The sequence below is a fragment of the Artibeus jamaicensis genome, unplaced genomic scaffold, assembly GCF_021234435.1.
Source record: "Artibeus jamaicensis isolate MK-2021 breed Jamaican fruit bat unplaced genomic scaffold, CSHL_Jam_final contig_467, whole genome shotgun sequence".
Lineage (NCBI taxonomy): Eukaryota > Metazoa > Chordata > Mammalia > Chiroptera > Phyllostomidae > Artibeus > Artibeus jamaicensis.
The window spans coordinates 476830-548918 of NW_026521845.1; the positions used below are offsets into that span (position 1 = coordinate 476830).

Genomic DNA, 72089 nt, shown 5'->3' on the forward strand with positions numbered 1-72089 from the left:
CCCTTTCCCTCTGTCTTGCCTTTGATTCAAACTGGCCTCATCCAGCACACTGACTCACGCACTTCCTTCTGCCCTGCCCATCCACTCTATTAATCATTAAGCCCCCAGGACAATGAGGTTCTCATCAGCATCAAAAGATCTTAGGAATGAAGTCTCAGGGCTGTGGAGCACAGAAGCAGCTTCAGTGAAACTAGAGATGACATCTACCTAGGACTCAGTTGGGTTTCAGCTCCAGACCCAGAAAGTCAGAATGACCCCACCGATCACAGTCTTGTGAACCCAGACAGAAGGACGTCGTGGCTGACGTCAGGACCAGATGCACTGACCACCTGTCCCCTACTCTTGGGCTGACCAATCATGAGAGACCACGACCATAACTCCTTTCATCCCCTGCATAACCCACCCCCCAGAGACCCCCAGAGAGCCAGGCGTCAGCACACAGGCCCACCTGTGCCTCTCGGTTCAGCGCCATTCCTTTAAATTAACCTTTACGTTCTTGGCTGCATACTCCTGTTCGCGTCTCACTGGGAGTTGGTGAATGAGGGCAAAGGAACCCCTTTAGTCCGGTAACAGATATAACTCCTTTCCAGATCGTGGGCCTTTGCAACTCAGGGTTAACTCAAAATTAATTTCCTTTACATTGCTTAAGGTTACTTTTCAACTACTATTCTGAGTGTGAAAATCAGGCAAAGGGCTAATATATATTGAATGTCTACAGTACGCTAGACCACTGTTTCTCAAATGTTGGTATGTAACAGAATCCCGCGGATTCTTGGTAAAAACACAATTCCTTTTCTGCTTCATTGCCTAGGCTTCTGGATTCTTCATTAATTTCTAGGTGAGTAGGATACATATCAAAATTTGCAAACCACCGTGCTAGGTATTTACATACATTATTTTATGAAATCCTCTATCGCCCTAAAGCACATAGTGTTATGTTTACTTCACAGGTAAACACAGCTGAGGCTTAGAGTGACTAAGGAGGCAGCCCCAAGTCACAAAGCAAATGGGTGGCAGACCCATTATTAAAACCCAAGCCTGTGCATCTCTCAACATACGTACTCTTCCAGCTCTGCCCCACAAAGGTCCAAGCCTGTCACTGACCACTTCTTAGAGAAGCTTCTTAAAGAACAACCTGCTCTCCCTGAGCCTGGAAAGCAAACCGACGTTGTTTCCCAAGACTTAAGACGATTCTTTTGTTTTGCCTTTAAAAAATACAAACAGAGTGGATTGTGAGGGTCTTCCTTCCTAGGGGGTCCTTGCATTGAAACCCACTGGACTGCCATGCACGCATCTGCAAGCAAGCTGAAGAATTTCCAGAAACACATAATTAAGACCCAGAGGGGAAGCCAAGATTGAAAAAGAGCTTCCAAGGGACACGGGACAGAGTGACTGCCAGGGAGCCTTCACAAGGGAATTCCTGAGACCGATGAGGCGTGAACATAGGTGGTTTTCTTAAAAAACTACCAGGAAGGAAGATGGATAAAGGGTCCCTATGGGTATAAACAACGTCAATTAAGAACAAGAAAGGACAAGACGATCCCTACCAGAAGGATAAAGGAAGTAAATGCCCTTTTATTGTACTGTCAGGAGAAAAATGAGCACCGAGGAAGATCGTTCTAAACCCATTAAGAAATAAAGGGAGAATTACGTCAACAAGCCCATTAGGAAGCAAAGCAAAACGTGTGCCGGTGGGAGAGCAACAGAAAACTGGAACAATTTATAAACGTCTTTATCCAAGCGAGCTGGGCCAAACGGAGTTGCAGAGATGGCAAGACGAGATTGTCGTGGAGAGCACAGTCTAGAATATGACAGGCTCGGTGTGACTGATGTTTAGCCCTCCGAGGCAGTTCGACCCTGTCCTACATTAGAAGGCTCCCCATACCTCGGCTGCCAAAAATGAAAGTGAGTTTTTCTTTTGAGATTTTCTGTTGTTTGCAGACATTATTCGCAGTTACCAACACAATCCCTCGGGCTTTAGCCGGTTCCCACACCTAGTGTCCCTCGTACATTTCCTGAAACATGGAGAGTTCTGTGTTTGGAAGGAGCTGTGGGTACCGGAAAGGCCCTGGCAGGTTTGAGCGGACAGTTTTCGGTTTCCCTGAGGTCACGGGCCTGTCGTCCACGGGCTGACGGCGGCTCCGTGTCCTGAGCAGAGGAGCTGCCCTTCGCCAGGTCTCCTGCTCACTGTGTCTCGCTGGCCCACGGTGTTTACTCCTCTCCAGATCAGGTTGTGGCCCGTCAGCATTACACAGGCATGCCATCCATTCACTGTGTCCCAGCCGCTTCGGATCTGTCAACAATGGGATCTAAAAAGCAAAATAAACAAGCACAAAGAACAGAAACAGAATCACAGACACAGAGAACGTTCTGATGGTTCCCAGATGGGAGGGGCGCGGGGGGAGGGTGGAAAAGGTGAAGGGAGTGAGAAGTACAGGTGGGCAGTCACAGAACAGTCCTGGGGGTGCGAAGGACAGCACAGGGGAGAGAGCAGCCACAGGACATACAGGCAGGACCCATGGTCACGGACGACGGAGTGGGGGTTGCCTGGGGGAGGGGGGCAAAGGGGGTACAATCGGGACAACTGTAATAGCATAAAAAATAACATAATTTAAAAAATGAAACAATATACAAAATGATTGGACACTACATCATACATGATATTATTTTGTATCTTGTTTTGTGACAGATGCAGATGTATATGACTGTGTATAATGAGTCAAAACATAACCTATATCTTTAAAATTTTTTAAATTTTGATTTGAGAGAGAGAGGGATTTGTTGTTCCAGTTGTTTATGCATTCACTGGTGATTCTTGTATGTGCCGTGACTGGGGATCGAACCCGAAACCTTGGCATATCGGAGGATGATCTACCCACCTGAGCTGCCCAGCCATGGCCAGCACACATTCTTACTGGCACCAAATGTTTCAAAGCCACCATGCTATGTCATGCTCTAAGAGGCTTCTCGATGGTTGCAAGCTTCTCTGTCCTCTAAGAAGAGGTCCCGCACCCTGCTGCAAAACCAATCTTCTTTACACCTGGACTTTGATGATGTAACTAACTCTTAGCTATGCACTCTTTCCTTCCTTCAGCAAATCCTCAGACAGTAGTCCTCCTCTGCCAGATACTGTGCTTACGGAAACAAGTAATAGCTCTCCCCAGTCCCCACCCACCCACCCGTTCCTCCCACAAGGAGAGAGACTTGTGACGAGTGCCTTCCATGACGCAGGGCTCATTCCCAGTTCCGAGGTGTGTGCTGGCTTTGCTATAACCCGATCGATCATTATATCAAGATCGAACCCTTCCGATCGGTCCCTCAGGCTCCTCTTTGATGGAGACCGGCTGTCTCCACCCGCACTTCTTTTCCATTGCCAGAGTTGGGCTCCAGGGGGCCTGCTGTGCAAACCGAGCACCAGCTGCCTGTGCTCCGCCCGCCCTGACACTGTCTTTGCATCTCTCCCAGGGCACTGCAGCCCGCTGCCCTCCCTTCGGAGTGCGCGGCCTGGTGTGGCGGCATCTGGTCCCCGTCCAGTTTCCCGCCCCCTTCCCCTTCCCGCCCCAGCTCTCAGTGCTCCGGTCCTCTCTGCAAAGGACTTTGTAGCCAATTGTCCTTTACTTAGAATGTCCCCAGGGACTGTGTTTCTATCACTTTACTTGAGAGCCTATTTCACAGTCTAGTCGTTCTCACTGTCTAGAGAATTTTTCTTATCTTCCTCTACAAATGTTCTTTTCTTAATTTTAATCTATTATTCCTAGTCATAACAATGATACCACTGTTAATAACACTTCAACTTTTGGCAAATATATCTATATATATATATATATATATATATATATATATATATATATATATCTTTTCCTCATTTAACTTAAGACTATGTATTTAAATTAACCTTCAGTCATCACTTAATCTCACTGTGCTTTATTGAATTATAGCAGTTAATCATTATACATATTACTGAAAACAGGGAAATTCGAACGAAGAGCAGCAGCAGACTTGCATGAGAACTGGGGCTTTCTCCTGTGGGGGTGACCCAGGAATGAAAATGGACTGTCCAATCTGATGGCCTGACCTCATTTGATTTCCTTCTGGCTTCATCATAGGAGGAAATAAAAAACATTTAAGTAAAACATCAAAAAAAAATTGTTATGACATATTTTCTTGGCATGTCATCATCTGCCTGCTTCGTTTGTTCAGCGGACTTTTACTGAGTTTCCATCTGGTCCCAGTCCCCTTATTAAGTGCTGGGGATCGAAGGTGACTAAGGCCACTCATACTGCTCACTGTCTTGGTGGCGAAACAGATTTGTCCCGCCAGTGGGTCACCACAGCCCAGCATCGCAGGATTTCAGACCGGACCGGAAGAGAGGCGGCTATGATGGGAAAAATCATCTCTGGCTGTAGGAGTCAGGAGAACGTGCTGGGAAAAGCTGACACCCACAGTGGACCATGAAGGAAGGCTGCATGAACAGGTCTCCTGTGGAAAGAGGCGGGGACATATTCCAGGCAAAGGAGTACAGCGTCCGTGAACGTGCAGACCTGAGAGAAGCTCCAGACCCTGGGGACGGCGAAAACGACAGCGAGGCTGGAACTGAGATACTGGGCAATGACCTTGAATGTCAGTGAAGGAGTTCACCTGAGGGTGGCAGACATGGAGACAGGCCGACCAGGGGTGACCACGCGTGGACACGGAGAAGTCCTGTGAGCCTTAGGTGACAGGGTGGGCTGGAGGGACAGCGTGGGATCTGGAAGAGCCCCAAATGCAGAAACAAGTCACTCAGTCGAGCGTCACCCCGCTCTACTCAAAATTATACCAAAAACATAGCAGGGGAGTGTGGAAAACAGTACGGCATTCCTCAGCAAATTAAACATAGAATTACCATAGAATCCAGCAATTCCGCTTTTGGACATATACTCAAAAGAACTGAAAGCGGAGTATTAAAGGCATATTTGGACACTCCTGTTCATCGCAGCGTTATTCACAACAGTTACAACGGAGAAGGAGTCAAACTACCCACCAGTAAATGAAGGGGGAACTAGAAGGTGGCGTGTATAAACAATGGGGTGTTATCAGCTTAAAAATGAAGAAAACTGCTCTGGCTGGTGTAGCTCTGTGGATTGAGTACGGGCCTGCGAACCACAGGATTTCGGTTTAATTCCCAGTCAGGGCGCACACCTGGGTTGCGGACCGGTTCCCAGGACGGGATGCACGAGAGGCAATGATACATTGCATTTCTCTCCCTCTCTCCTTCCCTTCCCCTCCAAAGATAAATAAATAAAATCTTTAAAAAAATGAAGAAAACTGTGACACACCACAACAGTACAGATCTTTAGGACATTATGCTAAACGACATCAGCCCGTCACGAAGGGGCAAATAAACCATGATTTCACTTACACTTGGTAGTTAGAATGGCCAAAATTACAGACGCAAAGTAGGATGGTTCCCAGGGGCCGGGGGCAGAGGAATGAGAGGTAGTGTTTGATGCCTACAGGGCTCAGTTTTGCAGGATGAAAGAGTTTTGCAGTTGTTACACAGCCACTGAATTGTACACTTGAAAATGATCGAGATAGTAAATTCCATGTTGCGTGTATTGTACCACAATTTAAAAATTTGAAACTATCATTAATAAAGAAAAAACAGAGCTTGGGTGTTTATGCATAAAGCTATGGTAATTAACCTAAATATATGCAAAAATAGCTTAGCGATCACACCAGCAAACAGAAGGGTCAGGAATCTGATAATTAAGACACTGCATTTTTCTCCTTTTCTTCTATAAAATTAAAAATGCAAATTTGTTATGTCTGTAACTCTTGAAGGGGAATATCTAAATATGGAAAACTCAGCTTTTGTTATTATTTGGGCTTATGTCAAGATTTAGCAGAAACCTAGACGTATAAAAATAAACCCATTGTTGACTGGTTACAAAGCTAAAAAATAATTCTAAATTCTTTTTTTCCCAAACTGAGATGAGCTTTACTAAATTTGTACGCAGAGTGGTAGGACCTCCTACTAGAATGAATTTTGTTGATTCTACTAGTCCTTAAATTAAAAAATGAACATTTAAGCAGAAATCCCCTTTGTACACCAAGAGTTTTTTGATCATATTCGAGGGCGACGTGCCGGCTGCCTCGGGCGGCGTGCTGAGACCGTGGCCTCCCTGTGCTTCCGGGGGCGGGGCTCTAGCACCCAGCCCTGCTCTAAGAGCGTTTACCTTCTTGCCTGACTGAATGAACACAGCTTTCTCCATCTGTCCTAAGAGCCGCAACTCTCAACTCTGAGTACCTGATCAGTGTAATGTTATAAAATCACGCAGCACATCAGCTGACTGTTACTCTTTTGCTGCTATCTAACTCATCTATAGAGGATCCTCAGATACTAAGAGAGACGCCAGTTGGTAAAGAGAATACAAAAATGGCTAATAAACATGTGATCAAATGTTCAACATCACTAGTATTCAAGAAAATGCAAAGAAAAAATTAGATTTTTTCACCCACATCGAAGATCTTATTTAAGAGTGTAACTATTAGTCCTGGCTGGTGTGGCTCAATGGATTGAGTGCTGGCCTGCAAACCAATGAGTCACAATTTCAATTCCCAGTCAGGGCACATGCCCAGGTTGTGGGCCTGGTCCCCAGCAGGGAGCATGCGTGAGGCAACCGCACGCTGATGTTTCTCTCCCCCTCTTTCTCCCTCCCTTCCCCTCTCTTTCCCTTCTCTCTAAAAATAAATAAAATCTTTTAAACAAAATGTACCCTAGCCATTTTGCTGTATGTCTCTGCAAGTGCCCTTCAGTAAGAAGAATGTCATATTTAAAATAAAATATTCAGATTATCCGCATCTAGACTGTGTTTTTATGCTGAATTTTTCCTAAGCATGGCCTAACTTCCCGAAAAAGAAGTACACTAAACTGCCAGACCTCAGCACTAGAAAAGGTTCAGGGAAAAATTTAAAAGACAATTTTCTATACATAGTGTCAGGGAAAATTCAATTATAGGAGAAACATTTTTTCACTGAGTAGTATATTGCTATCGGAGCCTGGAAAATGATAAGCAAAGTGTATTTGAATGGAAGTTATTACTCCTTTCAGTAATTCTCTCAAAATGTGTACAGGTAGAGATTCAAAGCTAATGGATGGATTTCAGCGAGCCTAAGCAAAAACTGATACGGAAAACCTACACTTCGATTAACGTGAAATGGAAACTGGCGTGGCAGAAAACAGATACAGCTAACAGAGGACATTAAATTGATGCTTTTGTTAACCCACAGCGATAAATCTGTGGTGCTCCTCTGCCGTTCACATTGAGAGAAACTCTGAATACTTTCCAAAACATAAATTCATTTTAAGAGAGCTAAATGGAAGTTTTGGTCTCCTCGTTATCTATTGATCTGAAGAAAGCATGTACAGTAGATTGCCTAAAATAAAAATACAAAAATAGAAAATAGAACTCCAATTACTGTCTCCCCTGTGCCCATGTCCCTTTGCAGCGAGTTTGTTGCTCCTTGCATAAGTGGCAAAGTCTCTTCTCCCACTCCTTGAATCCCGCCAGACCTTCTGACCTGCCTGGACCAACAGCAAGGTGTAGGTGCAAGGCAGAGCCAGTCCCCAGTCTGGCGTGGAGAGGCTTGGTGTGATTCCGGTCTTCCTCCGGAACTTTCCTCTGTGGTGTGCATCGGCTCAGGCTTTCTTGCTGTAAGTTGGGAGGTCATGTGAAAGAACCCAGATACCCAACTGACTGCCAGTCACACCCAGAAGAAGAGCTGTCCCCTGCCTGCAGCAAACTGAGCCACCAGGGCCACACCAGAGCCACCCACATTCTGCCCTGATGGCAGAAGTTGGGGGCAACAGTGTATGGCTGGGGCAATTTTAAACAATAAAAAACAGATAGCTCACCCAGTTCAAAAATGTCTACCCCATGAGTTATCAAGGAAATTCAACTAAACCAGCAAAGTATGGCCCCCGATCACCTCTGAAAAGGGTAAAAATAAAGAAGAGTGGCTTGTGCTGCATTTGTGCTCCTGTAGAAAGCTGAATCGCACACCTGTTGGGGGAAGCAATTCGTCAGTGTAGATCAGATTTTGAAATGTGCCAGCTATTACACTTCTTGGATTTTATTCTGCATGGATGATCTAAACAGGTGATATTTATCAACCTCATTTTTCATACTAAAGCTAGGGGATCAGCTGGAATTTTCACTAATGAGAGAAGGGGTTTAAAAACATCCTATGGAGCGTCCATACAGTGAATACTACGCCATCATACAGAATGGTGCTTATCCATGTTGATGAGGAAGGACTATCCTATTATTATTATTATTATTATTATTATTATTATTATTATTATTAAACATACAGAGAGTATAAAAAGGATAATTCCATTTTTCATTTAACAAAAATTCTCTACAAATAGAAATTTTCTAGAAAAATGGGACAAAGTAGCCGTGACTACCTGGGGATGGGATTACCAGAGGGGTTTGTTTTCCATTTACACGACTAAATCATTTAATGTTCGACAAAAGTATTTGTCACATTTAAATTCTAAAAACCATTATCTAGTTTCTAAACAGTTTTAGAGTCTTCTTTAAAAAATATTTTATTTATTTATTTTTGGAGAGAGGGGAAGGGAAGGAGAAAGAGAGGGAGAGAAACATCAATGTGTGGTTGCCTCTCATGTGTCCCCCACTGGGAACTGGCCTGCAACCCAGGCATGTGCCCTGACTGGGAATCGAACTGGTGACCCTTTGGTTCACAGGCCCATGCTCAATCCACTGAGCTACGCCAGCCAGGGCTGGTTTTAGACTCTTTTATAAAGTAACATATCAGGTTAACTTGGCTTGTTTGCAAACCTAAGTGTTAACAAAAACAAAGGAATGAATCTCTAATTTCCTGAAGAAGAGGCATCTGTAGATTAAAGAAATACATTCTAACTTTAAATGGGTATAAAATTCAGAGATTTACTTATTTTTTTCAGAAATACCAGAGGGAAAGTTTTCCAGACATCAGGACTGGCCCGGAAATAGTAATATATTAATAAATCATGTTCAGTATTTCAAACAGAGAGGATTGATCTAGAAGAACTAAGGGACATGTATCACAGCAAAATTTGCTTTTTTATTTTAATCAAATCAGGAGAACCTTTTCAGGTCTTTGTAAGAGACCTGGAAAAGAACAGGGAATGAGTAAAATCTTAATGATAAGCAATAACAGGGTGCCTGCCACATACAAGAATTCTTGTGGTTGAAATGGGTAGACCTCTCTTTTTTTTAAAAATTTCATTTAGTTATTTTTCAAGTACAGTTTTTTGTCTATTTCTCCCATCCCAGCCTCCCCCGCCCTTGCTCCCCACCTCCCTCCCATTTCCACCCCCCTTAGTTCTCGTCCCTGTGTCCTTCCTATTTGTTCCAAATGGGTAGGCCTCTCAATGCAAAACTGTAGTTAATGTTTTCCAAGTGAATCTACTTGGCTCGTGTGGCGTCAGAGTCCAAGAATTGACTCTGCTCAGATGCATGACCCAGAAGTCACCCGTGACCAGGCCCCGTTCCATTTCAGTGTCAGTGTTTTCTCCGTCTCCAGAAGGCTCTCTGGCTGCTGGTGGCTTCCAACATCTGACCTCATTCAGACCCGGTGGGAAAAAGAATGTTCTTCCCAGAACAGTGTTAATACATCTCCTCATATGCCCATCTAATTATGTCACCTAGGAGAGGAAATATGCTTGTTGCTTTAGACCGGCTGTTTGGGGTGGGGTGGGGGTTAAACTCATCAAAGCACGTGGCTCAAATGCAGGGTCCCAGGCCCTCCCCAGAGGAAGATGATGGTAAACATTTTACCCAAAGAAAATGAATGGATTCTGAGTAGCAAGATTAATAGGTGTTTACCACAGCCTCTAGAAGATTATTAGGCAATAAAAAAAGTTTGAAACATATCCCTAGCCACAGAATTTATCACGTAGCAGTGAGGAATAAGCCACAGATACATGAAAAAATAATGAAATTAAAGGCTAAGAATACTAAGTGGTTAGTTGTCCAAAGAGCAATAAATGCATCTCAGAGGAAAAAACACTGCGTGTGTTTAGCCAAACACCTTCCCTTTGTTTCATAGTTCTGGTGACAGCATGATGGCTTAAAATATTCCTGCCCGATCTAAGTTTTTGGGGAATGAATTCTTGAGTTTTTAACCACATTATTACATGTTTAGTCTTAGGCCTTAGACCAAAGATCTGAGGCTCTGAAATAATTTCCTGTGACTACAATAAAGGTAATAATTTGATTACCACTTGAAATGCTTTTCCATTGGGATTTCATGTCTTTCTTTTGTTTTCCTCGAGCATATATAATGGAAAACATTTTTGTAATTATCCCCAAGTGCTGAAACTTTAATCATCACCGTGTAATTGAAATTTCCTCTGCAGCTAAGTGGTTTTCCTGGATCCTCAACAGGTTAAGAACATCTAAATGCTGACGATTCCCTAGGGGAGAACTATATATGGAGCCTCTCTCTTTCTCTGTTTCTCTCTGCTAAGGAATCATGTCTCTGGTTTCCATTGCCACTTATTGCGAGCCTCTCAAGGAAACACTACTTGCTTTTTTCCCCACTTGAATATCTAAGTGCCTATGTGTTGAGCAAATATTTATCAAGTACAACTCTGTGCCAGAAAACGAGAAGCTGTATTAAAAGCTGGGTATTTTAAGGGTGAACAAAACACTTGTCACTCTCTGCCATCAATAAGGTTACAGCCTAACAAAAAACACTGAAATAAATAGGTGAAGAAGAAAAACAAATACACAGGAGCCCATGAACACACACACTTGTATCTTGTATAAACTCTAAAGGAATCGACAGGTTGCAGTGATAAAAAAAATAAGGTGAGGGAGGGAGACCTAACGTGATAAGATGGTCATAGGCCTCTGTGAGGAAGGGATGTGAAACGCAGAGTGGGCGGTGTCCTGTGCAGGGGACCAAGGGTTCCCAGTAATGGGAGGAGCCTGAGTAAAGGTCCTGAGGCGTGAATGAACTCCCCATGTTTGAGGAGCAGAAGGGAGGAGGGTGTGCCTGGAGCAGAGGGCTCAGCGGATGAGGCATGACATGAACTTGGAGAAGAGCTGGGTCGAGGCCCCACCTTCCAAGGCCTTGAAGGCCTACGACAAGGAATTTGGATTTGACTCACCATCTGAGGATGACAGGAATGAGTTTCCAGTGGTGAAAATCAATGATCTAACACGTGTATTCTGACACGCCTCCTGGCATGGATAAGTGTGAACAGATCAAAAGGGGCAGGAGTGGAAACAGGACGTCCAGGGCAGAGGCCACGACTCAGTTTCCGAGCGCGGCGGCTGACATCACGATGTAGGTGGGAAGTAGCGTCGGCAGGATGGGCTAGTGCGTTGGGTGTGCAGGGAGCAGAAGGGAAGATGTCGCTCATTTTCTGGCCTGAGCCACCAGAGAGCTGGTGGTGGTGACTTACTGAGGCCCAGAAGTCACATGTTGGCTGCAAAGAGATGGTACATTCAAACAGGGCAATGAGAAAAGTTTACTGAAGGGATTACTTAGGCACATGTGGCAGAGTTAAGACCAACGGTGGGAGACAATGCAAGGAGCCATTACTGTCCGGAGGCCGGAAAGGCGAAGGACTGCTGGGTTCCTGGAGCACAGAAAGAGTGTAGTTGTAGCCGCAGCTGCAGAAGAATGCCCCTTGGAAACTGCGACCTTCTACCTAAATGGCAACACAGCCTCCGCCAGGCCTAGCAGAGGCTGGTAAGAGTGGAGTCAGGGAACCAATACCCGAGTTCCCTCTCCTTCCATCCTCCAATCTCTGGCCAGTGCCGCCCACTGACAAACCTAAACGAGAAGCCAGAACTCAGGTCTGTGCACTGATGCACCCCCTCAAGGTGGGGAGTCAGGTGGAGAAAGGTAAAGAAAAAGGTACAACACAGAAAACTGGTATAGGAAGTATTTTGGCGGGTACGAATGAAAAATCTCAATCTGTTGCTGTCGAATTCCAGACGCTCTTCTCGGACTAGAACTCGGAAGAGGGATTTGTGCTGGGGATTAAAATCAGGATGTTACCATTTAGGTGGGTATAAAAACCACTGGAGAAATGAGACAACCTGGAGGGGAAAGTTCAGGAGGGATAAAAACGTGGGCAGGAGGGAGAACTGCGGAATCCGGGGCTCAGATGCACAGTAACAGGAAAGGAGCCTGAAAGGAGACTGGTTCTCAGAGTCCAGAAAGGGAGGAGGTGAGGTGCAGGAATGCAAGAGAGGAGAACAGGCAGGAAAGGCAGGCGGGCAGGTTGGGAGGCCAGTGGGAGGACCAGAGAAACGCATCCGCTGGGTCAGCGGGGCTGACGTCCAACCCTCAATTCACCTTTCGAAATTGTATACGGAGCTTGGATCAAGTAGTTTTTGGCACTTGGTGGCAGCATAAAAAGTACACTGAAATTGTAACACTTCCGGAAAGAACAATCCATTTGGCATTTTTAATCACATGAAATCAAGTCCCCCAGACAATCCGAACAACACATTCCACCCCGAAGAAACGACCGGCTCAGGGAGTTTTGCAGGCGGCTTTTACCGTCGGTAAATATCGGATCCCTCCTGCCTCCTCCAGACCAGTCAGAGAGCAGAAAAAGGGAGTTTCATGGTGTATTTGTCAGGGCTTATATAATCTTGGTATGAAAAACAGATGAAGACAGTAGGAGAAAGGACAATTTATAAATAAAATATTAGCAAATATAAAACAAAATGCATCAGGACGAAGAAAGGAACGGAAAGGTGATTCAAGGATGGAAAATCTTCTACTTTAATTCGCCACATTATCAGGTTAGAGGAGACAAAGCGTAAGATTAGCTCCACAGATACGGAAAAGTGATCAAATTCAAGGTATATTCACGATATGATCTCATTTATATGTGGGATCTAATTAACAAGGTAAACTGACAAACAACATAGAAACGGAGGTGTGGAGACGAGGAAGGCTGAGAGCTGTGAGGGGACGGGGTTGGCTACGGAACCCGTATACAGGACCCACAGAGAGAGACCACAGCGAGTTGATGGCCAGGGGGAAAGGGGAGTGGGGGTGAGGCGGAGGCAGCAACGTGGGGGTGGGGGGATGAGGACATCTGTGATAGTGTCAATAAAGAAAAGAAACACATAGAATTCAATAATGACAATCAAGTATTGAAGGGCACTTGCTTCTCAAATGCCTCTCGCAAGCACCTAAAGTGAATACCGTGTATATCGGTGAACTATTTGCCTCCTTCCTTCTAAAATCAGGAATAAGAAAAGGATGCTCATAATCACTGTTTCATTGGACGTTGAGGAGTCCAGCTCTAGGTCAAAATCCCACCTGCGATCTTTCAGGCTCCACCTTTGGCAATGACCATGGGGTTATGTGGCGGGACTCATGGGCGAGGGCTGCCCTCCCACCTGAGACTGGTGCCCAGTCAGCAAGCAGGAAGTTGCCGCCAAGGGCCCAGCCCCGCCTTCTGCCCGCCCCCAGGACCTTTCTGCTCACCTGCATTCCTCCCCTAAATGCCTCCATTCAGAGCCCCCCTTACTGGAGGGCCCTCTATCAAGGCCTCTGCCAAGACCACATTTGGTGGAGAAGGGGGTCCCACCCTCAGTATTCACTGCTGTCCTGCCCCCTCCCCACCTCCCTTCTCCTGGCCATCTGGGTCCATAAATAGCAGGAACCTTTTCTGGGGGGAGAGGCTCCCACTGCATTGGAATGACCCTCCATCTACGTGGTCAACACATCTGACCCTCACCGGGCACCATTCTGTGGGGAGAAATGAAACCCTGGCCCCTCTCTGTTTAAAGCCAGCCCCCTTTTCTGTTTGGATTTTTGCTTAAACTATGGCAGCATGTCCTGTTACTTTCATTTTGTCCTGTTTTCAGGGACCATCTTGACACCTGGCAGAACAACTTGAAGAGCTCCACTCTCAACGAACATCGCACAGGAAGAAGTCCTTGCCAACACAACACACGCCTTACCCTCCCCCAACGCCCCCACAAGAGGTGAGAGCTTCAAAACTGCTGTCATTCCTACACAACGGGGTTGTCTACACAGAGAAGCCACGAAAATCTACGGCAGACCACAAGGAGAAAGAGGAGCTGAGGAAGGTTGCTGGAATCAACATCTATGTACAAAAAAAAACATGATTTCAATTATATACAAGCAGCCAGCCAATCTGAAAAGATATATTTGAAAGTGTCCATTCTCAGTAACAGCAAAGCACATGCAGTGCCTAGTGCAAACAGAAACACCGTGTATAAATACAAGACGTAGGAAAGTAACGGTAGAGCAACTGGAGGACGCCCGAAAGGACTTAAAACTTCAGGATGATGGGTCGTGTTGATGGAAACCCAATGTCGCAGCTACGTCAGTCCTAGCAAATTAACCTATACATCCCGAGCAGTGCCAGTATAACTTTCTGTCTATTGTATGGAGCTCGATTAACTGATCCTAAAACCCATACGGAAGAACCAAGGATGGCCAAGAAAAGCATTTTCAAAGTGAGATCCAGGGGTGCCTAGGGGTCCCCGAGAATCTCTCAGCTGTTGGGGGTGGTCCGTGGAGGTCAAACCCATCTCCATAGTAATGCTGAAAGACTGTCTGCCTTTTGCAGTCCATTCTCTCGGGAGGGCATCGTGGAGGTCCCCAGGGTCTCCATGACAGGCAGCGTCACAACCGGCTGAATGCGGAAGCAGACATGGGAATCCAGCTGTCTTCCATTAAGCCAAGCGTTAAAGAGAGTGCAGAAGTATAAAAGAATGTCATTCTTGTAATCTTTTTGTGTAGCAGTTGTTTTTCATTCAAAAAGGTTATTCCTGTTCCCCTATCAAAAGTTTACTAATGTCCCTTTTAACTAAATCCATAACTAAATATTTTAAAACCTCTCGTTTTCAATTTCTAGTAAATATTGACAGAAATAAAATACAGATAGGGAGCTCTTTAAAAGTACTCAACACTTTCTAAGCCTGTAAAGGGTTCCTGGGACTCAAAAGTTTGAGAACTGCTGGCTTGGGCAACATAAAAGAGGACGGAGAGTGTAGGCTTGCCATTCTAGATACCAATACTTGGTGAAGCCAGAGTGCTCAAATATAGCAGCAGAAGTTAAAGTGTCCAGTGTTCACCAGGTCTGTGGTGGGAGATGAGGAAGCAGACTATGCTGCTGGCTGCACGATAAGTTGGCTCAGCCCCTCCGGGGAGAGACGCGGCAGGGTAAGTGGAGGCAGTCTGACTTCCTCGCCCAGGTGTCTGGGGAACTAAGATAAGTAGTGTTCCCACAGCCTCGAGACTGGGTCTGATAAACTAACTATTCGCATTACATGAAGTGAGCTCGCATGGGCAGAATTATGTTGTGTTATGTAAGTTCTGGCGTCTGGCTGGCTTCATTTCCCTCTAGCACTTAAACAGGTAGGGACTCCCTGCTGGGGGCAATGATGATGAGACACATGCACGGGGACAGGGGCCACGATGGGTGCCATGCTGGGGAGCAGGGGCCAGGACATGAGACATGCAGGTACACATGTGGTTTGCAGCGTACGTGGCTCGCCCACCATGAATGAAGGCGTGCCTGACATCCCAACGGCTCTGTGGATATTTTCCATCTGCATGAACACCGCACACCTGCCCGGCCTTGGAGGGTTGCAACACATGTGCACAAAGGGAAAATAACTGCGGCATTGTGGGTAAAAAGAAAAACCTGGAAACCACCTACATGTACCCCAGTGGTATAGGAAGGGAACTCAATAACCCCAGAATGCTGGTTATACCGCGGAAGGGATTGCTCTTGTATTTGCACGTTTTGTTTACAGGAGAGGAAGCAAGAGAGGGAATGGATGAGGGGGGGAGTGGGGGGTGTCAGAGAAGTGAGAAAGGGAACTGGAGGGAAGGGAGGGAGAGAGAGGAGAGACAGACAGACAGACACAAAGATACAGAAAGCCCAGCACAGTGCCAGCACTGGGTCAAATCTAGTAATGTACACATAGGCCTTTGTCGTATCAGTTTTCCTTCTGAATGTTTAAAACATTACATAACCAAGACAATGAATGGGTCCACAGATCTGAAATCCAACACAGTCATTCACATGTTATTTTTTTTTTAGAATGTACACAGTGACACTGGTTGCCCATAAAAGAGTGTTAACGTTTTAATTCAGGTACTAAGTGGTCTGAATACACACCACCGTCTAGCTAGCTCTTCCTAACACTCCGAGGGTGTTAGAGGAAGTTTTATTTGTTGTGAGTTTCATAACCAAGCTATTTCCGGAAATGCAGCTGAAGCCCAGAGATGAGAATATTACAGTGTTCTGTGCATCTCAGGAGGTGCCATGTGTTGGAACAGTGATCAGCCAGGAAAACCCCCCTAAGAAAGTGTGCCCAGGCGGCCGGGGGTGCTGCTGGGGAGTCCACTGCCTGGCTGACCTCGAGAGTGAGGTCAGAGACCGGGGCTGACCTCAGGATCAGGCACGGGCACCTCCTTGTTCTGTGGTCACCTCCATGCTCAACCCAGGTGGACCTAAAGGTTATCAGCCAAACGAAGCGGCTGGAGGAGTCACCAGGTTTGGTCTTTCTTTGCTCCTGATGCAGGGGACCTGGCATGTCAGTTGCAGGCACCGGCCCCCAAATTCCTGGATGGCAGGGTGGCTCCCAGCTCAATGGCGAGGCAGACTACGTATAGAAACCACGACAGGTGCTGTCCTTAATGACTGTTTCGATTTGCTTCCTCTGACATCCATTGAGCTTTATTCTGTGAAAGCGCCTTGCTGGGGATGAGGGAGGAAGACAACCCTGACTCGGACATTCTCAGCAGGGACAAGTGTCGAAGGTTCCCAGCTGTAGGGTAAATGGAAGCACTCGGGCTTCCTCGCCCAAGTGTCTGGGTAACTAAGAGGAGCAGGTTCCCACAGCCTTGGAGGGGCCTCATAACTAGTGTTCTCACAGCCTTGAGACTGGGTCTAATAAACTGTTCCCGTAACATGAAGCGGGCTTCCATGTGCAGAATTATGTTATGTTATGTTATGTAATGTTCTGGCATCTGGCTGGCTTCGTTCCCCTCTAGCACTTGAACAGGTAGGGACTCCCTGCTGGGGGCGATGATGATGGGACACACGCAAGGGGACAGGGGCCACAATGGGCGCCACACTGGGGAGCAGGGGCCAGGACAAGACACATGCAGGTAGACATAGCTTGTCTACCTGTGCGTGGCTTGCCCACCCGTGAATAAAGGCGTGCCTGACATCCTGACAGCTCTGTGAACATCTTTTCATCTGCATGAACACCACGAACCTGCCTGACCTCAAAGGGTGGCAACACACCAGCACAGCAAACTTTGCCTTATTTTGTTGATTTGAGCCAGCGATTCCGACTGCTTTTCCATGATAGGAGACAGAAAATGCTAGAAAGGTTCCTGGACTCTCTCCTGCCTTTGCAGAGGCCTGTCTTAGGTATGGAATTCTAAGTCCAATACACACCCATTGGCCGCAGCAATCAGAACCTTTCCGTGGTTTGAGGAAAACACAGAGAAGGGAAGTAAATATGCGTGATGCTAAGTAGACTTTGGAGAATGGACCAAGCTCGGACTCCTTCCTTTTAGATGTGCTAAACGATCAGGAACCCTGATCTTCTGGGACGGGCGTCCATCAAGTTCTTTGGCAGGAACAGACCCTGGGGACTCACCAAGAAAACGAGAGAGGTCAGAACCCGGCCTAGTGACACTCGCTCTGCACAGAGTGCCCAGGTCAGCAGCGGGCAAGGCAACTCCAAGTGCAGCCACCCAGTCAGCATGAGATTGGGAGGAGAGCCCTCAGTGACTTGTACCCTCTCGAACCCTGCTGGAAGCCAAGGCCAACTGCTGGAGTGAGCAGGAGAAGCCACTTAAATAAGACCGAGTAACCTCTTCAGGACCTCGAGAATCAGGGAGGGCAGAGTCCGTAAAAGTCTGATGCTGAATTTAACATGAATGGGAGGAGCTGGCGTGACCTACCAGAATGTACGAGGGGGTCACTGCATTGGCACCTCACAGGAGGGCAGTGGGCCACCTGGGGGTACACCTGCATATCCCTGGAACCTCTGCCAGACAAACCAAGAACACGCTTGCACGTGGGAACTATAAAACAGTAGATGTGATGAACCTCAGCCACGTGCCGCAATGCGGGCAGACGTCACAAAGACAAGGTGGAGCGAAAGCAGCAGAGAGGGACGCAGGGCCCCGGGGAAGCAGCTGGGTTTGAGGGGAGCATTCTCCTTCCTGGGGGCTGGGTGGGGAGTCGGCAGCTGGAAGGGAGGGTCCAAGGGGCTGCCAGGCTTTAGTTCTTGACCTGCAGGCTGTTACACAAAAGGGTTACTTTGGGAAACTCATAGAGCTGCACACTGGTCTTCTGTGCCCTTTTATGTGTGAATGTTGCACTTCAGTGAAAACTTGCATAAAATGCACACAAAATGTAGAGTGAGAGAGGAAGAGGAGTTGGGGGAAGGGAGGAAGAGCGAGAAAGGATGAACTGCCACGTCTCTAACCGAGTGAATTTTTTGGTTAGTCTTTTCAGTATAAATGTTATGGAATGTCTACAGACGTGACGTGGGTGAGCTGTGTTTGCAATGTGACACCAAGTGGCATTTTCTAAGGAAAAGAATCTTGTACTGAGAACAAGCGACCAGCAAACCCATTTTTCTGGGCCATGTTCCTTGTTTATAAAATGAACAGGAGCTATAAAAAAAAGTCAGCTAAATGATATCCAAATTATCTTCTAGCTCCAAATGCCTATGAATTCATGCTTTCTTCTCTTGCAAGAACTGTCTAACAATTTCAGCCGCTTTTTCATCCCACCTCTGGATTCTGTGATAGTATGCTCATATTTTCAGCACAAAGACGATACTTCCTTTTGGATGCGGGAAAGCATCCTACATCCGGTTTAGTAAAATAGTTGGGTTAGCAGATGAAAATAAAAGACAGAAAAACAATAGGGAGGGCTAAAACACAGCAGTTTTATGATGTTTAAAATGAGAACTTTAGCTGTTTATACACTATTGCCAGCTGACTCTGGTAATTATGAGTGTTGAAGGAACATCAACCTCCTGAGATTTATACCAAGAACCTTTTGGCTTTTCTATGAAAGGGAGAAAGGCAACGAATACGGGAGCAGCCTCAGCTTCCCCATCTGCATCAACACCGGACCCAGGGCTCAGTATTGGAGTGAGGACCGCGGAGAGAGAGAGCCGCCCCTTGGGAACTGAGCGCTGGTTCCCATCAGGAGGCGGTAGCACGAAATTACTGCCAACAGTGGAGACCACAACCAGACACACTTTTCTTTTTTAGCAACCCTATTTTCCAACGGAACGCAAGGCCATCATTTTAGTAAGATTCTCTCTCATGCTGTTTTTTGAGGCTGAAGGTTTGAGGTCAGGCTGTGACCGGTGAAGCAGAAAGGCAGCACTGAGAAATCACACCTTCCAGGAAAGCCGCTGAGAATGGAAGCAGCATCCGAAAACGGAAGCTCTGGCCGCTCAGCGCCTGCCCCCCAGCTATTACGGAGAGTATCGGAGCTGCGGTGGACCAGCTAACAGGAAGCCAACGTTCATACTCCAGACTTTTCCAGAAGATTAGAAAGATCTTTGCCCTCAGGTTAATAAAGGCTGCCCCAAAGTACTCGGAAATATCCTTAAGATTTGCAAGGAGTTAACTGTCACTCCAGTCATCTGACAACAGGTTCCGCCACATCGGAAGCGATCCATTATTTCTATGCCATTCTGAATCCACCAGAACCCGGTTCCAATCTTCTGCACAGGGTCACCACCGAAACCAAAAGTTCCGAGTACTGCAGGCAGCTGTGACATATGAGACTCTGTAACTGAACAGCTGCTGTTAAGGAAATGAAAAGCAAAACCTTCCCGGATTTTTAGGAGAGAATAGACAAAGCAGAAATCCCTGGGTGGGGGGGGCTGTCTAAGGCCCCCTGTATCCTGCTTCCCTCTCTGTCAATATGCAGAGCGGGGCGGGGGGAGGGGGGCTGCACCCCTCCTTTAGGATTTCAGTCAGTAACGAGCCACCACCAAAGCCATCTCATATGCTCTTACAGCTCAACTAAGAGATCCTTCAAAAAAAAAAAAAAAACCCTGTTATAACCAAGAAGAAAACAGAAAATAAGCAAATAAAGCACACAATATTCCCAATAGGCCAGCTTACAAGAACAGGTTTCTTCTGATCCTGCAATAAGTAACTCATTCACAGACTCTGCCCACTCCTTCCCCGCAGATTTCAGCTGTTGCTATCCCCTGGAGCTGGTCTATCAGGGCCTGTCCAGGACAAGCCCACACACTCTCCATTCAAACACCAGCCTCTTCCTCGGCTCCTGCTGCCAGGGTTCTGTCCAGCTACAGTATCGCTCTGAAAGCTGAGCTTCATCTCTCTCAACGGATTCCACATAGAACTTGTGGCTCTTTAATGGTGATGCATCGCCGACAGCTGCTTCCCTGCTTACCTGGTCCCCAACTCCATGGCACTTAAAGGAAGCAGACATTTTCGTGCACCTACTATGGAAAGACGTGCACGTGGCTTTCTAACGTGGAAGAGGTTTTCTCGAGGGGGGGGAAGAGCACCCCCCTCAAGGCAGGACCACCGGGTCTGCGGGGAAGCACCGTCACCCCTGCAGCACCGTCACCCCTGCACGGCTTTCTCTCTGAGGAAAAGCGAGTCTTTGTGAGCCCTGGCCAGAGCTCCCTCTCTTTACGGATGGGAAACAAGTTGTGTGCCCCGCACCCCTGTTCTGGCATTCTGCACAAAGCCAGATGCCCCACTTTGCTTACCATTCTGAGAAGGGCTCCTCCTGGGGCTTAGTTTGTGGCTCTGCTCTCTGAACTAAACAGTCTCTCCCTGCCCCCACCCCCACCCCTACCCTCCTACCTTCCAGAGGTCTTCATGCTGCTTCTTGTGTGTGAGTCCCCTGCTCCTTGCTGCACCATGGGAGGTTTAGGGTTAAACCGCTGGGAAGGGAAAGCTAATTTCCTGACTGAGGCTTTAACTGAACACACACCTCCCTAGGGCAGGAACACAGATACCCTGGTACACTCTCTGCAACGGTGAGTACACACCCAACACTCACATGCACACTTGCTGTCATTCATTCACTTTGATTCAATCCTCACATCAGTGAACAAATGACCTACAAAAATAACAGAACACAATCAGGGATGCAGATACAGTGCACCCGTCTCCAAAGACTGGGGTTATAGCGCCTCAATTTCCTGCTAAGGTCAGTGGTCTCCCCAGTAAAACTGAGACACCGGAATACGTTTTGGTGTCAGAAGCAAAAATACTAGTTTTTTTTCTTCAGCCTCTACACCTTTTCTGGTAGATGCCCGTTAGCCCAGCGCTGCCATCTCCCTCATACTCAGGGTTCTGTTTGTAACCCCCCCACCCCCACCAGAATCAGCTCCTATTCCCAAGACCTGCTGCCTGAGCACGCAGTTTACCTGGGGCTCTGAATCTCTAATCCATTTTCATCAACCTAACCCCGTCTTCAAAGTGTCCATCCACCACCAGCATTTCCCTTGTTCTCCAGGGCTACTGTGGGCTCATTCTTATTTCTGCACCTCTCCTGCCATTCAGTGGGATTTGGGAGGGAGGGGCCATCACCCCTCCTTAACAAATTCGAAGCATTAACTCACCTACATTTTCTATTTTTTTCTAGACTAAATATCATCTGTATAACCGATGTAAGAAGTGTTTGGAAAATAGGTAGATACTGGCACTACGATACTACATCCCAACCAATGATCAGATGATGCTCAGCCTGAAGTCTGTTGCTTCCCAGCAGGACAGTGAGGTCTCCGGAGACAAACAGGAAAATGCCTTGGTCCCTGACCAGGCAAGTTTTCCTTGTACTGTTTTAAATTAAAAATGAGACGGATCCAGCAGGTCTTGGCTCAGTTTCTGTCATCCTGTACAACACTCTAGATTCTCTAATCCAAGCTAAAAAGTAACAGTCTGAATGATGGCTACATCTTTAGGCCCAATAGCAGTTTAAGACTGGACAAATGTAAATACTGTTCATCTTATTTGTATGTTGCTTCCTTTGTTATGAAATTTCTTTGCCTTATCAACAACACAGGCTGGTAATTAAAAAGTTGTTTTTTTTAACTTTATGGGGTTGACCTATATATTTGCAACAAATAAAAATTTGGTTCCTAAATTTAATTCCATAATAAATGTGTTGCTTGTACAAGCAGAAAATATATAAATTAATTGAAAATGTATAAATATAAATTAATCGGAGTGGCTCTCAACAGAAGCCATAAAAAGTGCATGACCGAAGTTCAATATCATGACTCTCTGTATCTGAAAGATCCAAGAGCCTGCACATGAATGGAGGAAAAAACACTGTATACATCCACTCACAGTAACAGCTCAAAACACTCCTCACTGCTGAGAGCTGCCCCCTACGCTGCAGGTATTGCTACTACACAGAGGTAGGTCCTAGCACCATTTCCAGGACCCACTTTGCTCGCTGCACCCTCTCCCATTTGGTTCTGCCCGCAGCATTTGCACACCTATGCTAGTCACAAAAGCCAGATTACAAAAAGCCTAGTATTAAAAGCAATTAAATGATAGGTCTCCCTTATTCATGACCCTGAAATACTATTTCATGTTTCAGTGATTTTATGCAACTGAGGAGATAAATAAAGCTTCAGTAGTACCTATTATGATATTCTTTAAAAACAAAGTTTATAGGTTGTACAATTAAATCATAAAGTAGAATTTTGAGGGAGGATGCAGATAGGAAGTACTAGATAGGAACATGGAAATAGGTATTTTCGCTAGACTTAGGCTAGAAAAACTAACACAATTCCAGAAATAAGTGTTCATGAAATAACTCAAAGAGAAGCTTAACTTGGGCCTAAAAGAAGATACGCGTTAGTCACGTAATTACTCACGTGGGGGCTAAAAGAAACACACAAGCAGATTCTGAGGTAGAGCACTATGACAGCAGGGAAAAGCGCTGCACCTGTGGGGGGTGGGGTCTCCATAGAAGACGTCCCTAAAGAATTCGCGTTCATTTAAAACAGCAGCGTGACTGCAGAGGCTATGTCTTCAGCATTTTTGTACCTTTGTGCATCTCACACAGCATGTTTTCCCTATTTGTTAAATGGCTTGTTCCCATTAAAATCGGAGGCAATTCTCAATGAACTGGCCTTCTCTTTGAAGTCAGTGGTGTGTGTGAAGTCAGCTGTAGGATGATCAAGACATTAGAACAGGTACTTTAGGAGAGTTTAGGAAGACAGACAGTTTTATTTTTACACAATTAAACAACTTAGATCTTACCTAAGTGAAGGTAATTTCATGATCAATACTGACCGATTTCATGTAAAAACACTAAAAATCAAAACCACCATTCCCATTATTTATAGAATAAAAATAATGTAAAAAGTGATTAAAAACTATTTCACTAACTGTGCACAAGGGTTATAAAAATTAAACATTTTTAAGTTTTACACTGTATATCCTGGAAGTTTATTTATTACTAATTCACAAATATCTTTGCATTGCTTGGAAATACTTAGTGAACCAATCTCATCACTGTCTTCCTCACAGTGATCCGATTTACTGTGTTCTGACAGATTGGATGGCAGGTAAGAACTCACTTGAGATGTCCGAGCTGACTGGCTTTTTTCTAAAGACTTGCAATCAGTTGGTGTTTTAAGTTTACTAGAGAGGTCTTGACCCCTCTTTCTAACTTTAGAATTATGCATACCAGTTTGGTCTACCTGGTTTTCTTTTTCTTCACTCCAGTGTGAAGATAAATCACTGGTAGAGACAGTAGATGCTTCTTCCAAGCTTTTATCTTGAGTCTTTAAAATATGAGCTCTTTTAGATGAGTATACTGGTGATCCAGCTGAAAAAGGCGGGCTAAGAACAAAACTCTTTTCACTGCTGCTTTTCCTTATGTACACTCTTGCTTCACTAGACTTACTTGTATATTGACTATGTGTTGGATATTCTTTCTGTGAACTTCCATCGTAAGCCTGCAAAATCCCACTGGTGTCCTCAGTAGTATAAAAATCTTCAGAATAGCAAGGGCTGGTGAAGTCATCTGAATATTGTAGTTCTGAGATGCTTTCAGAGCAACTGTTTTTCCTTGGTTTACTTTCACTCACACCTGCAGTAAGAATGTCATTACCAATAGTTTTGACCTGCTTGTCACCTATTTCTTTATCTATTACAATTTTGTCAACAACTGCAACCTGTTGGAAAACAAATGGACTTTGGACTTTGATTTCCACTTTTCCTTCCGAAAGATTTGTATGAGCAAATCTTTCTTGAATAACAGAATTTGCAGGACTCACAATTTCTTTCAATGAACCATTGTTGGTTCTATTTTCTCCATAGCTAACTGTCTTTTCAGTTGCACATTTCAGTTCAGTTTCTTTAGTTGTGCTGGGGTCATCAAAAACGCCACTAATTGGCTTTGAGGAATCACTATTTTTAGCAAAAGATGTATCTGAATCTAAATACTTTTCTTTAGGCAGTTGATGTGGCTTCTTCTGGTGTTCTGCAAAGCTCGATACTTTAACTTTGGAGAATGGAATTCTGAGTTTTGCATCTAACATTTGTGTTTGCATCTTTCTATACTGTTCTCTCTTTTCATGTACTACCAACATACCAGGATTTGTCTGCTTTAAACGGAGTTTAAGTGTATTTGTTAAGCCATAGAGTAGTTTCCCCCTTGGAACTTTTTTTTCAGGGGCATCATTGTTCTTTTCAAAATATTTACCTTTCCTAAGATTTTCAACCTGGTTCTTTTTATACTGTAGACTCAACGATTTTTCATTTTTCCCCATAGAAAGCTTATCTTTCTTTGATTCGGATTTGCCTGTGGATTTGGCAGAAGACTCTGGTGACTTCTTATCCTCGGGTCTGTATAACCAGGCCAAGTGAGGGTGTATATGAGTAGGACTTGCCACAGGTTGGTTGTGTAACAAGGACAACTCAACCAACAAAGCATTTAACAAGGGCAACTGCCTTATTGTATTAATTGTACCTGGTTCTATTTGGGGGTGACATGTATTTGGATTACTTGCTGCTACATCATGAACATGTGGAGGACTAAGCACTGCAGGACTCTCATGTTCTGCTGCAGAATTTGTATGTTTTAGATTAGTAGGTGTTGTGGGATTTATGAGTTTTTCTTCCAGAAAAGTACCATCCAGCTGCTCAGGTACATGCATTTGAGGCTTAATGGTGATTTTACCCTGTAAAGGAGGCCTCTTTTCTTGGGTTATGTGAGTGTAATACAGAGGAGGAGGGCAAAATGTGTTCGTTTCAAGGTCCAACTCTGAGACTTCCTGATCTGGGGAGCTCACACTCCCCACACCACTCTCATTTGAACAGACAGGGCTGGTGTTGCCACTCTCCGCAGGACCCGTGTTATCAGAGTTGGCCTTACTGCGGAAAACTGTTTCCTTCAAATCCTTCTGGGCCTTTGGGGGTTTTAAACTCCGCAGAGTCCTATCAGTCTTTCTTGGGCTTGGGTGTGAGTCTAGCTGCTGCAGCTGCTTTTCCTGCTGGGCTTGGGACCGGATCTCCACTGCCTCCCATGCCTCTGCACCCTCCTCTCCACCTTCTGTGGAAGTGATGGGCCTCCGCAGATGACCCAGCAAGCTGCTCCCCAGGTCAGTCAGGCGGTACGCCAGCGAAATGTCCCCAAGGTGCTCCCCCACATGGTTATGCAGAGGGTATATTCCTCGATGGCCGTGGGAACAGCCAGAGGCGAGCGGCCCCAGGACCTCGCAGGATGCAGCGGCCAGCGAGATGCTGCAGGTGCCCAGGAGCTGCGGGGCAGGAGTGGGCTGTCCGGGGGGCAGCTGCAGCAGCAAGGAGTAAAGCGGGGTCTCCAGGAGCCTGCGGCGCAGGGTGGTGGGGGGCAGGCGGAAGAGGCAGGACTTGCCGCGACCGAAGCGGAGAAGGCCGGGCCGGGGCTCCGGGGCGGGAGTGGCGGGGCCCCCACGAGGGTAAACCAGCAGCGTGGGGAAGTCCAGCAGGCGGAAGGCCACGGCGGGGCACAGGGAGCGTGATGGGGGCGGTGGCGATGCCCCCTCCTCCTGTTCCAGCTCCTCCTCCACCTCGAGTACGGTCGTCGGCAGCAATCCGGCCTCCAGACGCACCCAGTCTACAAGCAGCTCCAGAGAGAAGAGCCGCTCGGACCTGGGGGCCGCCATTGCTGTTGCCCGGGAGACGCAGCCTCAGTCTCGGCTCACGGGGAGGGGTAGTTCTCTGTTCTCGCGAGAGACAGAGGAAAGCCCGCGCCTGCGCTTGCTCTCGCGTGAGACTCGGGGGGGCCGCCCGCGCTGGGCTGTGCAGTGGGTGCGCTAGGAATTTTCGCTGCTGAATTAATTTTGCCTTTCGGATTTCTTTTAACACAGATTTGCCTGTGTTAATACCAAGGCTATGAGTAACAAAATTTTAAAAAGTATATGTGTATTTTTTTAAATTTTGGTCATGTTTTTAGTACTGCAGATCCCTAAAACTTGGGAGTCCGGTCAAACCTATCTGAATAATATTAAGAGTAACTCAGGAATCTCTTTCCAGACCCCAGGCTACAGAAAGCCAGTTAACTGGCCGCAGTCAGCCTTTTTCTGGCAGCTCGTCTACCCAAAAGATGATGCCACAGCTCTGAAGTCGCCTGGGAGCCTCTGTCGGGGTAATCATGGTAGCCACAGGGACACAGTGAGTGTGGCCACATTTCCAGCAAAGAAGTCGCCATGTGTGAGAGTCATGTTGCTGGTTCCACTCAACAAAACAAATATATATACATAAACCCAGGGGTTAGGGCAGATCTTAACAGCACTGTTCCCGATTTTCAAGGAGGCAGGCTTCTGACCTCAGTGAGCTAGTCAACTAGGTTGAAACCAAGGCTGATGCCCGGAGAGCCTTGAATGCCATGGTAAAAATTTTGGGCTTTATGCTGTGCAAGTTGTTTTGAGTGAATAAGGGCAATCATATTGATGTTTGGAAATGTATCAGTACAAATGCACAGGAAGGATTCTAGTAAGAAAACGAATTCAGAGTCATCTACTGGGAGGCTATTGCAGTGGTTTGAGGCATCTTTGTGGCCCGAGGTGGTGGAGTCAGTGGACATGAAAAAGAAAGGAGAGAAGAGGCATTTGTGGTAGGAGAACCTGGAATCTGGTGACTGGGAAAAGTTTTGGGTGAAAACTTTGCTACTGAAAAAGAGCAATCTATTTGTGGAGCAATCTATTTTATTTTTAAAAGTCAGTCAAGAGAATGAAAAGACAAGCCACATACTTGGAGAAAACACTTTCAAAAGATGTATCTAATAAAAAACTGTTATTCAAGTTATACAAAGAACTTTCAAAATGCAACAATAAATCCACATAGTAACAACACCCAGGGTGAACCCTAATGTGAACTATGGGCTTTGGGTGAGGAGAACGTGGGAAATTTCTATACCTTTCACTCAGTTTTGCTGTGAAGCTAAAACTGATCTAAAAAATAAACCCTATTTTTAAAAAAGTATGACAAGAAGATGGAAGACTTAATTAGAAATAAAGAGCAGAAACAAGATAAGAAGGCAAATGGGAAAAATACAGGAAATACCATCTGCAATGTTAAAAAACAGAGATGTAAGAAGGCCAAGTCGGAGCCCTTTCCTCTTTACTGTGGCTACAGACCCCTCGCAAACACTTGTCTGGTGTGGCAAGTCCAGGATCTTACCTTAGAGACAGACTGGCCCTTAGCTTCTCCCCCATTGTCTTCCGAAGCCTTGTATTTCAGGATCCTAGACACATACTGCATTCCTGAAGCAAGAAGATTTCAGTTAGGAGAAGCGGGTTCTCATAATCATTCTTCAGAACCTGAAAGCCTAGACAGAAAGATGCCCTGCTCTAGGGCCTAATTAGAGGCTTCTGAAATCCAAGTCAAGTAGCTCCCTTTCTTCTAACTGGGTTACAAATGGACTTCACACAATTTAAACACTGGAAACAACCAGAACTTTAATAATACTCACCTTGGCCTCTGCTATTATTGGTAAAGGTGACATGACTTGACCCCTCAGAATGCGTGCAGTGTTTCAATGTGGATCTCATTTTCTTTGCTTTTCATCTTTCATCTCATGTTTTGAAATTGCTGGATAGAGGAATCCGAGCTTTTGCATGATGCTGCTGTTGCATGAGGGACAGAATTACAATCAGAACCATGATTACCACCTCCCATATCAGAGCTATGAAATAGCTCCCATAAATAAGTGCAAATAACCTAAAGAAATTCATAAATTGGTACCAAGACTCTGCATTTCATTTTCATGTTGTAATTTAAATTTGCCAGGACTTAATATTGGAAATTATTTCACTTAAGAAGAAGAACAAGGAGAAAGACTGGAGGGTGAGAGAGAATGGAGAAGTGGGGGTTTGGGGGTGAGCAAAAGAACTACTGGTTAGTAAAGGGAAAGAGCGATCCATATCCTTCTCTGATGAGTCTCTCTTCCAGAAAGGAATGGAAAAGGAGAACCACACAGCATCTTAAGGCCTTGGAAACACAGGTTTATTAATAAGCGAAATGGTCCAAAAGAGTGGTAGGAGTGATTTAGTGAGAGTTATGTGGCCATCACTGGCAATTACAAATGTGAATTACAGTATCAGCTTCTCCATTTCATAACCATGCAACTCTGGGCCAAGTTCACCACTGGGAAGTTTCCTTCCAGAGTATCCCATAGATTCTCAGACTTCAGTGTGCATGTTAAAATGCAGATTCTTCAGTTCTACTTCCTGAGATTTTGATTCCCTGGGTCAGAAGCAGAGCTCAGAGATGCACATTTTAACTAGCATCCCAGATGGTTTTGATTCAGGGAATCCCTTAACTTTGAGAACCATCCCCCAAGGTTCTGGCGCATTGCAGACAGCTGTTGGGTTTGTGAAGTTCCGAACACGTAGAATGTTATTACCATAAAGCCCATGGAATAGCAGAATGACATGCATTTGTGTGATCATCATTCCCTCTTTCACTTTCCATGGAAATGGAGGAAATGAAATGGTGCCCGTTAGCAATGAAACGTTACTGTCAACTTGTTCCCAGGCCAAGAGATGTCGGTGCAGCAGTGTCACCAGCTTGAGTTCTCAGAAAACTTTTCGGAAAGCCCCTGGGAATAGATTGATGTGAAACCCCGTGAGCAGGCTGAACATGGCCTGCCGAGACCCCAGTGCCCTTGCTCTGGTCCAAGGAAGACAGACTACCAGTTTCAAGGACGGGCATCCACCTGCCTTCAGTGATGGGGGTGGGCTGGAAGGTGTATTAGTTTAACTCATGAATCCTTCTTCCCCGTGCACATAAAACCATCAGGAGTTTTGGCCTAGACCGTTTTGTCTGGACTAATGAAATTAGTGGGTGCTAATAATGAAACTAATTTGGAGAAGTTAAATAATGTATACAAATAAGAATTTACACAAGTTAAGTGGTCAACTAGCACTAAAATTCAGTTCTGCAATCTTAAAAAAAAAAATCCTTGTGTATATCCTGATAAATTCCCTTAGCTTATTCATCCATGCCCAGAACGAGAATATATAGAAACCGACGCTATTCAGTTCGAAAATGTATTTTGAGGTAGAGTTAAATAATACCATAAGGAAGCTAAGAGACAAAGGCAGACCATGGTGTATTCTGTGAGAACACTGACCCAGTTTACAAAAGTCTGGGGCAGGGGGGAAAGGAGGGAGGGTGGGGCACTGCTTCAAATTAAGAGTCTTAAGAGACATAACCACCAAATGTCCAATGGGGGACTTCTTTAGATTGTTACTCAAACAAGCTGTCTAAAAAACCGGCATGTCTGAGACAGTAGGGGCAATTTGAGTATAAACCGAAGTAGAGGATACAGAAGAATATGTGTTAACCCCATTAAGATTATTGAAGAAAATGATTGCATGTATAAGAGATGCCAACCGAAGCAGTAGGAGTAAGATCACAATGTGCGGAATGCTTTATAATGTCTCAGGATTTCCAAAAATCAAATAGGTAAAAGCAAATGTGGCAAAATCTTGACAGCTATCAAATCTAGGTGACAGGTCTGTGTTTCATTCATGATGCTTTTTTCTCTGCTTCCTCTTTTCTCTACTTTCGTGTATGAACCTATGAGTCCTGGACACCAGTGCTATGGAAACCAACCACCAGACGTGATCAGGGTCACCTGCCAGAGCCGTGAGCTTCCGGACTGCCCAGGAGTCAGTTCTGATGGCTGTCCCAGGTAGCCACTTAAAGAGGGGGAATTTGGAAGTAGGTTACATATAAATAGCACGCCTCCTATTTATAGATCTTAAAGGCCAAGCATATTTGGAATTCCTTCTGATCCTGCCTCATTTTTCAATGCCAGCCACTTAAAAGGATAGCGGTGGTTCTGTGTAGTCTTGGCAAAGACTCCTTCCCCCCTCTCCTTTTGTATGTGTATATTATCTTTTAATTTACTTCTCTAACTTTCCACTAGTTATTTTAGGGCACAGTTTACATCTGCGGGTTTTTTTTTCTTTCCATAAAATGTGCACGCGTTTGTCATGTCTGGGCCTGGAACTTGGGAAGGAAAATAGTCTCCGGTAACTTTGTCACCTGGTAACACCGTGATATACATACAGACACATTTCCAAATGTTTAAATGTGAATACAGGAACCACTCAGACCAGATCCCAAGGTACCTTCGCATCCTGATTTCCAGCATCTAAATCGAGCCATGGTCTTCTTCCTCCTTCATACACAGAGTTCCCTGCTCTCAGTGCTGGATTTGTGGTCTGCTTTTCCTCTGCCTAGAATACTCTTCCTCCACAGATCTCAGAATCGATGTCTCTCTTTCAGATTTAACTCCAAAATCTTCTTGAAGTTCTTTCCTAGTTGTCCTGACCGGAAGTGATCTTTCTTTTCCCAAATAGCTGAATCTCTTCTGCAGCCTTTTTTTTTTCTGTTTTGTAGCGTTGTTGTTCTCAGTCACATGAGTTATTGCCCCTGGTTCTCTCTAGGCTCCCTGATAATGTTCTTTAGTACAGTTAACACAGTGCCTTGCTTCTGTGCATGGGATTTGTATATGCTTGATGTATTTGTAAACAATTGAATTCCTCCTGTGCCTTGCTTGCGTTTGGGAAATAGCCTGAGCCAAACACTAAAAAGTGGGTACTTAAGCAACAGCCCTGATTCCTCCCAATTTGCACTGTTCTTTGTGTGGAATGGTGCTTTATAAAGCCAAGGACAATGTCGGGGCCTCTTCAAAGAGACCCTACTGTGCTCTATTTGACTTAGGCTTTGAAGTCATGGTTGACTAAATCCAAGGCCTTAGGTTGTCAGATTAGAGTAAACAGGATTAAGTGCTCTGCTCCCCAGGACAATTTTGTGATATGTGGACTCTGCGGGTTCCCTTTTGCTCAAGGCAGTGGATGCGAACATTCACTGCAACTGCTCAGACCCCCTCCAACAGCAGGGGGAGGGCCCTGCGGTTATTGAAATTGAATGCCCCCTCCGAAGTAATCCAGCCCCGCTAAAAATAGATTCATGTTCCCTTAGCTTAGACTTTCAGGAGTCATTCCTTCCTCTCTTTGCGATGTCAGTCTTACCGTTCATTTCTCCACATCCCACCTGCAGGGCCTGACAAACAACTGGGCGGTACCACTTGCCCTGAATAGAGACAATCGGGGTGGCCACTCAACTCACATTGCCCAGGCCCCACACCTCACAACGTTAGGATGGCTACTGTCCCAGAAGGAAAACGACCGGTGTTGGCCAGGCTGGGGAGACGGTGGAACCTTGTGCACTGGGGGCAGGATTTTAAAAGGTGCAATCTCTAAGGGGGAGAGTGTGTTGGTGGTTCAATTCCCAGTCAGGGCCCAGGCCTGGGCTTCAGACCAGGTCCCCAGTAGGGGGCGTGCTCCAGAGGTGACCACACATTGATGTTTCTCTCCCTCTCTTTCTTCCCCTTCCCCTCTGTCTAGAAATAAATAAATAAAATCTTTAAAAAAATTAAAATTAGAGATAAGTATTTTACCATAGAAACCTACAATAGATAATTCTCCAGAGATGGAAAACTGTTCGTCCGAGTCCAGGGTTGTAAGTTCTACTGGGGGTCCCTCACAGCGTTTCGTGGGGCTGTCCTGACTCCCTAGTTCTTAGCTTCTGGGGTGCACGCCGGACACCGTAACACACACAACCATCTCACTGTGAAGTGAATAGATGATGTGAAACCCAGAGACCTAAAGTTTGGGAAGGATTTCAGTTCCCTGAGAAAATGAGTATGATAACAACACTGGTGAGTGTTATAACAATTACGATTTATAATTCTGCTAAAGCAATGCCACAGCTTTCTGCGTACTTACTAAATATTAATTGAATGGATTAATGGACAAATAAAAGATTCACAGTTAAAAAGAGTCTAATAAATCACCTTACTGTTTTCAAGATCCAAAAGTATCACATTTTTATTGTTTTTTAAATAAATGTGCTTGCACACAACCTAATGAAGCCAAATTTCTAAAATACTACATTTGAGATTATGCTGTGCATTTTGGGGCCTTATCATGAGGTGAGGTAATAATGGGTCCTGTTTTTTTTTTTTTAAAGTCTCATTTATGGTACCTAAGTAATAAGCATCAGGTATATGTAATATGCTTCAGGTATAAGTAATATGCTTGCTTCAGGTATATTAGCTTGTGCCAACCAACTATAGGTTCAGCTCAACACCCGGGGAAAGCCACGCCCTGTTTTGTGCTGAAGTGCTGAAGTGCTGAAGACAGTGCCCGCCATGCAGTAAACATTCAATAAATGAAAGGTATTACTACTTTTTCAGGATAAAAGCAATGCTGGAAGCCTACCGGTTTGAAATGCTTGTTGCCACCTCTGTATCCCAGGGATCAATCAGCACGTGGGAATCCTCAAGCAGAGTGCAACGACAGGGCACATCTCATAAACGGAGCAGCAGGGCTGTCCAGAGAACTGGGCGGGATGAGCACCCAGTGGGGCAGCCAGTAAAGCATAGTCGGTCTGGGAGTTAAGTCAGTGTCACGGCCGGCACTCAAAGGCGGAGTGAGGGGTATAACATGTTTATTAGAGATCAAACCTGTGAGAGGAAGTGGGTGTGCCATAGCCCATTCCAGTAGCTATAACAGAACACCATAGACCGGGTAGCTGATAAGGAAGAGACACTTACTTCTTACAGTTCTGGTGCCAGCAGGTGTCTGGTGAGAGTCATTTCCTGGTTCCCAGCTGGTTGTCCTCTCACTGTGTCCTCGCATGGTGGGAGAGATGAGGGGCTCTCTGAGGTTCTCTTCTACAAGGGAGCCGATCCCATCCATGAGGGCTAAAGAGAACTTTTGGCTGACTTGGCAGGGAGCTCTGAAGCAAAGACTGCCCATCAGAGTGTCCCTGGCTGGCCAGAATGGTCACTAGTGCAGGCCACTCCAGCAAGGTCAGGGCCCTAGGTCAGGGAGACCCCACAGAAGCTGGCAGCTGGCAGCTGGTAGGAGTCCTTCCTGGAAGGAAGATCTGGGCAGCTGACACCCTGTCGACCATAATCAGAATCAGGGATTCGAAGTCAAAGGGAAGACAAAGTGAGAACCAATAGCAATTAATTGAGTTATGGGTTCAACAGAAGTACTTCTTTCCCATTTTAGCAAGTAGAGCAGACACAGACCATCACATTTACTCTGAGTGCTGCACTTACTGGGATTTCTGCCCTCTCTTCCATCCCAGTACTCTTGAGGCACATCAGACATTCCGTTGTTAAAGTGGATTCCCTGGACATTGCTTCTGAGAAATGGAGAATTCCCCCTCACACAGGAGCGTTTCCTCACGTTAGGGACACCTGAGGTGGTGCTGACAGACCTCTGGACTAGGCTGCTCTATTGGGGAACCCCTACTGTAAGGGAACCGAAAAATGCCTCATTTGAAACAAGATAGAAGGAATTCCAAAGCTCAGCCTGAAAAAGGGAAGAGAGGGGATCTCAGATGAAATCGATATGATAGCAAGTCTTCTCGCATCCAAGTCATGTGTGGATCTCACAAAGGAAGAATATGAAAGCCTCATGTGCTTGAAGGTATTTGTGCTCTTATGTTAAGAAAATACATAAAGCGTAAATCAGGTGACTAATGACCAAACAAAAATACAACAAAATATTTACTGATTAAATATAAAAAGAGCCCATAGAGAAGAGCTAATGGTACACTAATAGTTTAATAGCATTAATGTGCCATTAGCCATATAAACGTGGTAGCAATGCTGTAAAGCCATTGTTTCTAAAGTTGGCATGTCACCCTGTGCCAGGAGTTCACCTAATTTTTCCTGCCACTTCTTTCTCTTCAAACCACCAGGAAGCCTTTCATCGCATACCAGGCTGCAATACCGTCTGGCATTCATTCAGTTCAAATGCGTCACTTGTGAACTGTCTGCTCTGTTCTCTTCGTCTTTGCCTGCGTACGGAGCATCAGCTGATTCTTTCCTTCCCACCGTCCCTTCTTTAGAGATAACCATCCTTCCCCACCTGCACGGTGCTGGCAGCAGAGCACGGCCACTCACCCTCCGGAGCGCCCACCTAGTCTAGACCTGGCCACACACGGTACTCGTTCCCTCCAGCCATTTGGATGGACAAGTGACCCAAGCCGGCTCAGTTAGAGCTGTACCCTGGTATTGTATACACGGCCGCTGAAAGAGCAAAGTTCTTCCTTTCTTCTTCCATGGCTGTGACGAGCCCTGGGCCTGCCTCCACCTCTGCTGGAGAGAACTGGTTCCCAGGCATGGTCCACACACAACACGCAATGGAAGGGAGAGGCAGGCAATCTCCGTGACAGGGATTAGATCTCTGAAGTGAGATTGACCCTTGACCTTCCAAGTTAGAGGAGCCAATCAACTACCAGTTAGTGTACACGGGTGAGGACGACAAGTCCAGGTAGCCTTGGGGGTTCTTTCTTACCCCTTTTTGGTAGCTAAGCAGAGAGCTGGCTTTGCAGGTCTGAGCAAGTCAACATGACAGTAGGCCGACCCTGGGCTCCTGAGATGTTTCCTTCCCAACAACACCAGCCTCTTGAGTGGGAAGCTTCCGCTGCTGTGTAGCCATGTAGGTGTCCCCCTGTGGATATGTAGAGCCTTATAGGAGGGTGTCCCTGACTAGTGGAACACCTCATTCTTCAAGAAGTCCAGCACTGCCTGACCCAGGTGCAGCTCCTGGTGGGACAAAAGCTTGAGGGTCTGTGTGCTCTGCTGCTCTGGCTTGAAAGGCTCCCCCCCCCCCCAATTAACTGTATGGACATGAGGCTGGTGGTATAGATACCCACGCTGTCCATGTCTGTCTGGCGAGGCAGCTAGTTTGGAATGGGTTCTTACTATGGGCAGTGGAGGTGTGACTGTTGCGGCTCAAACAATGAGAGCAGCCCACTCAGCACTGCTATAATCATAAACCCTGATGCCAATGCGAGCCCCAGATTGCATGGCTGTATGTAAGTTTGTGATGACTGTTCGGATGATCCAGGAAATGCAGGGCACACTAACACAGTCCAGAGGCTCATCCCATGGAAGTGTGTGTGCACAACCACAAAATCCCTATGGAGAGCTTAGAACCTAAGACTCTATGTGCCTGCATTGAGACACCGGGAGCCGGCTGGAACAGGACACGCTGTGCCTGGAGCTCTAAGGAAGATGCTGAGTCAGGCTTATTCACATGTCCGGGGAGTAGCTGCCCACGAACCTTGTAGCTTTTTTTGTTTTTCTTAGCTCTTTCTAAAGTACCAATGCTCCATTTTTTGGGCATTTCATTTAGGGGAATTCTGGTCTTATCAAATTAGATACATTTCATAAATTCAGTTTATGGGATTGTAAAGTTATTTGCAACTGTGGGGAAGTGAGTTAGGAAAGTACATCTACTCTTTTTTTTTTCTCCCAAAGAGCAAGAAGACCAAGTTCTGTTTCTAAAGAAATGCCCTTTGTGTTACAATTTCAGGATTTTACCAGTTGGTTCAGTGCCTCATGGCGGGGGGGGGGGAGCCGTGGGGGGCACTTTCTAAGAATATAGCGGAGCTTGAAGCCAGGGTTATGCAGGATATTAATAAGTGGTGGCTTTCCCTTTGATATAACCTTCAAGTCATTTTCAGGGTTTCTAAGTTTAGCAAAATTATGCCTTTCATGTTAGCCCAAAATCTAAAGTTCAGTTATTTGTGGTAATACGATATTTCAAAGAGCAGAGTTTATAGGAGCGGAAACTATTAGCCTGGAAGCTCTTGGCCCAGTTCTTACTTGGGTGTATATATTTGGAAGGAAGCAGGTCAGCGCAGCGGCAATAAATGCAGCTTGGAAGGAGGAGACCACAATTCTAGCTCCGTCTGTCCCTCACGTGACCATGGACGGGCCAGTTAGACACTTTTAATTGGTCGTTTCCAGGTGGGCGTGCAGGCATCCTCAAGATGACCCACCGGGGTCAGGAAGGGCAACATCACATACCCAGTTAGATTTATTGTCACTGTATCATTTAAAACTTTTAGTATGTGTATTGTATATTACAACGTACATTAGACTTTACTTAGTAGTGCATGAATATTATTCAGGACATATTATGACCATCCTTATTAATACCATGGTGGAATCAAAAATATTTAGATGATGACCTTAGCCTCAGTTTCCTCCTTTGAAATTGAGGGTGTTGCATTGAGGTCCTCACTCTTCAGAAAAAATAAATACACACACACCCCTACACCAATATATTTGTATATTTATACTTATGCATTTATATATTCTACTCTTTAAATTAGGAAGAAGATTCTGTCACCTTCCCAGGCATTCTGTGATCAAAAGAAAATGCATAAGGTGCCACACAGCTGAAGTTTCTTCATGGTTCACCCCCAGCAAGGTACTCCCCAGTAAAAGGTGATTTAGTTCATGATTTTGTAGCAGATAAGAAATATGATAACTTTTAGATGAAACTGTTGATATTGGAATTAAAAAACAAATGGAACGTCATTACCTTTGATAACTGTTTTCTCGCTCGAGAGATGAAAACCCAGTATGTGGTCATTGTCTGATCTTCCTGGGTGTCGGCATGTTGAGAAAATTGTTTCCAAATGATAAAAAATGTGTCCCTGTGGCTTTGGTTAAGCCCAGGCTTAAGGAGATATATTCATCCCTTCTGTGATGTTTTTTATTGTTGACACTATTACAGATGTCTCCCATTTTCCCCCCTTTGCATGCCTCCACCCAGCCTCCGCCACCCCTCCCCTGGCCTTCACCGCGCTATTGTCTGTGTCCATGCTGATGCGTGTATGTTCTTCGGCTAACTGCGTTACCTTCTTTTATCCAGGCTTCTCTACTCCTTCTGAGATCTGTCAATTTGTTTCATGTATCCATGCTTCTGGTTCTAGTTTGTCAGTTTTTCTTTTAATTCGATTCTACATATGGGAGAGCATATGGTGTTTGTCTTTCACTGACTATCTTCTTTCACTAAGCATAATAATCTCCAGGTCCATGTGTGCTGTCTCAAAGGGCAAGAGTTCCTTCTTTTTTTTAATAGCTGTGTAGTATTCCACTGTGTAAATGTACCACAGGTTTTTTATCCACTCATTGACTGATGCGCACAAGGCTGTTTCCAGATCTTGGCCATTGTAAATAACACTTCAATGAGCATAGGGGTGTATATGTTCTTTCTGATTGGTGTTTTGGGATGCTTCAGGTATATCACCAGAAGTGAGATCACTGGGTCAAAAGGCAGTTCTATTTTTAGTTTTTTGAGGGAACTCCATACTATTTTCCGCAATGACCGCAGCCCCCTGCATTCTCACCAACAGTGTGTGAGGGTTCCCTTTGTTCCACATCCTCACCAGCGTTGCTGTTTGCTGATTTATTGATGATGGCCATTGTGGCAGGTGTGAAGTGACATTTCACTGTGGATTTAATTTGCATCTCTCTGGTGATTAGTAACACTGAGCATCTTTTCATACATTTATGGGCCTTCTGTGTGTCGTCTTTGGAGAAGTGTCCATTTAGGTCCTGTGTGAATTTTTGATTGGATTGTTTATCTTCCTGATGTTGAGTTGTATTAGTTCTTTGTATATTTTGGAGATTAATCCCTTGTCTGATGTATCATTGGCAAATATGTTCTCCCATACAGTGGGTTCTCTTTTCATTTTGACAGCAGTTTCTTTAGCTGTGCAGAAGCCTTTTCATTTGATGTGGCCCTATTTGTTTATTCTTTCCTCTGTCTCCTTTGCTCTAGGAGATATACCGGCAAAATATTGGTACATGAGACCCCTGAGATTTTACTGCTTGTTTTCTTCTAGGATTTTTATGGTTTTGTGATTTACATTTAAGCCCTTTATCCATTTTTTAGTTTATTCTTGTATATAGTGTAAATCCTGGCTACTGATCTAATGCTACCACATCTTCCTGTGCTTGCCAGACTTTAAATTCAAGTTGTGGACCCTTACGGCCCAGATTTCAATCTCTGCCCTTTTCCATGTGGCAAGAAGCCCTCACAGAACAGACAGCTTTAAAAAATAAGGTTTACTTACATCAAACACCCAGTAAATGTTAGATGGATTAGAGAATTCAATGGAGCCATTAAAGTACTAATATTTGACTATGGAAGAATTTTGCAAATTATAAAAAAAACTTCAACAGGAAAATGCAAAAATACAAAACAAACAATTCCTCAAAAAAAGCAATAATGAGCAATATTTTATGAAATATGAAAATGTTTAATCTCATGAGTAATTAAAGGAATAAAAATTAAAACCAGATGCCATGTTTGTCTTTATACCAGGTCTGTCCAGAAGGTAATCTGGCTATGTAATATAAAAAATAGACTTGGGGTGCCAAATCTGGTCTGTAGGGGGCTCAGTCATTTGAGTGATTTGACGTTTCACCAAAAAACTCTGCACGAGATGTGATGTACGAGCAGGCGCATTGTCGTGATGAAGCTGCCAATCACCAGCTGCTCATAGCTGCAGTTTTCTGAATCATCTGAATGGTTTTCATGAAGGACTGTTCAAGTTTAATGCAAAATTTGATGCCAATTCATTGCCCTACTTGCTCAGCCATTTTGAATGTGACAGCCACACAGGACATACACTCACTCAGCAGCATCTACTGCCCCCACTGACTAGTACAGTGAAGTCGTCACTGTTCACACATGCACATTCCAGTCCACTCTCCTTGGCTGGCAGGTTCCACTGATGCCATGCAAACCACACTTGTTATATTAACAATGGCTAGGGCTTTTTCCAGACAGACCGCGTAAATGGACAATGAAAAAAACCCAAATTATCCAAAGCTGGTAAGGAGAGGGAGTGAAAGCCATCTCACACACCTCAGGCCAGAAGGTCTTTGCTGCTTGTTAACCTTCCCAGGTGGAAACTTAGCAACATCTTTCACAAAGTTTACAAACATACTTTTGATTCAGCTGTTTTACCTCTAAGATTTCTTATTCACCAAAACACCATAAATGCTCACAAAAATTTATCTACAAACATGTTCATGCCAATATGTCTAATAAAATTAGGTACCGTTCATTCAGTGCTTACCAAGGGCCAGGTGGTATGCTGAACTTTTATACATCGAGTCTCCTCTTAGCTTTGTAGGAGTCTCCTGAGGTACTCCCTACCACTTCCAGGAAAGGGGGGAGTTAGCATCCATTTAGAAGTTGGGCGAGTCAGCCAGGAACGCATGGCGGTCAGTGGGCAGGTCCAGCCCACAGTCCCCAGAGACAAAGGACAGGGAAAACCCCCCACCAAAATGGAGTTTCTTCTATGAAGTCTGGTATATCAAATAGTGGATTACTATGAAAGCACCCGCGAATGGTAATGCAAAAGAATAATGCAGAACACTGAAGAAACGTTCACAATGCCATATGAAGTGAGAAAAAAAGGCCATCCAAAAGAGTAGAAGCTTTATAATCTAGTGTTGATAAAACGCATGGTAAAATGCTGGTAGGTTCTGGTTCCAGATGTGAGTTTACAGGGGATTTTTACTTTTTTCTGTATTCTTTACATTCCACATTTCCCCACAATGATGCGTAGGGCTTTTGTAATTAGACCTAGTGTTACTAAAAATAAATGACTTGGTAAATAAAATGAAAGAGACCTTCATGTTTGTAGACCTGCCCCTGGGACACAGACCACCCGCTATTTCACGCCCAGCCTTCTCTCCTATTTCACTTGGGCCTCTTATCTGCTTTCATTTCTTAAAAATCTAATATAATTGTTTTGTTATTTAGGAAGAAATATACATGCCAAAATTAAAAATTTGACAGAGGGTGGAAAATAAGGTATAAAGTGTCTCTTCACTCTCACCCGGGCACCTCCTGTCCCCAGAGGCAGCGACCCTGATCTATTTGGCATTCAGCTCCCCTGGAGGTTACCTGCAGCCCAGGTAATACGCTCACGTGCCTCTTTAGCAATGGACCACCTTCAGACGTGTGATAATCCTTTTGATTTTCCAGTGTGAGAGACGAGGAACACGGCTGGTGCAAAATAACATACACTTTGCTATCTTAGTTTTCATAAAACATACAACAAATTGTTAATAACAGGTATCTCCACATGCGGAATTATAGAGAATTTTTACTTTTTCTCTATATTGTTTTTTTCTGTGGCACTTTTATAGGTGATTTCCAAAGTCAAAAAATCTGCAGTCGGTAACTAAGATATTATTGTAAATTACATGAACTGAATTACGTCTAAAAAAAAAAGCCAAAAACTTATCTTCTGTCTATCTGAAACCAAAACTGCTTCAAGTTAAAATAGAAATAAACAGAAACACAATTATTGTGGAAGAATTCATCATACCAGTGATATCAAGTTGATTTTTAAAACCAGACATTGAATACTTTAACAGCAATTTTCATCTCATGGCACATATAAACTACTTACTAAAATTCTGCAGCACACCTAAAGCTATATTATATTTTTGGCCAACCTGACAAAAAAATAGGTATAAGTTTGACTCAGTCACACCAGACAGCTATCGTTTTCCTGGCTGTTGTCATTATTTTTATTTGACAGTCTGAGGGGAAAGAGGTCAGTGCCCTTGACTAAACACTCAGGCATCACAGGTTTTAAACACTCTATGGCACATTGGCTAAAAATTGCTGCTTTAATGTATGAATGACATTGATTTATATGTTTGGGGTGAAGGCCAACATGCTTAGTGACCGGCTCGTGAGGACAGAAGCCAGTGCAATCGGAGAGATGGCAGCCCGACGGCCACACCACCTGGCTGACCAGATCTCTGGTTGGAGTCCTGCCATCAGTCCAGACACAGTGAAAGGTGGTTAAGAGGGTCCTTAGGAAAAATATCACTCCCTCTTCAAGGCAACTACCTCAGAGGAGGTCATTACAGGTTCCTCTGGTAAGGAGAGATGACTTCCTCAGGGAGGGGCGAGCTTCACCCGCTGCTTTTTTTATTCATCTGGAGGACTCGGCAGGATTTAGGGCTTCAAAAAAGCCAGGAACTAGAGGGAAGCATGTGCCTTAAGTTCAAAATTCAGGAGGACAGCAGAAAATTCACTAATCGAGAGAATTCACCCTCTAATTTTAATTTTAACATAAAATTAAAAAGTAAAAGTGAATGTAAAAACTTCACGATGAGCAAACTATCACAATTTGTTATAAAAACAAAATGGACAGTGTTTCCTTTTGGTTCAGGCTGCCCCATGGCCGGGCGGGGCGCTGGGTCCCCCAGATTGATCAAACTGCCCAGGTGACTCCAACTCAGTATTCTGGGTACCATGTTTTCCCAGCCAACGCTCTTCTGGAAAATAAGAGGCCCTGCTAGATTAAGAAATCAATTTACATTGTAATTCAGCTGCTGGATACGCTTCCAGTGTGGTTTTCAGAAGTGTTGGCCCAGTGGCTACAGATAAAGGCAGAAATGTAAAGCTCTTCTGTTATTATTTGGGAAGATGAGTTCGAAATATGTCGCCATCCATTCATTCATTGAAATAAGAACAGCTGGATCAATGAACTAAATAAGAAATTAAAACATCACAGAAATGGGAGAAAATATAATAGCTAAATCGGGAACGTCTTTAAAAAGCTAATCCAAAGAAAGACACCACACAAAAAGCATAATGAAATTGACTGCATAAAAATGTTGCCTGAAAAATAGAGCAAAGAATTCCCACAAATCACTAAAAAACGTGTTACTATTCCAATGGGTAGGTGGACAGAGGATATGTGTTAGTATAAAAAGCAAGCTGCTGTAACCAAAAGATCCCAAAATACAGGTGACAGCACACGTTTCCATCATTCTAAGCAGTGGTCCTGAAGGAAGTGGCCCAGCGCGTAGGGGCAGCTCTCCTGGTCACTCCAGGAGCCAGGCCAAGTCCCGTGGCTGCTTCTGGTCCCCATTAGGCACGTGCCCCTCTGTATGTTCGGAGGTGGGTTGTGGGCACAGATGCTCAGCTAGTAGGAAGAGAATAGACATTTCCTCTGAATGTGAGGTTGAACATTGTGGACGGGCTCTTACTAAGAACTGGGATCCTTGGGTGCAGCCAGAGAGGCGGCCGGGAAAGGCAGGGTTGAGCTGTGTGGTCCTGAGCCCAGCCTCACCGTTCTGATAAAGGGAGATCGGCCACTTTGGCCATTCCCTACAGAGGACACACACGTTGTCAGGATGCATGGGGACACAGGAAGCCTCATTGGCAACCAAAGAAACAGAGACGAACACTTCTCATGCCTCAGCTGAGCAGAGCTTCTTTACAATGTTAGTGCTGCTTATGATGAGGGTGAAACGTGACCCGGGTAAATCGATGTGGAGCTGGGGAGGTACAGACTCCCTTGCAAGCAACTTAGCAATATCGCCAAGACCCTGGAGAGTCGTATGTTGGCGTAACAGGCAAACATATTCATATCGGTGGGGATATGACATCTGGAAATTCATATGGCATATTCATATATATGAATATCTGGCATATTCATATCTGGCATATTCAATGCCAGAACCACTTATATGGGAGAATCACATTCATAACCGTTAACTTTTGGTGAAGCTCTACTCTGAACCAGGGTCATTGCTCAGGATACTCGCTGGACACCTGGTCTGCACCAAAACTCCCACCTGATGGGGGCGCTCAAGAGTTGGAAAATTTTAGTCTTAGGTAATAGTTAATAAGCTGAGTAGTTAATGAATGTAGAAAGCTATTGTTTCAGAGCTGAAGGTGCAGCTCACCCTGACTCCAGCAGACCACAAGAAAGTCAACCTTTGTCCTCCAGGACAGAACCGCACAAGCAATCAAGGTGGTATCCGAGCCATTGTGTCCCAACGAGTGACCTCCTGCTACCCGGGACACAGATAAAGAAAATCGCCCAGGACACAGGATACAGGACCCAGATTTAAAAAATAAATGAATAAATCACCGGTCACAGGCAAAAGGATGTTAGGGAAATTGCCAGGCTACATTTTTAATCTGATTTTTAGCCTCTTTCCTGAATTCCAAATCCATTACCTACACCTTTTTCTCCTTATAAAAAAGGCTGGCTTGAAAGGAAATGCAAGACGGTCTGTTGAGGTACATAAGCTGCTGTCCTCTCAGACAATGGGCCATCTGAATGAAGCGCCCGTAAAGACTCAATCCCTGTCTCTGCTTACTGGCCCCGGTAGTGACAGGCAGCAGGAACGCCGACTTTTCCGGTTACACGCTGAGATTTCTGGTCCGCACCAAAAGGTCTGAGGTATTTGGTCTTGTCCAAAACATCCATGGAGACACTTGGTCTGCAATGAACATAAATTCCAGTCTTCTGTAAGTTTCTAACCCTGACTCATCGACCCAATCAGCTAGGCTACCAAGGCAACATCATTATTGGACCGGTAAAATGATAGTATTCCTTTACATATTCATCCTGTACACCAAATGTATAAATAAACGTTATGGCTTATTTGAACCCAGAGAAGTTTTCTAAGTGTACACATTTTGAACCAAATGTGTGCTAATTCTGAATACTCTGCATGTACTACCTAATTTAATCTTAAAACCAGGTTTATAATATGCTCAGAGAGGATTATGCACATGCTCTAAAGGGTAAATTGCCTAAATCCACAGAGCTAGTGAGTGGTCAAACTGTGATTCGAATCTGGGCCGTTCTGATATCACAGCTCTAGCTGTTGACAAAGTTGACATTTTAAATTACTAGGGAAAGGACAGGTTTTCAGGCAGCCTTAGAAAACTGACTCTCCTTGAGCATAAAATTATTTCTAACTTAGATCAATGATTCCTAGTCATTTTTAGTTCATGAACCACTTAAAGAATCTGATAAGAGAAATTGATCCTTTTCACACATACACCTATATGTATAAGTATACGATCTTAACCAATATCATCTACATCTATACCTATATCTAATGTATATGTATATCTATATCTATATCATCTATATCCACAGTCTTTGATGCAGTTCTGATGGAGTTTGGAGCCATGAACTTAGTAGCTGGGGTTTGTCCCGTGAGGCTGGGAGGAAACCTTTCACGGCAGTGCGTGGCAGAGGGAATCGGAGCAAAGGACCACAGTGGGAAGGGTGTGAAATGGGCAGGCGGGGGCCCAGGAGAGGGTGGAAGCTGACCTCGGGGTCAGCGGTATGTGCGCAGAAACGATTTCCGGCGCGCTGAGCCAGCTCCGTGCACTTGCAAGCGCTGCCTGCCCCATATGGACCCCTGCGGGCAGGTTTGGGGGCGGTACCGTGGGGATGTTGGGGCGGGGGTCCTGCGTCAGCATAATGTCATGCACTTCTGGGCAATAAACTTGGCTCTCGGCGCTGAACGGACTTGGGGAACATGTAATTTACTTGTTACGGAATTGTGTCCACGGAAGATGGGAAAAGTTTTCTGTGTTCCTTAATGACTTTGGTTCTATAGGAGCTTATTTCCATCTCATAAATAATAAACAACCCTCAATGTGCTAATTCCAACTCCCCTTCCCATCACTCATGTTCATCTTGCAAACAACGTAATCAAGAAAAATATGGAAAAGGACACCTCCCTGATGGAATGAAACATCTTTCGGAGGGAGCAATGTCTTCACTCCGAGGTTCAGAAGCTTATTAACTGTATCTGCCTCATTGGCTTTTCCTATTAAGACAATCCCTCCCCCACCATCTAATCAATGTTAAAATGAAACATGACTTGAATTGAAGAACACATGTTTGTTCTAATAGGATTTGTTAAACTTGAAGTAGAATACCACAACCAGGATCGAAACTAAGAAACCGAGAGATTATTTCTATGTATTTTCTATAGCCGGTCACTTATCTTTATTGATATTTTTACTGTGGTATCTTTTTTTACTATGAAAGGTGTTCAGTGTGTACAAAGGATAGAGGACCTCTATTGTGTCACTCGGGAAGGCAATTTGGATGGAGGGACAGAAAATCACTCGGTCCTCTTTATCTCTATTTCCTGAATATTTGACTTGGTCATTTTCTCTCCCCCCAGTGCCCTGCCTAAGATCTAGCTCCCAACCGTGCTGTCTATTGAGTCCACATGATCTGACTCATTGTCACTCACGGCCTCCACGTCCTCCCCCACCTCCCACCTGGTTCTCTCTGCACACCTGGGCCGTGGCCTCAAGGGACGCAGGCGGCACCTGCAGCAGAACTTGCTCCCCTCCCCCACCGGTCTCTGCAGACACTGCGGCTTCCGCTATACATTCTCCCCGGCCTCCTCCTCTCTGTCCATGTCATACAGGGAAGAATTCAGAAGAGGCTACTTTGGAGCTAGATGTCTGCTCAGATTTCCGGGCTCTCACTACCTTGCCATGTAACCTGAGGCAAGTTCGTGCCCGAGGCCCATTCCCCTTGTCTGAAAATGCAGTAACAAGGGCGTGCAGTTTCATCAGGTTGTTAGGAAAGTTAAAACAGACAATTCGTGTGATTGGCCCAGGGTTTAAATACTCTAAGTATTCAGTACTGTTTTAGCCATTAGTAGGGTAACAATTATTGCCATTTATCCACGACAATGCTACTGATCCCCCATGAAGCAATCTTGTTGGGAGGGGGCGGTGAGGGTAGCACCTGCTGCTCTTGAATACCAAACAAGCTCGGTTCTGTGGGGGGCAGGGGCAAGGGGCAGGGGGGAAAGGCCCCTGCTTTCACCCCCAGCTGTCACTCAGACAGCAATAGGTGCTGTCCTCAGACAAATGGCTTCTCCTCCCTGGGTCCAGCTCCTGGTTTATAAGAAAAGCAAGAGAGTCATCTTATGAGATCTTTAAGGATCTTTCCAACTCTGGGGTTCCGTGATTCTGAATGGGGGACTCATTCGGGGGTATTTGGTAATTTTAGACTCAGGAGGTGTCATGGGGCGGGCGGGGGCAGGCCAGTCAGTGCCATTCCTGCAGTGACAGATGACCAGCCTCAGATTCTGTGGGAGAGGGGAGGAGGGGGCTCGGGCTTCCTAACCGACTGCCTTCTAGATGTGTGTGTGTGTGTGTGTGTGTGTGTGTGTGTGTGTGTGTGTGTGTGATGATATCCATGTTGTAAATATAAATATAAATAGAGCGCATATAACTGAGGTTGAATATGTATCCTCTCACAGAAGTTTCCGGAATCTAACAAAAACGAAGGCGTACACAGGAGAATGCCAATATTCTTGTTATTTAATGCAGTTTTGCCCTTGCTCTTTATCCACTCGGCAGGCCCTTCTCGGAAGGGGCAGCACGAGTGTGTCCTCGTTCAGGACTCCACGAGACACGGCAGACAGCAGGAGACGAGCTCCCCCCCCACGCAGGCCACCCGACCACCTGCCCTGGAGGGTGCAGAAGCTGCAGCAACACGAATTTCTTGTCAGCGATCCCTGGTGCACGTCTTCTTGGTTGTAATAAAGAGTTAAAAACCAAAAATAGAAACTACCCCGAGAAACTCAGAGCACTGTGTGCACACGCTCTGGTAAGACGTCTTCATTAAGACTGAAGGTCCTCCCAGGCTCCTCCCCTGCGGGCACTGCAGATGCCCCTGGAAGTCTCCCCACAGCGGGAGGACCCCCCCCCCCAGGTCCTTCCTGCACACCATGGAGTTCGAGGAAGCTGCACAAGCAGCTTCCACCGCGCCTGTCAAACAAAGAGTAATCGAAAACAGCAGGTAGTTGTGCCCTAGTCACAGAACAGGTCTGTCTGCAGGTTGACGCATGGAGGCCGGGGCTGGGGTTCCCCTCAGAGCTCCTGGGGGGCCATGGGGATCGGGGGGCAGGGTGTAAGGCTCAGTAACTACCCTGCGTGTCCGGGTAACTGGATTCCTAAACCTTATGATGGTTTTCATCCTCTAAGGAAAGGCTTGAAGTGCAATGGAATCTACTCAGGAAATTGGTTTTGCTTCTGAATGTTTGTTGAACATCAGCAGCACGATTTTGGAAGGTGTTACTTAACTGTATGTTGAAAAATTCCTCTTTCTATGTAGGAAGTAAGATTCAAAATGAAACAAAACAAAAAGAAGATGTAGTAATTAGGATTCAGAAACAGCCCTGGCTGATGTGGCTCAGCGGATTGAGTGCCGGTCTGCAGACCCGGGGGGTGCAGGGGGGGGCAGTCGCCAGTTGGATTCCTGCTCAGGGCACACGCCTGAGTCGTGGGCCAGGTTCCTGGTTGGGTGCTCGAGAGGCACCTGTGCACTGATGTTTCTCTCCCTCTCTTTCTCCTTCCCTTCCCTTCTCTCTAAAATAAACAAATAAAAGATTGAAAAACACAGTAGGGAATCATATATCTCAAGATTCCCAGTCCAGTCCTATGTCCAATTACACTATTAGAAAGAGAGGTCTCACAAATTCTTACCGTGTCCAAGAAATTCTACTGTAACAGTGGTCCGACTGTGTTCTTTTGACTGCCTCTTACACACAAATACGATGCATCGATTCATTGTTTCACTTTTTTCCCTGATGTGAGTCTCAAAAACATGGTCACCACAACAGGGGACCAAGAATGTGTCTTGACACCATACTCTGCAATGGCTCATCCTCAGCACTGGTCACTGAAATTGCACTTTAGCCCTGACGGGTCTTAGGAAACTAGTTAAAGACACATCAGATGAGAGGCAAACACTGGCCCCCAAATTTAAGAGTTGATTCTAAGCACACAGGCTGAAAGTCTTCGGGGTATTTAATCTAGAGAAGAAAACATTAAAAAGCTGTGTAATGCCCTGGCTGGCATAGCTCAGTGGATTGAGCGCGGGCCTGCGAACCAGAGTATTGCGGTTCAATTCCCAGTCAGGGCACATGCCTGGGTTGCAGGCCAGTTCCCAGCAGGGGACATATGAGAGGCAACCATACATTGATATTTCTCTCCTATTCTTTCTCCTTCCCTTCCCCTCTCTCAAAAAAAAATAAATAAAATATTTTTTAAAAAAGCTGTGTAATAATTTCCACTAACCAGTGATACTACTGACAGTGAAACCGATCACTTTGATCAGTAACTTCATTTGGTCAGAGTTGGCTTTCCATACACGGCAATGGATGTGTGAATGCGCACACTCTAACTTCCGAGCTGGGCCGGTGGAGACCTCACTGGCCCCCTAAGGCGGTGCCGAGGGGCGGGGCCTTCGACTCCAGAACAGAGGCGGGTGTGCTGGCCCCTTCACGTGCTGGATCCAGCTTTACGAGTGTGATGTCAATTTGCCTGGTAGTGGGTCTCCGTTTTTCTAAGTATAGGAAAAAGAATGCGGTGATTCCCCGCAGCAGAGAAGTTAGCGTGAGCATTAGGAAGACATTCTTGGCTATGACAACAGCAAAGCGCAATTCCAAATGGATGGTGGGGTTGCTCACAGACCACGCCGGCACCCGTCCGGCAGAGGAGGGAGCAAGTGTTTCCGCAGATACCTATCCGGCCCTGTGCTGCAGTGATATTTCAAGGTAGAATAAATATAACCCGGGACACAGTTCACTTAACAAACAGTGCTTGATACACTGCTCTCTACCTGTGGCTGACTTGATGGAGAAAGTACAGCCAGAATCAAAGTCCAGAGGAGAGGATCCTGGGAGAAGCGTGGACCCAGTGCTGACGGAGCTGAAGGGCTGACACCGGGCGACAGGCTTCCCCTAGACGAGCGGCATTAAAGGGCAAAAACGCCTTTAAAAAACGCCAGTACCCCCTGGCAGGGTGGCTCAGTCAGCGGGAGCATCGTCTCCTTCACCAAAAGGTTGTAGGTTCGGTTCCCAGTCAGGATGTGTACGGGAGGCAACCAACTGAGGTCTCTCTCTCTCCCTTCTTCTCTCTCTAAAATCAATAAGCATATCCTTGAGTGAGGATTTTAAAAAAAAAAGCAGTCCCACGTGAGTGAAGCCAGTCCGGTGCAGTCGTGAAGACCTCGTGTGACAACCAGTGTGACAACCTGGCCCCAGGAATGCTGCGGGGAGCACGTCCCGGTCCCTTTGCCCCCTCGGCCTAAACATAAATAGCGCTTTACGAAAGGAGGCCAACCTTCTTGGGTGGGTCCGCATTTTCTTAAAAAGACAAGAGTTTAAAGACTGAACTTCAATCACTGACTTCCCCCCCCTCAAAAGCAGCTTTCTTACCTCTGATTCTGGGAAGTTCTTCCCAGCCCGTCCCCCACCCCAAAGCCTGTGGTGTACTCCTTAGGTCCTGCAACTTTCCTCAGCCTTCCCAGACTTGATGACTTCAGGGTGTGCATTCGGCATTGCTGCCCGGCTCCAGGTCCTGTGACTGGCAAGTCCCCACCCCCAGAGCTACCTCTGCAGAGAGGCAGGTGAGCAGGACCCTGCCTCCCGCCACCTGCGGGCCAGGCTGGACGCTGTGTGGGGAGCGAGCGCTCCGCCAGTGCCGCCTCGGCCTGTACATGCACGGGCACCGGCCAGAAAAGAGCGGTGATCCAAGAAAACGCCTTTAATTTCACTGGGCCTCCTTTCAGAGGCTCTGGGCCAGGAAGAGTCGAACCTAACCTTGTGCAGTGTGTCAGGACAGAGGACCAGGTGAGGCTGGTGTCACAGACCACAGCCTGTGATGACAGTTGTGCCTCGCAGCCTGTGTACCTGGTTGAAGTGTGGAAACCCCGTGGATGGGTGCGGACTCGCACCTCCTGCTCCCCCGGCCTGATCCTCTGGCACTGTGTCCACCTGACACATGCATCGGGCTGGCCTTCCACTGCCCACGGAGTGGCCATCTCTGCCCACCCCTTCCCAAACGCTCCCAGGGAGAACACATGGAGGGTTATTTTGACTCCAGCTGCCCTTGATTTGGATCTTTATGTCCTGCTTTAAAATTAGGGTTTGTAACTCCCTTGGTACACAGTGTGCTGCTTGAGGCTCTGGTCTGGGCTGTGTTTGACTCATGCTGTGTCCCCTCGGTCCCCAGGTGCTCAGGGAAATGTGTGTAACACAAATTAATAGGCCTGGGACATCCTATTCATGGGCGTCCTCAGAGTAAACTACTGGGGAGATGCAAAATAAAAAAGAATATCTCATACTGGCCCAGAGGGTGTTCTTTCTTTTGTTCAGGAAGATTTAGCGTAAGAGCAGGGATATGTTTTCTTTCTTGGGAACATGGCATGCATGGCTATTGTAGCAATGGCTCAGTAGATGCCGCATCACTGCCAGGAGCCAGCCTGGGGGATGAGGGGCGACAGCTGGGGGTCCAGACACCTGCCACCTGCCTCGTGTGGGCAGACGTGCCCCTTCAAAAGCCTGCGATCACCAGCTGAGTCACAGTGGAGGGCTCGTTTGGGTCAAATATGGTACAGGCCCCAGAATGGAAACGCTGGCCAACCAGCCATGTGTTGGACACCTTGGCACCCCGGCTGGGACGGGATTAACCCCCAGAACTCTTAGTGTTCTCCCCAGACATGCAAATCACTTTGCGTCAGTCAGTGTATGAGAACTTGTCCCAGGCGAGAAAAACAGATATTTCTGGAAAGGGAAGGAAGAGAGATAAAAACGAGAAGGGGGCTTTTGAGCAGATGTCTGGAGACATGCACCCACTTCTGCCTTAGCCTCTGTCCTCAGGCCCCGCTCTCCACACGTCTTGCTTGTTTCTGGAAACTGTGCTTCATGAGAATGAGGTTCTTTTTTAGTTAATACGTGACTCATGCTGTGGATTTGACCGCTTCCTGGGTCCAGACGGCAGTTTCTCCATCTAGGAAGTGGGCCAGTAGAATCAGTCATTTACCAAGTCACAGAGACAGGGAAGTGGCTTCTCGCTCAGTGGGAGAGGGACACGTCCTCCTTCCGGCCACAGGTGCCTGCTAGTGAATTACCTGAGACTACTCCCTGGCATCCTGGCCACCTGCTCGTTCTCCAAAATAGGAAATGCATTCCAGAAAATTCTCACTCAGCTTTCGTTGGGAGAGAAAGTCCTCCAGAAAGGTCAGCTTCAGCATGAGACACTAGTTAGTGATTTGTAAGGGGCGTTAACAGTTACTCGAACAGTGAAGGATGCCTAGTGGCCGAGGTCGTGTGCCCTGTGTGGGTTAGCTACCATACCAAGGTCAACCGTAAACTCATTAGTGAACTGACACCCCCCTGAGTGGCCTGAACGGTGGTGGGTGCTGCTGCCCCCAAGGCCACCCACTCACAGAGCAGAAACTGCACCCTAGATAAACGTGTAGCCAAATTGGCTCCCCAGTCTTGGAGAAAGTGGAAATGCTGTCAGCTTCCTGTCTCCAGCCTCAGCAGGCTTGGCCACAGGTGCTGGGGACCCTGGGGAGGTAACGACGATGCTGGTTGCGAGAGTCGGCTTCTCCCAGAGGGGCCCAGGGGCGATGCCGAGGCTCGGCTGCACTTGCCTCTGTCTGCACGGGCGAGCCGCTGAGGCCACCGGCGGGGAGGCCAGGGGAAGAGCACAGCAGGGACAACTCTGTGAGCTCATCTCCCCTCTTACCCTCTTCCTAACATGTTCTTATTTCTTCTTAAAGTCCTCTTCCTCCCGTGTGAGTTTTCTCTATTTTCCCTAACAAATCTTTAAAAGGTCTGAATGTTATACTTTAAAATATTAACGGACCTTTGGCCAGGTGGCTCAGTTGATTGAAGCATCATCCCATAGACCAAAATGTGGGTTCAATCCCTAGTCCAGGCATATAATGTTTCTCTTTCACATTTCTTTCTTTCTTTCTTTCTTTCTTTCTCTCTTTCTTTCTTTCTTTCTTTCTTTCTTTCTTTCTTTCTTTCTTTCTTTCTTTCTTTCTTTCTTTCTTTCTTTCTTTCCTTTCTTTCTTTCTTTTCTTTCTTTCTCTTTTTATTTCTCTTTCTTTTTTCTCTCTCTCTTTCTTTCTTCTCTCTCCCTCTCTCTCTAAAAAAAAACCTCAATAAACATATCCTTGGGTGAGGATTAAAAAAAACTAAGTAAATAAAAATGAAAATATTAATGGAAAGAGAATTTTTTCACATTCGAAAAGTGTCACCATCAGTGGCTTCCTCACTCACCGACGCGTGTACGGAGGCTCCTGTGAGTGTAACGCTGTTTATCTAAGGCCTTGCTCACTGAGGGAAATGAAGAGGAAAGAGGTTTTGAGTTTCTGCCGGGTTCCTTCAGGAGCTGCTGGGAGGTGAGCGGAGCAGGCGAAAGCAGGCAGGTCAGCACATGAAAAGGCAGGTAACAGGGCCACGGGTCCCAAATGCCTACTTCTTAACAGTGACCTTTCTACCAGCACCACCGCAAAGTGAGAACAAGGCCATTAGAGTTTTTATTCAACTTAAATGTCCTTAAGTTAAAGAAGCGTCCTTTATAAATGTCTTTTATACCCAAATATCCTTTTTTTCTGAGCCAATAATGATAATAGATGGCAAAGCTTTTTTTCCTCTTTCTTGTTATTTTGGAAATAAAAGTCGGTCAGTCCAATGTCAACTGCCAGATTTGAAGTGCGCTCTCCTGTCACCCAGAATCTGGAAACCACTGCGCGGCCGCAGAGTCAGGCAGTTGCGTGGGTTCAGGCGGTGTGTGTTCGTCTGGGCAGCAGTATAGGGAGGTGGTACCAGTTTCCTGGGGCTGCAGAGACAAGTTACTATAAACCTGGTGACTTAAAACCATGGAAATGTATTCTCTCACAGGTCTGGAGACTGGAAGTCCAAGGTCAAGGCACCAGCAGGGCCTGGGCCCCCAGGGGCCGCGGGAGCCTCGCCTGCTTCTCTAGCTCTTGGTGCTGACGGCCCTCCTCCTACGGCCCTTCATCTCTGCTGCCGCGGCCTCCGTGGCTGCTTCAGCAGCTCTTCTCCGAGTGTATCTCTGTGGCTGATAGTCTCCGTCCCTCTCACGAGGATACTCTTTGCGTGTCTAATCTGCCACCCAGTCTTCCAAGAAGATCATTGCAAGTTTTTAATGAATTTACATGCGTTCAGGTTAAAGAACTATCCTTTACAAGCAGCTTTCAGGTCATCTCCCACTTTCCATAATCTCCCTGTCGCAAGAGCCTTCGCTTGATCCCATTGGTGCAGCTCTTTTTCCAAATAAGAGCAAGTTTACCTCTTCTGAAGCCTGGGGGGGCCGGGGGCAGGCCTCTGGGAACTTCCGCCAGCCTGCCTTCGGCCCCAGAGCTTGTTCTGGCCGAGCTCACGCCTAGGTCAGCCGGGAGTGGTCGGGAGGGAGAGGGCAGACAGACTTCAGGGCCACTGCGGAGATTTTCTCACGTGGCACGATGCCATTTTTTAGGGGCCAGTTTGAGACTTTTCTCTCTGGGTTATTTCTGGATGATGAAATTATAAAGAGTTTTCCTCTTTCTAAAATATTATTTTTGTATTTTTTTCAATTAACGTGGGTGGGTGTTTTTCTAATAAGAAAGAAGTTAATAAGTTAAAAAATTACGTAGCCCTGCCCCAGTGGCTCAGTTGGTTGGGGCGCTCATCTCTATACCGAAAGGTTGCAGGTTCGATCCCTGGTCAGGGCATGCGTGGGAGGCAACTGGTCCATGTCTCCCTGCCTCTCAAATCAATAACCATGTCTTCAGGTGAGGATTTAAAAAGATAAAATAAAAATTATGTACAAGACATGCTTCAACCAGTCACCATATTAACTGCAAGTGACGGGCGAGAATGGCAATGAGCTAAAGATGAAGTAGGAAGGACTAGATGAAGGGGTCTCCTCCCCGGGCCGGGGGCACGGGAGGGGGGGTTATAACCCTGCCACAGTGGCTGCACGCTAATGAGCCTCATATTTAACTGTGGGCCAGAGGGTTGTAATTTTTCACCCCGACGTAAATAATATAAAGGACGTGAATGTGTTCTCTGTGTGTAGAGGTTCAACAGTACAAAAGGCCTGTCAGCTTCTACCCCCGCTTGTCACCCCTGGGCCACCCTGGCCTCAAAGTCAGTGATTGCAGATGAGCCCACTGCCTCCTGCAATGCTTCACACACTCACGCAGTTGGAAATGGTCGGCATTTTGCTCCTTTACATCCATTGCAGTTTCTGACGTGTTATTGCCATTTCGTTTTGTAGGAGTCCATGTGCCGCGATTTCTTGTTTCTTTCGCTCCTTTTTTCTTCCTTTTATTTTCTTCCCTTTTTTCCCTCCCGTGGGTTTAGAAGTTACTCCATCTATTGCTGACGTGGTATTCTTATTCTTTTTGCATGTCACTTTAAACCCATATTATTCTATCAAGTTCTAAAATTAATTAATTTCAATCTCTTTTCTACCAAAAGGGCAAAATCTTAGCACCCTATTATTTCTCCTTACCCCTCATTCCTTTCTATGATTGAAGAATTTATTTTTAGATTTAAAAAAATTATTAATGACTACGTATTTCATCTCTTCTATAAGTTCTCCTGGATTCTTTACCAACCCCTTCCACCTCCTTGCCTCTAGTTACAGAACAGTCAGGGGCTGCAAAGCACAGGAACACAGTCAAAACGATGATAAGAACTCTGCGTGGTGTCAGATGGGCGTCAGACTTACCGGGGTGACCAGAAGTTATAGAAGGGTCTAATGGGGGGGGGCTGTACCTCTGAAACTAACATGTCAGAAACTAAAGTGAACTATATGTCAACTTGAATTTAAAAAATTTTTTAAAGTAAATATTTTTTTAAAGTTTTACTGGGTTCTTGGATGGCTGCTATTTAGCTTATATTTTATGTCAGGTCTTTCTTGGGTCCAGTTTTCATTTCACTGTGAATCGGCCTTCCCCAAATCTGAACTCTGGAGCGGGTTTGTTTGGGGTCCTCATACACCCACAATTCGCATCACTGCCTTCCTACTTGAAGGCTCTCTGACTGGGTATAGGGTTCCCCATGTAAAATAATTTCTCCTCGGAATGTTCCAGGGTTCCTGGCAACATTCAGTGTTGCTGACGAGACGTTCAGTGACAATCTGACTCTACCTCTGTAATCTATCTTCCCTGGGGGGGGGGGGGCATTTGGAAATCCCTAATTCCCTCTAAGCTGTATCTTGCAAAGATACAGCAGGACATGTCTGGCCACTTTACCATTGTGGTACACGTGACTAGTGGCCTTTTCTACATAAAAACTGGCGGTTTTCTTCAACGATGATACATTTTTCATTTATTTTTCTTTATATTTTTCTCCATTTGATTATCTCTGTTTGGGGAATTCTTTTTTTGGGGGGTGGGAATTCTTACTTGACATGCTGGGACTCTCGAAATAAGCTTTCAGGTCGTTCAGCTCTTTCCTCCATCTGACTTTCTCGGAACATATTTGAGAATTTGGGGTCAGATCATTCATTTGTTCCTTATGGTGTCCATTCTTCCACTGATTTCTTTCATTAAGTGTTTTGATTCTGTAATTTTAAAACCCTAAAAGCTCTGACTTATTCTTTGCTTTTTTTTTTTTTACAGTGGCATATTCTTATTAACTGTGCTACATCAGCTCGAATCTCTCTGGTAGTAATTAGAACACTTAGGGGTTTATTTCTCTGTTGTAAATGTTCTCCGGGGTCCGTGTTCTGTCTCTTTCCTCCTTTTGCTTGTGACGGTCTTCCCACCACGTGGCTGGCGTTGTGGCATGTCCGTTTCCATCTAGGGAGGAAGGACGAGGAGAATCCATACCTGTAGGAAGCTGGGATTTCTCGCCCCTGAGGAGCAGTCACTGCTCAGGGACTCCATGCCCCACCCTGTGTGTGGTTCTCTGATTACCCCGGTGGCAGCCAAAGGCCCCTTCTGTTCCCCGACTGTCGACTGAGCTAGGGGTTTCTCTGCATCTGCTCTCATCTTCCTAGAAGGTTTTTTCTGTGCATATGTTGGGCTGTGGCCTCCTCAATTCTTGTCAATTTAGCCCATCTGCTTTCTGTCTTCCAGGAATCCCTCACAAGTTCAGGACCCCTCGGTGTCACCCCTGTTCTCAAAGTGCCGTCATGAATTTAGTCTTTAAAAGATTTCTTTTTCCTGTCACTTAAAAGGATTTGGGGGAGGTGGGGAGCTGTGGGGTGGTAGACATATGTGCTCAGCCTACTCTCTTCACACACCCAGCATTGCAGATAAAAACCAGTGTATGTTGTAATCTCTCCTATACTTCAGATTTATGAAATGGCTTATTTCCCCCCAGCACATTGTATAACTAATTAAACCTCGCCTATTAAAATCTAAGAGGCTTTAACAGTTTCATTCACTTCTCTGGTTTCTCAGTGGAAACACTCAACACAGTGGGCCACATGTTCACACACGGTCACGGCCACCGAGGGCTCTTCCCTCTGTGTGACGGCGCGGTGTCCTTGGTTCTTTGTTGCCTCGTTTCTTCGGCTGCAGCAAGCAGCTGTCCTGCTTTTAGTTTACGACTTCCAGCACTGCCGTGTGTCCTCTTTGAACTTGCCACTTGCCATTTTCTGTGGAATGGGGAAGCACGTGGCTGAGCACATTGTGAAGGTATCCGCTGTGGATAACTGACGTGAAAACTGAGGGCTAAAGGAGAAGCATGGGAGCTGCGGAAGTGGCTTTTTGCAAACCCCTTCAGGCAGAAATGTTTTGCTTACTTAGACTTAGGATTTTTCTCCAAGTAGATAAGTGTTTGCCAATAGTCAGGCTGATAAACAGGTACATTTCTTTGCTAATAACTGTGTCATTAAGTAAAAAGTCTCATCGCTGTATAAATTGTATGAAGGAGGACAGAAAAATCCCAGAATCATCTTCTGGAGAGTGAGCCCCCTGTAGTACAGGCTTTCCCACTAGGTGACTGTGCTAGGAACCCATCTGTATCAGCGCACCAGCTGGTGTTGTTGTGAGAGGCTGTGTTTGGCTTCAGTGAATTTCTTGTGAAGACTCTACACATTTGCCCATTTTGTGATGGGTGATTTGTGAGTGCACCTGCCCACACCATGCTGAGTATTCAGCAGTTTTTGACTAAAAATGGCATGACCCTCATGCCTACACTCCCTATTTACCTGATCTTGCTCTGAGCAACTTTTTTTTATTTCCCCAGACGAAAACAGTTCTCAAAGGGAAATGTTTTACCCATGTGGAAGAGGTGAAACAAAGAACAGGAAAAACACTAAAAGGCACCAAAATCGACAAGTTCTAAAACTGTTTAGAGCAGTGGAAAAATTGTCTCAATAGGTGAATGGCGTCAAATGGAGAGTACTTGAAGGTGACTGAAGTTTAACCATGTAAGAATAAATACACAATTTTTTTATAAATAAATCCTGGGTTTGGGGGCATCTTCCCTCGTATGCATATGCACACAAATTATGATATATCATATGTAATACAGAAAACAGTCTATGTACTTCACATCTATCAGCACACATACACACTCTCTCAATTACCGTTAACAGAGTGTGTGCAGGACTAATTTATAATGACTAATTTGCCATTTATAATGTTGGCATATGCCTGTCTGCTGTCCTTCAGAGACACTTAATCAGGGTGGCCAGACAGGGGGAGGTGATGCCCAGGGAATACGATGTGTTCTGCTTCCAGTTTCTCTCTCTGCTAATCCTTCCTGGTTAGAAGCCTGTTGACAAAGCAGTATTTCGAATGTCCCTCCCTTTCAAAACCACTGAAGTGGGCACTGTTTTGGAACGAAACAGACCTTGGTTTGGACTCCAACCCCACCCCATGTGACGGTGTTAGACTTTGACAAGTTTCTTATCCTGTCTTAACCTATTTTCTCGCATCTAGGGTTAGGACGCTGACAGTGCGGTACACTCTGTCCGTTTGTTACCTCCGGGCCACACAGTGCAGCCCCCGCGGTCCGACACTCGAGGCCCATTCGCTCCGGCTCCAAGCCCCCACCGCTGCCCCCAGCACAGCTCAGTGCTGCCAGGCGACCCCGCGCATCACGTCTGCGTCTGCACCCACGTCCCTCTGTCTTTGTGTGCAGGGCAGAGGAGGGGCCCTCCCAAGATGACGGTGCTCATTCCCGGACCTAGAAACCTGACTTGAGGTGGGAAAAGGACTTTGTAGATGGAATTAAGCCACAGAATTTTTACTGAGGAGCTTATCCTGGATTACTAGCGTGGGCCCTAAACGACATCGCAGCTGTCCTTGGCACAGGGAGACGACTCACAGGCACAGGTGAGGGCCCCGTGGACAGGGAGGCAGGGGTTGGAGAGATTCAGCTGCAAGCCGAGGAGTGCCGGCCGCCTCCGCTGGCTGCAGGGGGCAGCAGCAGACTCTCCCGAGCGCCTCCGGAGCGGGCAGAGCCCACTGGCACGGTGACTTCCAGCCGGGAATGCGGATCCCCAGCTCTCCCGAACTGTAGGGGAAAGGCGGCTGTCGCTGCAAGCCTCCAGGTTCTGGCTTTTGTTACAGCAGCCACTGGAAACTAATGTAGTTTGGGTTTCCCCCTGAGACCAGGCCACAAGTCAGATCTCATCTGGGCGGTGACAGCAGGTCACTGTGAGGCAGCGGGGAGCAGGGCATTTGAGAGGCTGCCGTGCTGTGGGCTGTTGTGCTCAGTCTTGCTCATCGTGCTTCAGAGGCTCCCGCAAATGGAGAGATAACTGGGATAATGTTTGCTATGAGGCAGGGGGTCCTGGGGTCACGGGCACAGGAATGGGCACTTGGGTTGGGGCAGAAGATGGGAAGGGTGGAAAGGCCCAAAGCAAGGCCCCTGTCATGGAGAAATCTTGGTAAGGAGCTCTCAGAAACAGGCCCAGCACAAGGGGACACTCCAGGGCAGAGGAAGGCGGCGGAATGACAAAACAGTGGCAGCAGAGGCCTGAAGGTTTCGTGTCGGGGAAGGGAGTCCAGCGAAGCGGGGAGGACTGAAGACCAGGAACCAGGCCCTGGGCTGGCCCGCACAGCACTACTGAGGCAGGCGGGCGGGCGGGCGGGCGGCTGTCCGACTGACTTTACACGCACGGATCTGCCGAAGCCCAATGACGGGTGGATGGCCTTTCTCCACATACCCAAGCTCTCACCTGAAAGCTCCGCACGTGATTTCTCCTGGACTCTTCCCCCTTCCCAGCTTCCCCATTTGAGTAAATGACCCCACCTTGCACCCAGCTGTGCGAGCCTGGAACTCACGCTGGACTCCTCGTTCTCCGTTGCCCCAGGTGTTAGTACTCTGTTACTGCATAACCATGTTACCACAGACTCGGTGGCCTGGACCACACCCACATCTCAGCCTGTCTGTGCGTCCGTCGGGAGCACAGGTGCAGCCCCTGTTGCCTGGGTCTCTCCCAAGGCTGCAATCGGGTGTCAGCCCGACCGGGGGCTCCTCGGGTCTCAGCTGGGGAAGGAGCCAGTCACCAGGGCCGCTGGCAGGATTCGGTGCCTTGTGAGTTACCGGACTGAAGTCCTCTGCAGTTTGCTGCCAATGGGTCAGATCCGCTCCTTGCAGCGTGCAGCTCACATCAGAAGCAGCCGGTCTGGGATCCAACAGAGCAGGGGTGCCAACTCACTTTTCACCAGGGGCCACATCAGCCTTGCGGTTGCCTTCAGAGGACTGAACGTAGTTTGAGGACTGTATAAATGTACTTACTCCGTAACAGTGAAGCGAGAGCTCGGTGCTGCCGCTGGGTAGAAACAAGGCGGAGGGCCGGATCCGGCCGTGGGCCTTGTGTTTGCCACCTGTGCGATAGAGAGTCTCTAGCAAGACTGAAGTTGTGATCTTATGTGATGTAATCTTGGCAGTGACCTCCCATCTTTGCTGTCATGTTGGATTGGTCAGAAGCAAGTCACAGGCCTGCCCTCACTCAAGGATCCAGCACGAATGCACGGGTAGAAACGCCAGGGCCCAGGGGACACTGGGGACCCTCCTAGTGTCTGTCCGTACCCCATTGCCCAGTTCATTGCTGAGTCTTGTGACGCTACCTCCAAAATGCCCCCTGTACTTGTTCCTTGTCTCTCAATGTCATGGTCACCACCCCATGGTCTTACATGGCCCGTTCTCTGGTCTCCTTGGTTTCATTCTTTCCTCCCTAGAGTCTATTCCACACATGTGAAGGACTATATAACTTCTCTCCCATGGTTTAAAAACCCTCCACAATGTTCCCACTGATGACTGAATAAAACTGAACTTCTAACAAGACCCTGCCTGACCCGGCCTGCTTACCCTTTGACCTCCTGTCATTCCGTGACCCAACACTCAGCACACTCAGGTGGCCAGGCCTGTTATGGTCCTCACACTCCTTGACTTCGTTCTTGCTTGGTGGAACTCACACTCCATGTTTCCTCTGCCTGCAATGCACGTCCGGAAGTGTAGCAAAGCCGGCTCCCTCTCGCCATCGCGATCCCAGCTCCAAGGGCTTGCCCTGGAGGAGGCTTGTCCAAGGAGAAAGAGAGATACCAGGCACCCAAGTGCTCTGTGCCACGGCGCCTGTCTAATTTCAGTAGAGCCTTTATCTACTTAACTGCATTTCTGCATTTAATCACTATTATTCTCTTACTAGAGTTTAGGCTCTATCGAGAGCAAAAATCTTCATTTTTTTGTTTTCGGCTATATATTTACACCACCTAAAAGCAGGCCTGGTGTGTAACAGGCACTGGGTAACTACTGTTGAATGAATGAATGAGTGAGTGAATGAATGAGTGAGTGAATGAATGAGTGAATGAATGAGTGAGTGAATGAATGAGTGAATGAATGAGTGAGTGAATGAGTGAGTGAGTGAATGAATGAGTGAATGAATAAGTGAATGAATGAACAAACAACTAACTTAATATAAATGAATGAATCAAACCGCACGTTCTGTTCTATGTTTGGATGTCCACATGCCTTTACTAATGATAAAACTAGAGCCCTTTTCTCACCTTGACTTTAGTGCTATGTAGATCCAGCCAGAGAACGTGCCCCCCTCCATTATTTTAGGAGGATTTGCACAGCCCCTGGATTGACCACCATCGACTCCATGCACCCCAACCTTCTTCGTATAGCAGATATTATCCCCGGAACAAGATACCTCCCCAGGTGGTGCTCTGTCAACAGCTACGGGGGGCAAACAGTTGAGGGAGCCCACAGAGAGAGCGCCTCCATCATGCCTAAAGGGTCTGAACCACCAGGAAGGCAGTGCCCGACTCCGGGAGCCCATGGGAGGGGATTTCTTACAGGGAACTAGTTGGGAAGGCGCTGGGAGACCTGAAATGACCGACAGGGGGCAGTGGAGGAACACAGAAGTGAGCACCAATCCTTGGCTACCTACCACCACAAAGGAAGAAGGGTGTTTGGGATTCACTTGTACCCTTCCAAAATGACATATGCAACCCCAATCCCCAGTACTTCAGAGTGTGACCTCGTCTGCAAATAGGGTTACTGCAGAGGTCACTAGTTCAGACAACGTCACTCTGGAGCAGGGAAGCCCCTGCTCCACTGTGACAGGAGTCCTGAGGGGAAGAGGAGATGATGAGGTGACAGACACAGGAGACGAGGCCATAGTGACGGGCTTGGGACAGTGCAGTTGCAAACAAAGGAAAGCCGGGAACTGAGGGGAAGTCAAAGGGGGTTCCACCTGGCATCTCATAGAGGCCTGGGCCCTAATGACCAGCACTTTGAGCTGGGACTTCTACCCTCCCAAATGCTGCAAGAGTATATTTCTGTTCTTTTAGTCCTTTGTTGGTCACGCTCTAAGAAACAAATACGAATGGTACACTCAGAAGCCAAGTTCAGAGCCACCTATGGGAGCTGGGTCCATGAAGCGGCCCAGGCAGTGCTGAGGACCACAGAGGGAGGTCCCGTCTGGGGGTCACTGGGAGCTCCGGGGAGATGCAGCTGGGGCCGGGGGCTGGCGTCAGAGGAGAGAGAGCAGACATACCTGGCTTCTTCCCTCCCACCCTCCTCCTGTCCCTGCCCGTGCCTCCCTCATTTTACAACCAAGTGAGAAGCCGGTTGTCATGGGGGTCGTAGGAATGCACTTTTCCGGGGCTGAGTGGGCCATCGATCGGAGCACAAAGGACAAAGCCTGGCGCCAAAGGGGCTCTCACGCTGGGCTGCACGCGCGGCAGGGGCTTGACTGGCCGGCCAGGCCTGTGAGGGCGTCAACACGGCACCACTTTCCCCGAAACTGGAATGGCCCACACTGTTTACAGTGAAAAGGACCCTAAACACTAAGGCAAAAACCTTGAAATCCACTGTGGATTAATGATGAAAAGCTTTGGTCAGTGACCCGGAGTCAAGGAAACTGGCCCAGACTGGATTTTGAATAATTTGGACACTTGGATTTTAGACAAAATAGTTTTCTTTGATGTTACTTGTTCTACCCAGTTTTAATCATTATCATGATAAGGAATTGAGACAATGACATTAAACATGGGTGTGAAGAAATAAAGAGGAAATTTAGGGCTGAAAACCTACAAAAATGTTAAGAGAGAGAGAAGTTCCACCCAGGTGAAATCGATGACCAAAGTCAGGAGGGAAGAGGGCGGCACTGGCCTTGGCAGTGACGCTGAGACCTCTTCAGGCCTCCCCTGGACCCCTTGTCCTGCAATAAAAATTAAATCAGTGTTTGGCCTGTCGTCTCAAAAAGATTGGAGATGTTTATGGATTAAAACAAGTTAAGATACTTCAAGTAAAAATCCCCACCATCTTTAAAAGAAGAATATTTTGTAATACATTTGAGATCAAGCTTTCTTTCATGTAAAACAGAATATATTTATAGATATATTTATATATAACGTTTTATATTATATACTTATACATAGTGTTTTTAAATCTGTGATAAAAGACTGCATACAAATCCATGCAGGGACGAAACCCTCTGGCGACACAAAAATCTGTCAGATTGATTCTCGGATAAAAGACGGTGAGCAGTATCTTTAACCAACAGTCTTGCTTTGGCTGAGAATAAAACAGGAGGGCATCACCTTAAGTGATTCATCGAAAATAACCTTCTGCAAGTGACTGAGGCGTTGAGGTCTTTGCTTTCAAGTTGGGGTAGACACAGGACGCAGGGCATCGTACCACTGAACCGCCAGCGTGGGCTTAGCAGACAGTGCAGCTCCCGAGGAAGGCCCGGGTGTGTGGGGTCGCAGTAAACTCACAGTCGTTGCACCTCACGGTGTGTAAGGAGGAGTACTTCTCCTCGGATGCCCATAATTGTCCGCCACACAGTGCACAACACATTTTAATGGTCAGCTGGGCACAGAGGAGCTGAGTGTCCCACCCAAAGCCACCTGGTAGGTTAGTCGTGGAGCTCAGGCTGGCCGCCCCAGCCTTGCGGCTTCAAGGGCTTTGATCCCTTATCCCAGCGGTCGCCAGCCATTCTGGCACCAGGGACCAGTTTTGTGGAAGACAATTTTTCCACGGACCTGGTGGGGGTGGGGCGAGACAGGGGGCCGAGTTCAGGAGGGAATGGGACAACGTCCCCGGATGGGGTGGACGGAGGCTGGGCACCCCGGACCTAACTGCCTCAGGCCTGGAGCTCTCCAGGTCACTGGGCTTCCTCCAGGCCCAGGGCCCCTTACCAACATCATAAGGGATGCTGCGAAAATGCAGAGCGCCCCCCCCAAGGGCACAGTTCCTATCCCCCAGGGCCCCTCGACTGCCTACCGCAAGTGTTCCCTGCTAAGAGATGGGAAGGGAAGCTCTGTCACAAAAACCAAGCTGGGCAGAGAGAGCGCTGCCTGGTGTTTAATGTATGTTCCTGGTGTTTAATATCTAAATGCCTTACTGCATCAGTGGGTCTCTTGAGAAAACATTTGAGTGTGAAAGCTTTGTAAAAGATATTCTGGCAATTTTTACAAAAACAATGAATCACGGTTGCCATCCCTCGGACAGCACGGGTGCAGAGGCACCGCTGCTGGGTCGGGGGCTGCTCCCCGCTGAACCGGAGGACAGCACAGCTCATTCACGACCCCCCAAATCGAACAAAGCCAGTACCTCCCAAAACCTGGTGACCAAACACTGTCATAAAGTGAAGGCAATATTAACCACATTCGGTGAGAGTTACTGAAGTTTGAGCAAAGGGGTGAATTTAGCCTGTGGGTCAGCGGTAGACACATGTTTATTGACTATTTAGAGGGGAGTCCAATGGAAAATGGTGACCCATTTGTCAGGACATCGGGGAGTTTCAATGGAAGAATCACTGCGGTGGCCATGACGTGGGTTCTGGTCATTGCCACGAGGCTGCAAGGACGGTGACGTGGGCTCAGGTGTGGGACCCTCGCCCAAGCTCCCTCCTCTCTGCCTGAGATCCAACCAGCCACCCCATACCGGCATGTTGCTTCCATTATAAACACCACGGGACTTTATTTCTTCCCTCCACTCTTGGAATTTCACTAACGTTAATGCTCATTAAAAAAAAAACTCTTTGACTATTTGAAAACATAGAACTATGTGAGCAAGAAGAATTCTTTGAAGTGTTAAAAAGAAGTAGCTGCTTAACCACACGGAGGTGAGTTATTTCAGGTGGTTTGACTGTTCCTAGTGAGATAAATCCCATCGGCGTAAAGGGGCTGAGTACTTCCTTTGTTACTAATAGTATTGACATTGTTCTGAAACTAAACCACGTTGGAGAAAACAAATGAGTAATTATATTCACATCGCTAGGATCAAGATTTTCATCACACGCGACTGGAGTTACAAATATAAAATCAGGAAGTAAAAATTCTCAACTTCTATTTCAATCAGTTACATCATTATGCTCACATGGGCTCTTCATTTTTTTAAAGTGCTTTTTTTTTCTAACCCTGTCTCCTGAAAGAGCCAAAGAAATACACGCCGGCGCAGTGAGCATCCCTGGCGCTCATGTGTCATCTCTAAGTTTCATTTCCTGTTCCAGGCTCTTCGGGGAAATGACTGCTTCAGACCTGGTCCAGGGAACAAGCGAGATGATCCTGGAACATCTTATAACAGAAAATGAGAAAATCTACTTAAGATCCCCGAGACTGTGTCAAAGGGCTTCGGATCCAACTCGAAGAGGCCATCGCTCACCGAAAATGGGACAGTTAGATGTTCAAAAAGAATAACAACCGCAAAGAACTTAAGGGCATCGAATATCCTGAGTCACGAGTCCAACAAGATACTGGAAAGCAAAACCACCTTTGGATGCCGTTGGCAGATGTTAGGGAACGAACTCACTGTTCTGAAACATGGGAAAGAGTCTTACATTTGTCCTGCTTTCCCTCTGCTGGGTAATCACGGAACTCACCAAGAAAAGTCCTTCCCGACAGCAGCATCCAGCTAATAAATGAGAAGGATTAACATAACAGCATCATTTCTCAGGCCCCAGTGGAATAATGGGGCAGCAATGGGAATCACAATGGCTAAACTGTTAGAAGAAAAACTTTAAAATGATGGAAAGACCAATTTTTACATCACAGAGAGACAATTAGACAGGCGTCTCCTGATGGAAATACACACTGTGAATTATTCTTGCTAAGAAGAATGGAAGCTTAATCTAATAAAGCCTCCAGTCTAATGGCCAGTTTTCAAAAAATATAGAAAACAGAAGAACATGTAAAATGACACTATGAGAAAAACTGATAGGAAAAGGGACCTGCTTTCTTTAATCTCATCAATACATGAGTCCAGGGAAAAACATGTAGAGAGGAAATCTATAGGTTAAAAGAGACTTAAGAATTATATTAACCAAATGCAATGTGTACCAGCTGATCCTGATTCAAGTAAACCAAACATAAAAACACTTTGACAGCCCTGGCTGGTGTGGCTCGGTGGAGTGAGCGCTGGCCTGAGAACCAGAGGCTCATAGTTTCGATTCCCAGTCAGGGCACATGCCCGGGTTGTGGGCCAGGTCCCCAGTAGGGGGCATGCAAGAGGCAACCACACACTGATGTTTCTCTCCCACTCTTTCCCCTTCCCCTCCCCTCTCTCTAAAAATAAATAAATAAAATCTTTAAAAAAACCACTTTGACATACTTTGGAAATCTGAATCATGACTAAATATTTTATGATCTTAATGAATTATTAGTATTTTTTCAGATGTGATGTTTATTTTGTGATTATGTTTTAAAAGAGTCTTTCCCTTTCAGAAATACATGATAAAATTTTTGCAAATGAGTATGTTCTCAGGGACTTTCTTTCTTTTTTTTAAAAATTTTATCTATTTATCTTTAGAGGGGAAGGGAAGGAGAGAGGGAGAGAAACATCAATGTATGGTTGCCTTTTGTGCGTCCCCTGCTGGGAACTGGCCTGCAGGGAACTGGCCTGCAACCCTGGTATGTGCCCTGACTGGGATTCGAACTGCGATTGTCTGGTTCGCAGGCCCGTGCTCAATCCACTGAGCTACACCAGCCAGGGCCTCAGGGACTTTCTTGAAAATAATCTAGTTTGGGTGGGAGGGGTTGAGGAAGTATTTACGCAACACAATTAGCCATGAGTTAGTAATTATTGAATGTAACTGATACATACACGAAGGTTTATTTACTCTTTCCCCCGTTTGTATGTGATTAAAAACTTTATAACAAAGGAGTGAGAACCAACATTGTTTAAATGCTTAATTTTGTTTTTACATTTTCTTTCTATGCAGAAGTTAAAAGTGTATGTGCATTATTTTGTTGCTGTTTCTACCCCACTGTCTGAGATCATTTTATATATTCCATATCCTACCAAGATAAATTTGATAAGACCTCCCTGGGCTCTTTAATGTCAGTGGTTCTTGTAAAGCCACAATGGGACAATCAAGGAAAAGAGTGTTTGGGGCCACTTAACTTTGCAAACATAGCTTTTTAAATCAGCGATAACGTAAAAATACCTTGAGATGTGGGTCACACTTTGGGACATAAAATAGTGAAAGAACAATCTTTAAGCTGCTGCAGCTGGGTGGGACGTGGTCTCAGAGAAGCCTGTAGCAGGTACCATGAAATCAGTGAGTGCCACCTGTGGTCGGGACTCTTAGGTCCTTCTCATCCTGGAAGATGCTCTGCTCCTGCTTCCCTCGCAGAGCAGACTGACTTGTGTGTGTCTTCCCACCACCGGCACATGGGGAGGGAGAAAGAGCAGGAAGGTCTCTTATGGGGAAGAACTCAGCTGAAAGGTTGGAGGTCCTGTGAGGCCAGGGTGTTCTAGGCACAAAGAGCAAAGCCAGGAGGGGCAAGAGAGGACCCTGGTGTGAGAGGCAGGCAAGGGAGCCCGTGGGGACCGTGGCCAGCAGGTAAGTTTGAACATCATCCCACATGTACGAAGAAGGCGTCTCGGGGGTTTAAGCTGGCGAGTGCAGTGAGCAGACTCGCACTGTTACAAATCTGCTCCAATTGCACTAAGTAGAAGGAATGGGAGTGGGGCCAGCGTGGAAGTCACATCAGGAGTGTCACATTCTCACTGGACACGATGGTGGCTGAGCAAGGTCCCGGAAATGGAGAGAAGAGGGCAGATCCGTTTTGGAGGGAGAATTGGCAGAGCTTTTTGATGTATTAGATACGGAGGGTCAGAGAGAAAGATTTCAGGGGCAGCTCCCAGATTTTGTGGCGTGATCAACCAGAAGGAGAGACGTGCATGTAACTAAATGAAGAACAGAAGAGTAGAGACAGGAAATCCAGAGTAAAGTCACTCGAGCTGTTTATTAGCTATCCAAGACACAGCCCTGGGACTGACTGTCCAAGCTTAGGGTGTGGGGTGAAGAAGCACCATCATCAGACATTTGCATTCTGATCAGAGCAGGGAGCAGTGAAAGACCGGCAGGAGTCGAAGGGAGGCAGCTGGACTCGCAGCCCACTGAACTGACCAGACCCTCCTACTGAGGGTCTTACGCTCGGACCCGCCAGCTCCCAGGCACAGGAGCTCTGCCACCCTCACAGTGAGTTGTCCTCTCAACTCCCTGATGAAGATTCCCGGATGCAGTCATCCTTCTGCCACCCAGGAGGCACTGGCGCTAATCTTTCAAGACTGGTGGGCCAGGGAAAGGCCAGGGTGGGGACAGTTTAGTAAGGTCTTCGTTTGCATAGTCTCCAGGGACCAAACCAATCTTCTGTCTTTTTAAAAGAGGCCTGTATCAAAGCAGTTATTGTGACATTGATCTGGGGTACGATTCAGTAAACCACAGAATGTTCTGGTGATCACAGTCATGTCAAGGTGGAGGAGTGCCATGCGGTCTTCAGAATGGCGGCAGCCTGCCTGGGCAGGCACTGACGTGGCCCAGAAACCCCACCAGGACGCTGTCGCCCTCTCAGGCCGGGGTCCGCAGGTGAAGCTGGAAGGAGATCCGGTCCCCTGGAACGCCGTGATGAGGAAAACAGCACACGTCAACATCTGTTGTCAATCCTCCCAGCGCCACAGGCCTCTCGGACTGCAGGACAGACGCCATGGCTGCTCACCTCTGGGAAATAAAACTCACAGATGGAACCGTTCACAGACACCTGAAGGAGCTGGGGGAGTCCCTTTTCTTTATGGCTCAATCTGGCGGCCGGTGGATTCTGGGCCAGGGCTCTGGGGTCCAGGCAGTCGCGCAAGATGTGATTTAACGAACCCTGGACGGTAAATGAGACAGTCTGAGGACAAACAGCACCTCCGCGCGCCATCTTCCAGGGGACCCCGGACACAGAGAGTCCCAAAGCTCAGAGATGGTCAGGACAGAGTGGTCGTCATGGGTGGGAACAGTCGAAGACCATTTGGAGAGAAGCAAGCGTATCCTATTCTTCCTTTACCAGGACTCTGCAGACCCCCAGCAGCAGGGAGGACGAGAGCAGAGCAGACGAGCCCCCAGTATTGCTGTGTGCGCCACGGGCCTGGGCTCGTGAGGAGGACACCCAGGCAGCGGGGATTCAGGCTCCAGCTTTGATTACATCCTCTTGTTCCCAGGGGGACCTCTCTCTCTTTGAGAACAATTCGTTCTAAGTGATGTGCCTTCTAGAACCCCGTGACACAAAGGCTGCGGGGACCAAGCAAGTGTCGCTGGCCCAGGTCACCGTGAGACTGGAGGGACAGGGGCTCCCTGCTGAAGGACACGTGCTGGGCTTGGCAATCAAAAGGACAGTCCTGGTGAACCAAGAAACCAAGTTCAAGTCCGAGGGAAGGAGGCCCATCGCAGAAGAAAGGAGACTTCGTCAGGATGCGGCAGGACGGACCGCCAAAGGCCCCACACTACGTATAGGTCAGAGCCACAGAAGTTCATTCCCTTCTCACCGAGAGATGCAGGAAACCTGTAATCTTTTTTCATTCCTCACCCAAAATATGTTTATTGACTTTAGAGAGAGAGGAAGGGTGGGGGAAAGACAAACATCCATGCGAGAGAGAAACATGCACTCGTTGCCTCTTGCAAGCACTCCAATCAGGGATTGAACCTGCAACTCAGGTATGTGCCCTGACCCGGAATCAAACCTGCAACCTCTTAGTCTACAGGATGACGGTCGGACCAACTGAGCCACCCGGCCAGGGCCACACCTGTGACCTTACGCCGAAGAGAGAACCTGAGCTCTAAGGATCAGCCCCAGAGCCTCTTTCTGAGGCAGCGGTGATAAGGCGAGAAGGGCCTTTGGTGACTAAGGCCCTTCATACCCTTCGGACTGACATTCAGGTGGATCTGCTCACTACTTCCTTCTGGGCATTCGCGAGGAAGGGCCATTCTGGAAAGGCTCAGTTGCATGCACATACTGTGTCCATTCTTTGTTTCTGGTCCCTTTGAGGACCACCCAGAACTACAGTGCACGTCACCTGCATTTTCGCAAGGCGACATGGGTGAGCCCACTTCCCTTAGGAGAGACCACTCGGCATAAAACGCAGGACAGGATGGCTTTTACTGAACTTTAAGGGAACCAGCTCATTTTCAAAAGGAGTTCATATTGTCTTTAATAAAGGAGAAAACGAAAACTCAGTGGAAATGGGGTGGATTCTAGTCTACCTTCCCATTTCCGGTGCTGTTGGTGGGAAGGGTGAGCCGCTGCTGCACCTCCTGCGCTTCAGGAGGGACACTGGCCAGAGGATCTGTGTTAACTCTGCTTTATTAGTGAGACGAATCTGGAGCTTCTGCCTCAGGCCAAACCTGTGAAGTCACATACCCACTGAAAGTAGTCTCATCCCCTCCTGGCCCAGGGAGTCGGGCAGGCATCACAGAGGAGCTGAGCGTTTGCTAACAGGAGGGAATGAGTGAGACCGAACACAGCAGTGACAGCAGGCGAGGCCTGGGCTTGTTTCCGTAGAAAACCAAGCCTCATCTCACTTTACTGCTCCGTGGAGACCCTTTCTGGGAGAACGCCCGGCTCTGAGACGCCCGACCTGGGGAGTTCCCGTGAGCACGGGGGCGAGACGTCTGCCTGGGCTGGAGGAGGAGGCGGGAAGGAGAGGGTGCTGCCAGCACACACGCCCTGTTGTGCAGAACGCACCGTCTGGGGAGCAGTTACGGGACATACACCTGCAAGTTCCAAGGGACAGTGGTGCGAGAGGCAGGGACGATGGCTCTCCAGGGTCCCCTTCATAGGCATGTGTCTAGGGGGATCTCTGTGTCACTCTGAGGAAGGGGCGCCCCGCCTTGGGACTGGGCCCCCGGAACATTTGTGATTGACCCCAGGGACAGAAGACGTCGAGACGCAAGACCAACGGAGCGTGTGAGTGAGGGAAAGTCACTCAGGTATCTGTCCCCTGGGGACACGCTCTTCCTACAATCTGGGAGCCCTTGACAGCTCAAGGCCTTCCTGTCCTCAGGAATGAAGCACAGGAAGAGACCTACTGCTTTTCTGTAGGAACCCCGTGTCCTCAGGGCACACAGCCCCCTGCTGGGCTGTTCCTCAAGGCTCCCTGTGTTGCGTACATGCCCACAGGACCCCCGGGAGGGTCTGCTTCTCACTGGGCACTGTGCCAGGTGTGGGGGCAGCACGGGGTCAGATGGGACAAAGTGAGTGGCCACGAGGAGCCCTGGGAAGCAGGTCGCCTGCGTGGGCACAGGCTCTCCTCCTCCCTCAGCCCTCAGCTTTCCCAGCCATGCCTCTTTGAAAGTGGAGGGACTTTAACAATCAAGGGTTCGGGGACCAGTTCTATGCTCTGTGAATTGCAGTAATAGCTCCCCCAGAGCTGCTCTGTGCCGTGAGGGTGGAAAACCTCCACTCAGGAGAGTGAAGTACATTTGTCATAAATACGGTGATAACCGGCCAAAGGATGGACAGCCTCAGGGCAGTCCCCCAGATGGGGACCTGGTCGACACAGGCCGTGCCTGAGTGTCTGGGCTGCTTTTGCATGTGCTGCCCAGAGGGTCACGAATGAGCTTCCCCTTCCCCCTCCCTCCGTGGGGCCTGCGTGGGCGCCTGTCACCAGGTCCCCCTGATTCCTCCAACCCCCCTCAGAGCCTGCCAGCTGTGCACAGGACCCTGGGGTGGAAGAAAGGGCAGCGATGGAAGTTGCAGAATTGCTGATGTCTTCAGAATTCATCCAACATTCTCTCTGATTTCTTAAGGGGATTCCAGCAAATGCAGACATTTATCTTAAGCATGACAAAGAAAACATTTATTTTGCAGTTCAGCGTGGCACCTTATAATCTCCTTTTTTTCCTGGTAACACAAGAGAAGGAATTAGGAAATAGCCAGAAAGTGGAGAAAGCCCGAATTCACTTCCTCCACCTCTCTCGTGTTTGTCTGGCTGTTCATGTCGCGTTTTGAGTCCCTTAAAGTACTGATCTCTAACCATTGTTTTTATTTACTTCATTAAATGCTTTAAATACTGTAGTAACATCAGGTACATTTAGAAAATAAGATGGGACGTGACCCCAAAGGCCACCTGACACGCGCTATGATTTCCGGTTTCACACAGGCCTGCCCACCTTGTCCGCCTCTCTGCCGTTCAGCTCAGAAACAGCTGCAGGTGACGCGGGACTTTGTAACCGCCGATTTTTCTACCTACTATAATCGGTTATATTATAAAACTTGCTATATTGCTTAGGAATCATTACTATTTCTAATGTTATTTA

General features: G+C 46.7%; 1 protein-coding gene across 1 annotated transcript; it reads right to left on the bottom strand.

Annotated features, from left to right (window-relative positions):
- Window positions 1-22907: 22907 nt before the first annotated feature.
- On the bottom strand, window positions 22908-26223 carry MAP10 (microtubule associated protein 10). Its single transcript, XM_037136771.2, has one exon. The coding sequence runs from the start codon at window positions 26211-26213 to the stop codon at window positions 23487-23489; it is 2727 nt and encodes a 908-aa protein (XP_036992666.2). The 5' UTR covers window positions 26214-26223; the 3' UTR covers window positions 22908-23486.
- Between the last annotated feature and the right edge of the window lie 45866 nt (window positions 26224-72089).

Bases quoted from the DNA above. Each gene is read 5' to 3' on its own strand.
- MAP10 (XM_037136771.2), bottom strand. From the start codon at position 26,213: ATGGCGGCCCCCAGGTCCGAGCGGCTCTTCTCTCTGGAGCTGCTTGTA.